The 71,082-nt window shown below is 38.1% G+C and overlaps 6 protein-coding genes across 13 annotated transcripts; 2 read left to right on the top strand and 4 right to left on the bottom strand.

Annotated features, from left to right (window-relative positions):
- Nucleotides 1–17,650: 17,650 nt before the first annotated feature.
- LOC131334888 (uncharacterized) lies at nt 17,651–18,930 on the top strand. The gene has a single exon (XM_058370199.1). The coding sequence runs from the start codon at nt 17,795–17,797 to the stop codon at nt 18,299–18,301; it is 507 nt and encodes a 168-aa protein (XP_058226182.1). The 5' UTR covers nt 17,651–17,794; the 3' UTR covers nt 18,302–18,930.
- A 4,322-nt stretch (nt 18,931–23,252) lies between these two features.
- LOC131334887 (F-box protein At4g09920-like) lies at nt 23,253–30,700 on the bottom strand. Of its 5 annotated transcripts, none has more exons than XM_058370194.1 (4): nt 30,359–30,700; nt 28,561–29,479; nt 28,293–28,436; nt 23,253–23,865 (listed from the first exon to the last, which is right to left on the bottom strand). In XM_058370194.1, exons 2-4 carry the CDS (start codon nt 29,470–29,472, stop codon nt 23,548–23,550), a joined length of 1,374 nt encoding a protein of 457 aa, XP_058226177.1. In that variant the 5' UTR covers nt 29,473–29,479; nt 30,359–30,700; the 3' UTR covers nt 23,253–23,547. The 5 variants fall into 5 exon arrangements, with proteins under 5 accessions (XP_058226177.1, XP_058226179.1, XP_058226180.1 ...); XM_058370196.1 differs by having other exon boundaries at nt 28,561–29,505; nt 30,359–30,480; XM_058370197.1 differs by having other exon boundaries at nt 28,561–29,537; nt 30,359–30,476.
- A 3,050-nt stretch (nt 30,701–33,750) lies between these two features.
- LOC131334886 (acetylajmalan esterase-like) lies at nt 33,751–38,412 on the bottom strand. 3 transcript variants are annotated; one of them, XM_058370191.1, is made up of 5 exons: nt 38,022–38,412; nt 36,502–36,714; nt 36,212–36,360; nt 35,521–35,794; nt 33,751–34,292 (listed from the first exon to the last, which is right to left on the bottom strand). In XM_058370191.1, the coding sequence occupies exons 1-5, from the start codon at nt 38,290–38,292 to the stop codon at nt 34,075–34,077; spliced, it is 1,125 nt and encodes a 374-aa protein (XP_058226174.1). In that variant the 5' UTR covers nt 38,293–38,412; the 3' UTR covers nt 33,751–34,074. The 3 variants fall into 3 exon arrangements, with proteins under 3 accessions (XP_058226174.1, XP_058226175.1, XP_058226176.1); XM_058370192.1 differs by having other exon boundaries at nt 36,218–36,360; XM_058370193.1 differs by having other exon boundaries at nt 36,502–36,663.
- A 4,185-nt stretch (nt 38,413–42,597) lies between these two features.
- LOC131334885 (uncharacterized) lies at nt 42,598–43,980 on the bottom strand. Its single transcript, XM_058370190.1, has 2 exons — nt 43,502–43,980; nt 42,598–43,420 (listed from the first exon to the last, which is right to left on the bottom strand). Exon 2 carries the CDS (start codon nt 43,412–43,414, stop codon nt 42,725–42,727), a length of 690 nt encoding a protein of 229 aa, XP_058226173.1. The 5' UTR covers nt 43,415–43,420; nt 43,502–43,980; the 3' UTR covers nt 42,598–42,724.
- Nucleotides 43,981–47,667: 3,687 nt separating this feature from the next.
- LOC131332940 (tetraspanin-9-like) lies at nt 47,668–51,192 on the top strand. Its single transcript, XM_058367248.1, has 3 exons — nt 47,668–48,017; nt 48,911–49,058; nt 50,754–51,192. The coding sequence occupies exons 1-3, from the start codon at nt 47,668–47,670 to the stop codon at nt 51,069–51,071; spliced, it is 816 nt and encodes a 271-aa protein (XP_058223231.1). The 3' UTR covers nt 51,072–51,192.
- A 14,097-nt stretch (nt 51,193–65,289) lies between these two features.
- Nucleotides 65,290–70,503, bottom strand: LOC131334884 (folate-binding protein 1). Of its 2 annotated transcripts, none has more exons than XM_058370189.1 (4): nt 70,225–70,503; nt 67,632–67,990; nt 66,292–66,614; nt 65,290–65,593 (listed from the first exon to the last, which is right to left on the bottom strand). In XM_058370189.1, exons 1-4 carry the CDS (start codon nt 70,292–70,294, stop codon nt 65,482–65,484), a joined length of 864 nt encoding a protein of 287 aa, XP_058226172.1. In that variant the 5' UTR covers nt 70,295–70,503; the 3' UTR covers nt 65,290–65,481. The 2 variants fall into 2 exon arrangements, with proteins under 2 accessions (XP_058226172.1, XP_058226171.1); XM_058370188.1 differs by having other exon boundaries at nt 65,290–65,596; nt 70,225–70,482.
- Nucleotides 70,504–71,082: the final 579 nt, after the last annotated feature.

Here is a 71,082-nt window from a genome sequence, read left to right as displayed (position 1 = left end):
AATCCTCATTTTTCTCCTGCTTAGATTAGTTTTTAGCATCAACTTACTTCACGAAAGTTGTAGAGCACTTCGAGACCTTCAAGTTGGACCTAAGAACCATCGTATTCGGCCAAAGATTGACCGAGTTACTGCCATCCAAATATCGGTCCATATTTGCGAGTTTCATCACCCGTAGGATTTTTTAACTAGCTTATTCGGCCCCGACTAGTTTCGGATCAAGGTAGATTATCCTTATCCCCTATCTCTAAGTATACGTAGAATATCCCTAACCGTTTTCTTTAAGTATATAAGGTTATCTTTCACCTATGACGTTTGAAATGCATGATAATTTACAAACTTGTTTTCGCTAAATGGAAGTTGAGCATGTTGGAATAATCAACTTTTAACTTCGAATAAACATATGTTGTTTTGAACTTCCCACAAAGGAAGAAAGAACGGTTTTTGAAAGGTAGAAACTTATCGCTTGTTTAGAAGTATTCATATTTTGATCTTTAGGTTGGTTATGAGCATGCATACATGAATTGCTTGTGGTATAATATTGAGTTGGATGATCTTATTAGATTAAAGATTACAATGAATAATGTCGTATGTGAAAAGTCCTACCGCGGAGTCGATGCATGAAAACAAGACACGAAAATTGAGAAAGTAGAAACATGACACCTAGGGCGTTGTCAATGAAAGGCGTGTTTTGAAAAAGGGTGAAATATTTTGTAAACCGCAATGTGGCTGGACGTGGTATAGCCCATTGTGTGGTGTGTGTTTTGTGTGCCAATGGGAACCCGGGACGGCGGAACCATTGTGAGGATACTCGGGAGACCGGAACGGCGGAACTGAGGTTGGGTGTGTGCTTGGTTATCTGTGGAGAGAAGCCAATGCAATGAGTGCCAATGGAAACTCGGGACGGCGGAACTATTGTGAGGATACTCAGGAACCCGGAACGGCGGAACCGAGGTTGGGTGTGTTAAACAAAGGATTTTTGAAATGTTGATTGGTATGTGAAAATGGTGACACGGTCTACGATGAGTCGCGTAGGAGAAACTCATAACTCTTGCACACCAACGATGATTGAATATCGAATGTAGGTGTGTGATTGTGATGCATTGTTATATACTGTTTGTAAGTTTAAGGTTGGGGTTAAGGATTTTCCTATTGAGTGTTGTAGCTCATAGTGTTGCCTTTTTGGTGATCCTGACATATTATATTGGTGGCGACGCCGGTATAATATGTCAGACCTCATAGATGAACATGGTGAACTCTACACCTTGGAGGCCTTCGGAGCCAAAGAGCTAGCCCGGATGGAGGAAGAAGCAGAGCAGTAGTTAGGAATCCTAGTTCCCTCCTTGTTTGTTTTAAAGTACTCTTGTAAGACTTTGAGATGTAATAATGAGCCAGAGTCACTTGTTTTTGTAATAAAAAGTCTTATTAACGTACCCAGAATTTGGGGGCGGTACAACTTAGTATCAGAGCTTTAGGTTCAAAACCTCGGCCATGGGTAGAATGGGTAGAATCATGAGATAGTTTGACCGTTGCACAAACGTGAATTGAGTTTAAGTTTACCGTCCCAAATTGGGTAGAATTCTGACAAAACAATCTTCGGATTGAAGCTAGGTGTTGGAAATTGGCAGTACCACCGAGCTGGGAATTCCCGAACAATTGGATGATGACTTAAATCAAAAATCGAATGTGGGACTTAGAAACTCGAAAGTTTTCTTTAGATTTAATAAAACTCTGTTACTAATTGAGGTTGAAACTTTTCCTTGTAGATGAACCACCTAGTTAACCTATTGGTTGGAGCTCGCCAACTCAAAGACGCCATAGAAGCTATGACAACTCAACTAGTAGAGAATCCTGACTTCATTGCTGCTATACTCGCCGAAAAATGAGATTTCATGAGGGTGCAGCAGAATACCCCTATTCCCGTGGAGGAGGACCTTTGGTTTTCAGAAATGTTCCCAATCCTGTATGCCTTCCGGGAGTTCTTTGGTGTCCTACCCTCAATGAAAAACTTTGAAGTTGGAAATGAGGAGGAAGAAGTCAGTGGCGATGGGAACGCCAATGAGGTGACTACGGAAGAAAACCATACGGAGGAAGGGGATCTCGAAGAGAACGAGGCCCCAAAAGATCCATAAAGACCAAGGATACTACCTAGGTGCACCTAGAATAAATCTAGCAACCATTGCAATCCTTCGGGATGTAGGATGTTAAGGATTAGGATCGTTTCAACTTGTATTAGGAAATCTTGGTTTGAGTCTACTTATTTTATAGTAGAACTCTATGTTTATGATTGTAATATCCTACTTATCTATGAGAAGCTTGCTTTGTTTTAAGAGTTCTATTGCATATTATTTGATAAATTGCGTTTATAAAAGGAAAATTTTTAATTAGACTAAAACCCCCCCTTTTTTATTTTTACTTGTAGATGGTGAACCGACGCAGTGGACTAGGATATGAGAACGGTGAATCCTCTAATACTAACCCTGACCTAGCTCAAATCATGCAAGCACTTGTAACCACCTTAAACGCCAACCGCCAAAACCAAAACCGCGAGGATGAACCTATGACCCGAACCCGAGCGATGAATGAGTTTTGCAAACGCCGACCTCCAACCTTCAATGGAGATACCAACCCCACCGTGGCTGAGACATGGCTGAAGGAAGTCAAGGTGATCCTGGACACCTTGGAGATTACCAGAAATGGAGATCGTGTGGCCTTAGCTACGTACCAGCTGAAAGGAGAGGCCCGTTATTGGTGGGATCTGATAGAAGCAACCCATGCCATAGCCACCATGACCTTCAACGAGTTCGAGACCCTGTTTCTCGACAAGTACTTTCCCACGCCCCTTCGTTTGGCCAAGGAGCAAGAGTTCCTCAACCTGAAGCAAGGAACGATGACCGTCACTTAGTACGCGGCCAAATTCGAGGAGCTGCTCGTTACGCCCAAACTGCTGTTGCAACGGAAGACAAGAAAGCGAGAAGGTTTGAGTGGGGGCTGACCACTGCTAGAAGGGCTGTGGTAGCTCGAGCTTTCCCCACCTATTCCGGTGTGGTGAAGTGTGTGCTCTTCGACTAGAGAGTGAAGAAAATGATTTCAAGACCCGATGGAGGAAGGCAACGGGCAACGGGCAACACTGGCGGACCTATCCGAACTCAACCTTCCAACAGCAACCGTGGACCCTACCCTACCAAACCCTTCACCCCGATCCGAAACAACCAACCTTGGAAGATTGCTGCACCAGGACGTGGCGAACCACAGAGGGGTGGCAGAGACGTAGCGGCAGTACAATGCTTTAACTGTCAGGCTATGGGCCATTACAAACGAGAATGCCCCCAACCCCCGAGGGAGAGAACTGGAAGCTTTGGAGGCCAGAAGACTCAACAGCCAGGACAAGCCAGATTTGGGAAGCAAAACCCCGGAGGCCCATCACAGCAGCTGAACGGGCAGAACAAGGGGAAACAACCCTTGGGAACCTAGCAGAACACTGGAGGGCGCATCTTTGCGCTACAGACTGAGAAGCAGGAGCAGGAACAGGATCCATCTGTGATCCAAGGTGCGCTACTATTGTACAGTACTTGCGTACAAGCATTGTTTGAATCTGGAGCATCGCATTCGTTTATATCTTCTGCCTGCGTAACCGCTCTAGCACTAGAAACATAACCCATTAGTACGTGTACGAAAGTCAAATCGCCGATGGGGGGAGTATAGTTGTTAATCTAGTATGTAGAGGGTGCAAGATAGAAATAGCCAACCTACGTCTAACCTATGATCTTAGAGTGATTGATATCGCAGATTTTGACGTTATCCTTGGAATGGACTGGCTATCAGCCCACCGAGCGGTCATAGACTGCCATCAGAAGACGGTGACGGCTCATACCTCCGAAGGAACTCATTTCCGATTTAAGGGGGATAAACAACGGCAAGCTCGACTACGAAGAGATCCAGGTGGCAGAATCAACTGTTTGGATGGCTAGCTAGTCTCCAAATGGAAGAAACTGACCGGATGGAATTGGGATTACCACACATCGTGTGTGAGTACATCGATGTTTTCCCTAAAGAACTTCCAGGCTTACCACCTCAGAGAGAGATAGACTTCTCTATAGAACTCCAACCAGGGATAGCACCAATCTCAATGGCACCATACCGTATGGCCCCTGCAGAACTAAAGGGGCTCAAGACTCAGTTGAAAGAGCTATTGGACAAAGGATTCATCCGACCAAGTATGTCGCCATGGGGAGCACCTGCATTGTTCGTGAAGAAGAAGGAAGGAACATTGCGACTGTGTATTGACTATAGAAAGTTAAACCAGGTCACAGTCAAGAACCGATATCTGTTGCCTAGGATCGATGACCTATTTGATCAATTAAGATGAGCAACCTGCTTTTCTAAGATTGATCTCCGATCAGGCTATCATCAGTTGAGGATCCAAGATGAAGATATCGCCAAGACAGCCTTTCGCACCAGATACGGGCACTACGAGTTTGTAGTGATGCCGTTTGGATTGACTAACGCTCCAGCGGTATTCATGTGTCTCATGAACAAGATCTTTCAACCCTACTTAAACAAATTTGTAGTGGTGTTCATTGATGACATCTTGATATACTCTGCCAATAAAGAGGAGCACGAGGAACACCTTCGAATAGCACTACAAGTACTCTGAGATAACCAACTTTACGCCAAGGCAAGTAAATGCGAGTTTTGGCTAGAAGTGATTAAGTTCTTGGGGCACGTAGTATCCAAGGAAGGAATCGCGGTGGACGAAAGTAAAGTAGAAGCCGTGATAAACTGGAAACAGCCCACCTCAGTATTTGAAATCAGGAGTTTCTTAGGATTGGCGGGATATTACCGGAGATTCATACCAGACTTCTCAACCTTAGCCAAACCCATGACCAGGCTGACTCAGAAAGGAGTGAAGCTGGATTGGAACGAAGCCTGTGAGAAATCCTTCCAAGAGTTAAAGAAGAGACTGACCAGTGCACCGATACTCATCATTCCCTAGCGGGGTGTAGATTATACGATTTACTTCGACGCGTCAAGAGATGGCTTGGGATGTGTGCTGATGCAGAACGGAAAGGTTGTAGCCTACGGATCATAACTACTCCGACCCCACGAGAAGAACTATCCCACCCACGACTTAGAATTAGCTGTGGTAGTATTTGCCCTTAAAATCTGGGGTTACTATTTGTGGGGAGAACAATTCGAAGTCTTTACCGACCACAAAAGCCTCAAGTACCTATTCACTCAGAAGGAGTTGAATCTGAGGCAGCGTCGATGGATGGAATACTTGGAGGACTACAAGTTTATGCTTCAGTATCACCCTGGCAAGACCAATGTGGTAGCTGACGCTCTAAGCCGAAAGGAGAAGGCGCAAAAGGTCAAAACAACTATTAAGAAATGGGAGATGGTCCTCAACGAGTTCAACCTGCGACCGTCGTCAAAAAATGTGAACGCTCGATTGTACGCTCTAGTTGCGGAACCAACACTTCACCGAGAAATATTACTGGCCCAAACTCTGAGCAGGACTATGAGTTCATCTGGTATCGAATCCGAGAAGGAAAGGCACTACCAAGATGGACAATCGAGAAGAATAACAGCCTGAGATTCAAGGGAAAGGTATTCGTACCTAATATTGGAACCCTTCGAGAAGCTGTACTCCGAGAAGCTCACCATTCGAACTTCGCAGTCCACCCTGGCGGTACAAAGATGTATCATGACTTGCGGAGGACGTACTGGTGGGAAGGAATGAAGAAGGACGTAGCCCGATTCGTGTCTACCTGTCTAGTGTGCCAGCAAGTCAAGGCTGAACACCAGAAACCCGAAGGAGACCTTCAACCATTACCAATTCCAACCTGGAAATGGGAGCATATCTCAATGCACTTCGTGACTGGACTACCGAGATCTGCCAAATCCAACACTGCAATCTGGGTGATTGTGGATCGACTCACCAAATCTGCGCATTTTTTGCCTGTCAAGATGACAGAGAACGTGGAGCAACTGAGCCTGTTGTACATTCGAGAGATTGTACGCCTTCATGGAATACCTATCTCGATAGTATCTGACAGGGATCCACGTTTTGTATCACATTTTTGGAAGGGATTGCAAAAAGCTTTGGGCACAGACGTAAGGCTTAGTACAGCCTTCCACCCACAGACAGATGGACAAACGGAGAGAACTATTCAAACACTAGAAGATATGCAGAGCTTGTGCCTTGGATTTCTCCGGAAACTAAGAGCAACACCTACTATTGGTGGAGTTTGCCTATAATAACAGCTACCAAGCAAGTATTGGGATGGCACCGTACGAAGCTCTCTACGGTCGACCCTGTCGATCCCCAGTCTGCTGGACAGATGCTGGAGAAACGGGATTGATTGGGCCTGACATAGCCCGGGATACCACAGAGAAGGTCAAGACCATCCGACAAAGGATACAAACCGCTCAGAACCGACAGAAGAGTTATGCGGATAAGAGAAGCCGACCATTAACCTTTGCCGTGGTAGATCATGTGTTCCACAAGATCAGACCAAAGAAAAGAGTTATCAGATTTGGGAAGAAGGGAAAACTATCCCCATGCTACATCGGACCCTTCGACATTGTAGAGAAAATTGGGAAGGTTGCGTATCGTCTAGCCCTGCCACCACAGCTAGACAAAGTTCATAATGTATTCCACGTTTCGATGCTTCGCAAGTACCTCGCCTTACCCATCCATGTTCTCAATTGGGAGGACATCACTATCGAGGAAGATGCGACGTATGAAGAAGAACCCATAAAGATTCAAGACCGAAGTGAGAAGATAATCCGAAACAAGACCATCAAATTGGTAAGAGTTCTGTGGAAGCACCGTGGATCTGGAGAAACCACATAGGAAAGAGAAGAGACCATGAAAGCAAACTACCCTCACCTGTTCGAATCCGACCGTACACCTAATTTTAAGGACGAAATTGTTTAAGGGGGATAGGTTGTAACAACTCCGATTTTTAGTGAATAAAATCTCGTAGTTTATTCAAAATTCTTTATTTTCTCTTGACTGGCTTACTAATTTTCTCGGTGATCTCTGTTAATCCGTCATACTTAGATTTCATCTCTTAGCTAGTATAATTAGCTTTTAACCAAATTAGTTAGAGAGACCTAACTACCAATCCATTTAATTACCTTTGGACCATTACCCATTGGGTGATAATTGTTAGGGTAATCTTTGTCCATTGGACAATAGGTCATTCATTAGAATATTTGATTAGTATAAAGATATAGTATTATATTGGTGTATTTTCCCATGTACAAAGGACAAATATGTATTCTTTTTCATTTTCCCCATTACCCATTGGTTATTAACCGCTAGGGAAACTATTACCCATTGGGTAATAGCTCTAATCTTCCTACTAAGTACTAGAATCCTATTAAATATTCAAGTGTTGATTTTCCATGTGCTTTTATGTATTAGAATATGTGGGTAAATCTAATCCTTAGATTTCTAAAGTACTTTAATAATACTTAAGTACCAGTACTTTATTATATTTTAATGAGGAAATCTTAAGTCATATATTCTTGGTACCTATGTATATATAGGCATGTGTACATATATACAATATTATATATAGATATAGATTTCCAAAAGTACAATATCTATTAGTTTAATAGAAACAGGTGTCTAATTAGAATTCTTTATTGGGATTTTGATTTTGAAAATCTAGTACTTGTACCATTGGCCATTATAATATATATATATATATATATATATAGTGTACTAGGAGAGAGAGAGAGAGAGAAAGAGAGAAAAAAAGAAAGATAGGGTTGTACCACCATGATTTTCATCATCTTTTCAAATCCTTGGGTGTATCTTCTTCCTAGCCAAAATCTATCCTCTCATTGTCCTTTTATGTTTATTTAAAGACTAAATCTTGTACAAACTATCCTTCCTTCCACCAAATCTTCCAAAATCCAATCCAAGGTACACAATCTAGCCATGCAAGCCTAGATAGCCCCATGGCCTAACCCATCAAGCTTTCAAACAAGCTTGACATGTGAAAGATAGAGCTAGGGAGAGAGAGAGAGGGAGTCCAATTTTGGCTATAAATAGAGCCACCCTCATGCCATTTCAACTCACACCTTCACTCCTTTGCTCTCACCTCTCTCTAAAAACCAATTCGTTTTCCAGACAGCATACTATCCCTTCGCAAATCCTCATTTTGTTCCTGCTTAGATTAGTATTTAGCATCAACTTTCTTCACGAAAGTTGTAGAGCACTTCGAGACCTTCAAGTTGGACCCAAGAACCATCGTATTCAGCCAAAGATTGACCGAGTTACTGCCATCCAAATATCGGTCCAGATTTGCGAGTTTCATCACCCGTAGGATTTTTTAACTAGCTTATTCGGCCCCGACTAGTTTCGGATCAAGGTAGATTATCCTTATCCCCTATCTTTAAGTATACGTAGAATGTCTCTAACCGTTTTCTTTAAGTATATAAGGTTATCTTTCACCTATGACGTTTGAAATGCATGATAATTTACAAACTTGTTTTCGCTAAATGGAAGTTGAGCATGTTGAAATAATCAACTTTTAACTTCGAATAAACATATGTTGTTTTGAACTTCCCACAAAGGAAGAAAGAACGGTTTTTGAAAGGTAGAAACTTATCGCTTGTTTAGAAGTATTCATACTTTGATATTTAGGTTGGTTATGAGCATGCATACATGAATTGCTTATGGTATAATATTGAGTTGGATGATCTTGTTAGATTAAAGATTACAATGAATGATGTCGTATGTGAAAAGTCCTACCGCGGAGTCGATGCATGAAAAACGAGACATGAAAATTAAGAAAGTAGAAACATGACACCTAGGGCGTTGTTAGTGAAAGGCGTGTTTTGAAAAAGGGTGAAATGTTTTGTAAACCGCAATGTGGCCGGACGTGGTATAGCCCATTGTGTGGTGTGTGTTTTGTGTGCCAATGGGAACCCGAGACGGCGGAACCATTGTGAGGATACTCGGGTGACCGGAACGGTGGAACCGAGGTTGGGTGTGTGCTTGGTTATCCCTGGAGAGAAGCCAATGCAATGTGTGCCAATAGGAACCCGGGACGGCGGAACCATTGTGAGGATATTCGGGAACCCGGAACGGCGGAACCGAGGTTGGGTGTTTTAAACAAAGGATTTTTGAAATGTTGATTGGTATGTGAAAATGGTGACACGGTCTACGATAAGTCGCGTAGGAGAAACTCATAACTCTTGGACACGAACGATGATTGAATATCGAATGTGGGTGTGTGATTGTGATGCATTGTTATATACTGTTTGTAAGTTTAAGGTTGGGGTTAAAGATTTTCCTATTGAGCGTTGTAGCTCACGGTGTTGCCTTTTTGATGACCCTGACATATTATATTGGTGGCGACGCCGGTATAATATGTCAGACCTCATAGATGAACATGGTGAACTCTACACCTTGGAGGCCTTCGGAGTCGAAAAGCTAGCCTGGATGGAGGAAGAAGCAGAGCAGTAGTTAGGAACCCTAGTTCCCTCCTTGTTTGTTTTAAAGTACTCTTGTAAGACTTTGAGATGTAATAATGAGTCAGACTCACTTGTTTTTGTAATAAAAAGTCTTATTAACGTACCCAGAATTTGGAGGCGTTACAGTTCAATTGCTCCGAAATGTAAGAGTTCAATAAGTTAAGTCTAAGCTTCTAAGCTAAAAAGAATATAAATTCAAGCTTTGAAGGCTACATTTGGTTCACGTGTAGGTTGGAATAAGAATAACAATTGTAGAAAAATAACTAGAAAAGAAAATGATGGTGGGATCCTTATTTACCGCCCCTATTGCATTATGCATAGCCGTTTTCATATTTTTTCACGTAATCTAACTTGGTCTCGTTCATGTAAAAAAAAAACTTGGTCTCGTTATTTATCAAACCCAATCGAATATATCTCCTTTATGCCAAAAACAATTAACAGTAAAAGTAATTTGAAAATTGAACAATTTCACATTTTTATCATGAAAGTCATGAACTTTTTCATAGGGTTAATTACTTGTTGCCCCATTTATCTATACACATTTTTCACTTTATCCCCTCCTACTATAGAAAGCTACAACCTACCTCTTTATCTTTCAAATCCTAACACATAAGGCATGCCGTTAGTCTGGGATCCAAAAAATCGTCAAAAGGGCATATGCATGTCACATGATCTGTAAAAAAGAAAAATTAAGTGCTCTAATTTTCAATCCGTTTGAATCGGTGCGAAGATCTTATTGCTCTGATCATTTTATCCTAAAGGATCATAATTAATTTTTGGCTCTAGAGCTCTCGTTAGTTAGTCCTAAGAGATATTTGATTCTACTATTTTCTTAGGACTAATTAATTAGAGTTCTAGAGTCAAAAATTAATTATGACCCTTTAGGATAAAATAATCATAGAATAAGATCTTCGCACCGGTTCAAACAGATTAAAAATTGGAGCACTTAATTTTTAACCATATTTTTTAATATATAAACTACCTATGAAAAATTAAGTGCTCCAATTTTCAATCTGTTTGAATCGATACAAAAATTTTATTTCTATGATCATTTTATTCTAAAGAGTCATAATTAATTTTTGACTCTAGCGTTCTCGTTAATTAGTCCTAAGAAAGTAGTATAACCAAATATCTCTTAGGGTTAACTAACGAGAGCCCTAGAGCCAAAAATTAATTATGATCATTTAGGATAAAATGATCAGAGAAATAAGATTTTCGCACCGATTCAAACGGATTGAAAATTAGAGCACTTAATTTTTTTCTTTTTTACGGATCATGTGACATGCACATGCTCCTTTGACGATTTTTTGGATCCCAGACTAATGGCAGGCCTTATGTGTTAGGAATTGAAAGACAAAGGGGTAGGTTGTAGCGTTCTATAGTATGAGGGGATAAAGTGAAAAATGTATATAGATAAAGGGGGTAAGAAGTAATTAACCCTTTTTCATATACAGTTGTTTGCCTTTCCTTTTTAAAAGGGAGCTGCTATTCGCAGCCCTCTATTTTCTCCCGGAGCCCATTACTCCACAGAGCCCATTTTCAATATTTTAAAAAAGAAAATTTTCTCCATGTAACCCATTAAATGTACTAGGTCTTCCTATTATACCCTTTCCCTCCCAAAAATTACACTTTAACTCCTGCACCCATCCAAATAAAAACCCTAATCCCCCAGCCCACCCATTTACATCTCCCCACGCCACTCCATTTCTGGCTCCCACCATCTCCACCTCCATAGCCACCATCGCAACGCCGCCACTCCTGTCGCCGCACCATCGCCTTAGGTGCCGCGCGTGCTCTCTCTCGCTCTCTCTCTCTTCTTCTCTCTCCCTCTCTCTCTCTCTCTCTGTGTGTTCTTCACCGCTGCCACCCCAGCCCACCCATTTACATACATGTATTTGTGTAGAAATTCTGGTAATTAGATCCCGTATTTGTGTAGAAATTTTGGTAACTAGATCTCGTATTTGTTTAGAAATTTTGGCAATTAGATCCTGAAATTGGTAGCCAAAAACGGTGAATGTTGAGATATGTACGCTTATATGTGAGATGCTAGGGTTTTTTTTTTTTTTTAATCCTGTATTGGTTAGCACATTTGGCATGAACCTCATGCCAATACAAGTGGATTTGGCTTCATGAGAGGCAGCTGAATTTGAGCTGTGGTACTTGTCAAAAGTGCCAATACCTCCATGTAGGATTTGAAGCTCCTGTTGGAGCTTCTCTGCTCGTAGGTGGATTCCTAAGATTTTGTTGTTTTATTACATTGTCCTGCATGAATGGGATTGCTTTAGCTTGTGTCGATGAAATGCTCACTGTTTGAAATGTTTATAGCGAGTCTTAGATATATGGAGTGCATTTGCTAGCTGACAAAAGTTTGAGCCATGGTTCTTTGAATAATCTGGAAATTGAGAATAATCTGGAAAATGAGCTAAGTAACCTATTTATTTATTTTGTCTTATTTCTTCTTTTTTTTCCAGAATACACCCGTCCTTGATTTGGAATCGACTAAGTTGTTGGTTCTTTTCCAAAACAATGGTTGATCCCTCATAGTTGTGGATCCAGTGACTTAAACTGTAGAGGTTCAAAAGTTACTAAAACCAGTTAACTTGTGGCCCTCAGAACTGGTTTTGGTCTTTTTTCCCAAAGATGTATTTAGGTTATAAACAACTTCGCCAATAGCCTGTGTCCCTCAACAAAATATTAGTGAGGGTACTGATATTAGTCTTTTTGAAAGACGTACTCATATAGGGTACTAATATTAGTTTTTCCAAAAGACGTACTCATATTTGAAACAGCATCCTCATACTCAACAAAATAGTAGTGGGGTTATTATCAGACCAAATGGAAAGCTAAGGTATGGCCTTCATAAGTTGTCTTGCTAATTTGTCATTCTTTCTGTTTCTTCTCTGTTTCGGAATCTATTTTGCAGACCACTTGGTACAAAACTTTTTTGACTTGATTTGTCAACCAAACAAATTTTCTATACAAGTTCTGGGAAGCAAACAATACAAGGATCGCCTAGTTGACCTGTATTTGCTATACTTCTGTTGGATTTATACTCATCTTCTTGATGTTATATATGACATATAGGAGGCAGAGCAATGAACACTTTGTTGCAGTGAGCCGAATGAGTTTGAAAATGTTATTGAGTTTGCTTTGGACATTGGTTGTTTCTATTTGCATCACTTGTACCAATTAGAGGAAGTCTGAATGCGTTTTGACGACAACGGTTGAAAAGCTATAGAGTACTACTATGGAGTCTTCATTTTTTCCTGCCATAAGCCATAGCTTACTGATAGTGCATGGTCTTATTGGCATTCTTACTTTTTGTTGCCTTTTCGTACTTGTAAATTTGTATTATTATTATTATATGCAGGTTATTATGCGTCCACCACGTGGAGTTCGAGGCCGAGGTCGGGCCCTGGGGCCGGGGTGTCCTTCAGGATGAGTCTGAGGCTGCTGAGGTAAATAGCTTTGAATAGTTGATTTTTCGATCGAAGTTTGACTTTGCATGACCTTCTTTGGAACAAGATGTATAATAGCTTGAGTCTTTGTCATAGACAAATTCTGTCATCTTCCTTCGTAGTGTCTAATGTTTAACCGGTTGATCTTTTTATCACATAGGCGGTATCCGACCTGAGAACACGAGACTTGACATACCTGCCCGAGTTTATACTCAATAAAAAAACCACTTCGCTTAGCTCGGATCTGTCCCACATATAGTGGAAAGGGCATGTACGAATAGTGTGAAACATTGTGTACAAAAAACTATTTTAGTTTGCGTACAAAAAACTAAAAAAACCACTCCGCTTAACTTGAATCTTTTTATCATGAATGTTTGATACTACTTGATGTGTAACATTCCTTGTTATGACTCATCGATAAGAGGGTATCGTTCCCTCTTTAAAGACTACACATTTTTGTCCAGCATCCACTAATACAATCTCACAGAATGTGAATTAACTTGCTAGCTTTAAGTTATGCCATGCTGAAGTGGCCTAGAAATTGATGATGGCATACTGTTCGCAAGATTTATGACGATAACTTCAACCATTTGAGCCACGTTGAAGTATGTTTGATGTTTGTTTATAATGGATACGAGCATGATCAACCAAATTGATAAATAAGAACTGTATTGAAAATATTTTGTTGAAAGCATCTAAGTCAAAGTGGTTATGTTTAGCTAGAGAAAAACAAAGAACTTTGTTACTAGTACTTTTTTTGTGAAAGATTTTTTCTAGTAATGGAGTTCAAGGGTGTGAATAGGGGAAATTTATGTCTCAGGCATTAACTATTTATAAGCAACAGCGTTGTGCCTCTTGTTTTATTGGAGATCAGAAGCAGAAGCTTCACGTATGATAATCACTTGTGAAACAAAATTCTTTTTTGGTTTCATTTTGGTCAACTTTCAGTAACCAAAAACCGAAATTGTTTATCATTTTCAGTAATCAGTGTCTGATATGTTAAGCTTATTTCGGCAAGCAGATGTTAAAACTTCCTTCCTGTGGAAATGAATAACTTGTAATTGTATTATTTTCATATACGTGTAGGTTATGCGTTCACTGCCTCGAGTTCGAACTCGAGGAGGCCGACGAATAGGACAGCCACAGTCAACCTTGTCCTCGAACTCGAATAGGCAGTCGTGCCCTGTTGCTATGCAGGAAGCCGAGCTACCCCAACCTGCTCCATCCTCAAACAGTATCGTTTGACATTTTCAATGTTATTTTATACTTGTTTTCTGTAAGTTGTGGTACTCATAGTGTGGGAAAACGAGTCTTATAATCAATGAAACATTCTAAATGTTGGATAGACACTCAAATGGTCCCTTGTATTTTCTGTAAATTGTGGTACTCATATTTGGGAAAAAAGATTCTTGTAATCAATGACACTTTGCTGTTTTTGGGCATTCGTTTAAATGAGCAAGGCAATAAAACCGTGACTGAGAGAGCCCACCTACCTGTTTCTTCTAAAAAAAAAAGCATGTTTCAGCATCCACATGATGAAATAGTACCAATTATTCTGTATCCAAGTGCTGAAATCTAATAACAATTTCGGGTTGTAAATGCTGAAAAATTACAAAAATATCGGTATGCAGCTCCTAGAACATTACAAGAACTTCGAAATTGAGATACTGAAATCAACCTGTGCTCAGTCAATTTCTTCACATCAATCCCATAATAAAATAAATGGCACAAAGAGCGAAACCGAGGTCGATCTTGTGGTGCTTAGTCAACAACATTGCAATGTAAAGCGTCAACATGATAACCATACATATAAAATGAAACTAATATATGTCAAAGGACTCGGCAGTTGCTACATCACTTCCTATTATGGCTTTAAACGCTTCTATTTTCTCCCATTCCTTGGCCTCCTCCCATCGAAATTTGAACCAATAGTTGGCAATAGGTGGCAAGGGGGAACATGATTTTAGATCAACCTGTCAAAGTAAAAGGATTTTGAAAATTGCACATGAAGGCAATTTCTAGTAATGTTGAATTTTTGAGAAAGAAAACTAAACGGTATGTACCTGTACGAAGTGATCTTCGTTCACGAGTCCAATTCCAAGAACCCTTATTTTGTCCGATGATGGAGGACGAGAATGGAGTGGAAGGAAAGTAAGGCATTAAAGTTGGGATAGGAGGACAACCACCACATTATAAGTAGAAGTTACAACGTGACCCATGTCAGGAAAAATCATCCACTTGTCTTCGGGTGCAATTTCGTCTTGAAAGAATGACAATCTATAACGTAACTTGTTAGCACCTCCGATACCGGTCATTTTTTCGTAAAGGTCATAATGGTTATTCATCTCCAAGAGCAAATCATTTCGGCATGTCTTCCATGGTTATTCATCTCCAGTAGCTGTTGAAAATAAGATTACATTTCGGTAACTACACGTCGAAAATATGTTCCAACTTCGGTAACCAACTGCCGAACTATGTATAGGAAAATTATACATAACATTTCGGTAAGTTGCTATTGAAAATATGATTATATTTCGGTAACTACACGTCGAAAATATGTTCAAATTTCGGTAACCAACTGCCGAACTATATAGAAAAATTATACATAACATTTCAGTAAGTAGCTATTAAAAATAAGATTATATTTCGGTAACTACCCGTCGAAAACATGTTTAAACTTCGGTAACCAACTACCGAACTATGTATACGAAAATTATACATAACATAAGTTAGCTATTGAAAATAAGATTATATTTCGGTAACTACACGTCGAAAATATATTCAATTTTCAATAAACAACTGCCGAACTATCTATATAGGGAAAATCATGCATACATTTCGGTAAATTGCTGTTGAAGAAAATATTATATTTCGGTAAATACATGTCGAAAATATGTTCAAATTTCGGTAAAGAACTGCTAAACTTAATACTACATAGGAAAATCATACATACATTTCGATAACTAGCTGTTGAAAAAAAGATTATATTTCGGTAACTACATGTCGAAAATGCATACTACAAAAACAAGAAACATGTATTTCGGTAATTAGATGTTGAAACGGTATCTCAATTTCGGTAACTAGGTGTCGAGTATGGTAATATTTACAGTGGTTAGCTACCGAAATTACTTACTTTATTCTGTTCATTCTGTTCAAACCAGAAACATCGACAAAACCCTTGAAAAACTGGGTTTAGAAAACCCAGACGCCACAACAACAAACCAGAGGCATTGTAAACGGAAAAACTTACCTCCTCACGCGGCTTCCAAGATACAATGTCCATCACAATATCTTTCTTCTCCTCTGCCATCATATGGTTGCCGATACAAGTTGATTCAATTTCAAAATCCAATCCTACAAGTGGGTCAAAAAATGGATCAATGGAAGGACTTGAACCTTCCATTGATACAATATTTGGTCTTTGCTCCTCCTCCATTGAAAAATTTGAGAGAGAGGAAAAAAGAGAATGATGATTTAGAGAGACGGGAGAAGAGAAGATGAACAATACAAAGCCGAGAATGAAGAACTGGAGGTTTGCGTGTGTTTTTTTTATTTTCAAACGTGAATGATGATTTTTGGGGGATTTTGAGGGGAAGGGGGTAGTGGATAATTTAGGGATTTTGGTTATAAGGGCATATAAGTCATTTCATGTATAGGTATAAGGGTAAGTAGATCATTTTACATTAGGGGGTCATGTTGTAATTACTTGTAAATTTTTAATGGGCTCCGGGAGAAAATTAGCAGCCCCCTTTTAAAATGGGTAATTTACAATTTGATCCATAAACTATCATACTCTATCACTTTACCCCCTTAAACGTTTAAACGCAACAATGCACCCCCTAAACTATCAATCTCTAGCCATGTAACTCATCCATCAGTCAAGGTAGCCTAAAACACCTATTTTCAAAGCACTTCGGGATATACAAAAGTCAAAAGGCGGATATGAGGAGAGCAATTTTGTTCACCCTTATTTTGGATTAGGGTTAAATTATCCACATTGGTGAGGTATGTTGTGTGTTCCGATTCGACAATTAGAACCACTTGTTTTGCATAATTTGATTGTTAGAAAACCACACAAAAATTCAGCTCGACTAAATATTTGGTAACCACTCAATCGAAAAATCTAATTTTTGCTCTATCCACTTCTAAACTCAAGAATTCGACTTTTCGATCAAATTCTTAGCACAAATCAATCGAATTAATTAAATTTCTGTAAGTGGTTCTAACAAATTAATTCATACAAAATAAGTAGTCACTTGCAACATTATCGCACAGAATGTGGGCAAAGTTATCCTACCCAAGGCGATGGCGAACAAAATTACTCTCGAAACCTGAGTGCTATAAAAAACAAGTTAATTAAAAAGACATCACAAATGATTGTGTGGTAGTTTGCCTTGGTTTTGCATAACCACCCCATCTCTCTCAGCACAGTTAACAATAAGTTTTTTTTTACCAATTATCAATCTCATTTGCAAGTAGAATACAATTAGTGACTCTCTTATACTCTCACACACATAGACAGAATTCGATTCCCGTAATAAAGTAGATTAAATTTGACGAATAGCAAAAAAAAAAAAAATCTCATTTCTCTATTCATATCTACGCATGCTCCAAACGCACCCAATACTTACTTAACGAGAACCGGCCCCGTCTGGTCTAAACAAAGACCCGATAGAGTTGGAAATCCATCCCCTAACGAACAGTCGAATCGTACCCATCGGCTTCAACTACCGTTCTCTCCCTTCTTCCTTCCTCAAACAGAGAGAGAGAGAGAGAGAGAGAGAGAGAGAGGCACCGTTGAGAGGAGAGAGTGAGATTGAAAGATACATACAGAAACAAACATGGGTTTCCTACAAAGATTTTCTACCGTCACATTCCTAATCCTCACCTTATCATCATTCCCAATAACGAACGCCCAAAACCCAACAGCCACAGCCTATGATCTCCTCGCCGACTACGGCTTCCCAATCGGAATCCTGCCCAAGGGCGTCACCGCCTACTCCCTGGACGAACCCACGGGCAAGTTCTCCGCCTCCTTCAACGGCACCTGCAGCTTCTCCCTCGAAGGTTCGTACCAACTAAGCTACAGGTCCACGATCAACGGGTACTTGACCATGGGCAGGCTCGCCAACCTGGAGGGCGTTAAGGTGAAGTTGTTTTGGATCTGGGTTGACATTGTGGATGTCCGTAGGAGTGGTGATGATTTAGAGTTTTCCGTCGGGATCGCGTCGGCTGGGTTTCCGGTCGATAATTTCGAGGAGTGTCCGCAATGTGGGTGCGGGTTGAGGTGCGGCGGTGGGCCGGTTAGGAAGGTTGGGTTGAACCCCAGGTGGGTTTTTTCTTTTTGACTTTTTTGTTGGGGGGTTTGTGATGATAGACTTGTTTGACTTGTTTTGTGAATTGCAATTTACAACTATTAAATCTCCGTACTTGAATGCAATTGAAGAATTACATTGAAAAAAGTACTAAATTTCCATGCATTCTTGTTCTCAATGTGGCTGTGGGTCGAGGTGTGGTGTGGTGATGGACCTTTAAGGAAGGTTGGGTCAAACCCCAAATGGGTTTCTTCTTTTGAACTGTTTTGATGGGTTTTTTGATTTTTGGGTTGTTATTTGATTGCTGTTGATATAAATGGGTATAGATTGCTATGAAAAAATTGTTTCTGTTTTGAGTTTGTCCATGGAAATTTGGGACTGGTAATTACAGTTATCCCCATACTTGAATGCAATTGAGAAGTGTCCAAAATGTGGGTGTTGATTAAGGTGCTGTGATGGATCAGTAAAGAAGGCTAGGTCAAACCGATTTGAATTTTCGGTTGGGATTGCTTTGGCTGGGTTTCCGGTTGATAGTTTTAAGGAGTGTCCTCAGTGTGTGTGTGTGTGTGGAGATTGAGATGTGATGGTGGACCTGTAAGGAAGGTTGGGTTGAACTCCAGTTGGGGTTTTTTATTGCAGACTTTCTTTGGCTTTGGGTATTACAATACAATTTACAACTACTAAATTTCCATCCTTTCTTGTTCTCAATGTGGGTGTGGGTTGAGCTGTGGTGATGGAACTGTAAGAAAGGTTGGGTCAAACCCCTCTGGGGTTTCTTCTTACTAACTGTTTTGTTGCAATTTTTAGCTATTGGGTTGTTACTTGATTGTTGTGGATATAAAATGGGGATATGTTGCTATGGGAAAATTGTTTCTGTTTCTCATTGACTTATTCAATTTTGTCGATTGAAACTCTCAACTACTGTTTACAGTTATCTTCATACTTGACTGCTTAAGAGGAAGGTTAGATTGATGATTTTGAGGAGTGACCTCAAAGGAGGTGCTGGATATTTATTTCCGAGCATTACGGATTTTTATGGGTTGATTCTAATGGAGGATACATTGGAACAATGTGTGTGGTATACATTTTAGTTGGTTATTCAAAGCCCCTCAGGTACGGTGTTAGGCGCGGATATATGTCTATGTATCGGATCTATTTAACTTTTATTTCAAGATACTTGGACATGGACAATATCCCTTGAATGCAAGGGTTATAAAATTGCAATAGTAGATTGGTAGCAGTATTCTAAGGGTGTACACTTTAGTGGGGTCTTAAATATGTACATGACCTAGGAGCCTAGGACCTGAACCTTGTTTACTGAAAAGAGAGCTCAACAAGTTCCAAATGCCGAGCAGTTACGACAGATTCTCCGATCCTGTTATATGAGTAGGAACTAACCACACATCAATGGGGACTGGTTTTTGAGTGATGATCAGTATGATTCTGTTAGGCTGAAAGGCAGTTGTTTTGAAGTTTGAACAGTATGACCATGGCCATGTTCCATGGGCTAAAACATATTTTGATAGTTAAGAACCAGTTTGTCCTCACAATGAGCTCATTGGCTGAAGTGGATATTGAGGTAGATGTTTGGTGAGACGAGGAAGGAAAAAATTTATCTAAGACTATGGCCTGGTTATTTCTTTTCAATTTACGAACCTTTAATAGTCGTGATCAGGCTTCATTAAGTATGTATCCATACATTTTTTCTTAACTTCTTACATTTGGACGCATGCTAGATCTCTACATATGAATTAATCGCTGATTATTCTTGCAACGAATGGTGAGTTTAGTTTTTTTTTTATTGTTTGAGGAGATGCTTTTCTTAGCTACTTCCCTTGGCTTGTTATTTCATCTTAGAGCTAGAGATGGATGGAGTTTTCAAGGAAAAATATCCCGTCTTTATGCTGTTAGATCATGCAATACCAAGTATTAGGCTTCTAATGAAATCATGTCTGTGTCCAATTAGTTTGTTGGTTGTGCAATTTTTTTTTTTGAAGTGACAAACACTTTTGGTTGTGCAATTATGTGGTTGAGATTGTCAGGTTTGTGAAGTCTAATTCGGATGGTGTTTGACATTTTTCAATAGGGGTTTGGTAATGTAAACCTAGGTTATATGATGTGCTATACTTAGCTGATGTAACTTGTTCAATCTTCTTCATTGTATATAAAGTGACAACTGGTGTGAGCCGTAGATGTATCAAACTATCCAATTCTAGAACCATGAAAAATCTGTCATGGTTTTCTCTTTGCGTTCCTTCCTTCCTTGCTTGATTATTCTTTGAGCCATCATTGCGTGTGTGTTGATTTGGATTGATTCCACAACAGAGATGATATCTTTTAGGTGAAAATCTTAGTTGAGTTATACACTCAGGTTTCAGCGTTGAACCTACTATATATGATTGCTGATGCTTAACTGAAACATATACTGGATTTTTTTTAATTTATTTTGTAAATTTAACATCTCTCCTGTTTACAATTGACTGGAATTTGACAAGCACTTCTCATACACAACACATTTGCACATTTTGGTGTGTCTTAGTTTTCTTTCTGTTCTCATCGTATGGTTATCCATTCTTTGGTTTCTTATGAAAATTGTATACTTATTCTTGGCATTAGCGCGGGATCCCAATGCTGGACTGTGCGATTTATTAGCTGGACTTCTAGATGCGCTATTCTTACTTCTCACATCTAGTATTGACGTGAAACCGTGAAACCCAAATGTCCATGTTTCTTGTTTGGGTACCATGACGAGGAGTACCAAATAGAGTAATGATTTCTGTATCCTAAAGCTAACTTGCTAAGTATTGAAGGTTTATAGGCAATTCTGGTAGACTGAGAGGTACAAGTACCAGTAATCCTGTCCATCGGGCATTTAAATGGTGTAATAGGAATAAGTAAGGTGTGGGAAACTCAATAACGAGTTTGACTACGATCGCTAAAGAATGCCTTCTTCTGCAAGTTCCTTTGCCCCTAGAACACCCGTGCTGGTTATGCAAAGTTATTGCCGCGTCTCTTTCGTTGATTCATGCCGACGGCTATGAATCTATAATAGGCAAGCTGAGATTGTCAAAGTTGGATTGTTTTTAGTGTTTTAAAGATACCCATAGGCGACCGTCACGAATTATATGAGATTGGGACTCACAGCATTCCGTATATTTCACTTTGTTGCCGACAAGCACGGAAATGTCTGGCAGCCTCATGATTCTGTGTCTAATGTGTGTTGGGCGCGCTCTGAACACGAGTTGGGCATGCTCTGAACACACGCTCTAGACATGTTCGGACATTGTCAGAACACGTGTTGGACATACCTAAGTGTCCTAGTTAGTTATCATGTTTTTTCTAGTTGGACAAAGTTAGAATCCGTTAGGAACACACTAGACATGCCATAGATATTAAGGACGTTGTTATAAAATTTGGGGAGGATCAAAATTGCACATATTTGGATATTTCTCTTAATAATTATCGGATGCCGTTGATTCTTGCGTGGGCCTACTTGTTTTTTTTTTTTTTTAGAATTTTTGACCAGCTCAGATCAACCATCCGGTGGCCGGAGTGGGCCCTGCGCGGCCGTCGGTGTGCCTCGTCGGTGTGCCTCGTCGGTTTCCGTAGCACTCTCCATAAACAATTCTCTTTCAATAAGTTCTCTTTATTCTCTCTTTACAAGATAAAAAAATTTCTTACCTTTTGAAGAGAGTCCATGAAGTTCACCTTTGTTGCCAAAGGCTTCTACATTGCTTAAAGAACAAAAAAGTGATTTTAAACGAATAATTCAACCAAATTTATCACTAAGCCGTATCTAACAAACTAAAAACTTCAATGACTTGATTTAGTCTTGAAAAATCACCAAACCAATTTCTTTTTAATAGTTCGACCTCCTCCAATTTCACCGCCACTGTTTCCTACTCTGTTTCAATGCAGAACTTGACTCATCAACTATGCAAAAAGCAAGGAATCGAGCGGATTGTAATTTTAGTCTCACTGGAATTTGTGGATTTTCAGATGTTCCAGTCTGACAGAATCCCAGCGAACTCATCACTTGGGATGGAGTTCATTTGACCCAAGAGGCATACAAGCACATATCTGCATGGCTCATGGATGACCTGTTAACCCACTGCAGTCCTGGTCAGCTTATGTGCATCTCGACTAATTCTGGGGGACTATAAACCTACAATCCACTTGTGAGGGCTCTACTTGAAGTCAGAGCAAATGCTCTGTATAGCCGTATGTACTACTTTAGCTTGTGTTTTAGCTGTTTAGGTATAGAAGGAACAATATTTTGAATTCAAAGTTCGTTGTGGTTTGATTAATTTGGTTGAGAAATGCAACAGAACATTAAAATGTGGGACATTTTAAAATTTTAGAATAAGTTTATCCAGAAGTAGCAAAATGTTAACCAAAATTGTTTGACATAGCAAAATGTTTCACCTCTGAAGCATAGGGGGGCTGCCATATTTTCATAGTACTGCTTCTTCTCTTCCTTGTAATTCAACCACAGGGAAAATTGATATGGGTGGTCCTGGGGCACCGTCACGGGGTGCCCCAGTACCCCTCAACAGTACATGGGAAAAAAAACTACAATGCGTTATGGCAAGGTGCCGACAGCACACTAAAAATGAACCAAACCTGAACAAAAAATACGTAACAGAAAATGAACCCCACACCTAGTGGTCGGTTCGAGTCCTCATGGAAGAGGCACTCAGCTTCCGTTGTAACCGCTACCAACAAACCCCTTACATCCTTGATCCTACCGTCTCGTAAAAAGAATACCCAATAGAAAAGAGACGAGCCAGAGAATCAAAAAGAACAAAATCAGCCACAAAAGCTCTCAAGTCTACAGCCAGATTACCCAAAGAACAAAGCATCCCAAATCCATTTTCCAACTCCCATATACCCAAAAGCAAACCACCAAGAGAACTGCAACTAAAAATTACCTCGACAAACCATCAGCCTGCGGGCAGATTTTTCTGACTAAAAAAACACACCGTTTCAGTACGGAAAACGCATGTCACTTCTTATCAACCTTTATCCATTGTTACAAACTGGAAAGGGAAGTTCATTTGTTTGTACTTCTCTACAAGCAACAGACCGCTTAAAGGTTTAAAACAACCAACTGAAAAAGAACAATTTACTGATTACGTTAAAGCCCCAAACACTTCATGTATCTTATAAACATGAACACACAAATAAACAGTACAAGTTAACAAGTACAATAATTAATCAATGACTCCAGAGTTGTTGTGTGGATCTTGATTAGAATATGCTACTGGGTGGGTACGAGATCACGGGCATATAACTAACTTGACTTGAGGAGGTAGTTGTCCTTTCAGGTTTCTCAATTCCATCGAACTCTCATTTTCTTCGAACTCTTGCCATTGCTCTAAGCTTGGAGGGCGACAGTCAACAATAATGGTCTTGAGTGGCACAGCATGCTGGCAAAAGTAGACTAAAAGCTCGAAATCGATATTGCCAACAAATGTCACAACCTCAAGGCACTTAAGACGACGTTCGGTATGCCTGCTCTGAATTTGCAATGTCACCGCCTCAGGTTCACTAGGCCTGTTCTGAATTTGTCTCCGTATCCCTTTAGGTGACAATAACTGTAGAAAGAATGTCAAGAAAGAAACTGCAAATGTTACTATGTCAATATGCATGTATAAAACTTCCTTAAAAAACAAGTGATCTAGTATGTCAATTTGCCAAGTTCATTTGCTACTAGTACGTTTAAAGAATTAAGCACAACATAGCATAAAACCAGTTACCAGGCTACAAACATACAGGAAACTTAAAGTACGTACATCGGAAGACAAATTACCCCCATTCAATCAATACGTCATCAAGAGGACAAACTTTACTCCATGCAACCCACGTGACAAACACTCATAAATGACTTCTATACCCCTAAACCTATACTTTCACACTGATGTTGAACTTTGGCCCCACTACCACAACATTGAACTGCAAAATCATTATCTGTATATTGAAACAAACACAAGTATTCCGAGTCAGCTAAGGTCAAATAGAGAGCCCTACTTTTGAAGTTTAACATTTTTTCCCACCAGTGAAGTAAGAGAGTAATGGATCACTTGTCAAAAAAAAAGAGAGCCATGGATCAATTCTCGTCAAAGCCCCATTTCGAAAGACAGCTTGGTTGAAAATGGCCACTCCAAACACCCAAGGCCTATATTTGAATAGCGTTTGGTTAAATCCTAATTGGTCAACTGAATCGTCCAAGTAAGTCCAGGAGGACTATAGTGGAAAGTGGAGGCATCTAGGAACCAGCTATAAAGGGCCAAAAGAAAGGCATTTAGTCATTTAGCCTCATAGAGGTTACAACCAGTGAACAATATGCTAGACTTTGGGACTATCGTGCAAAGCCAAGACAAACCAACACTGGGATTGCAATCATCATGAAAGTTATGCCTCCTCAACCTCCAAATGTGCAGCCTATCTTTGAAAGACGATATATCTGACTTGGGGCTTGCAAGAGAGGGTTTTGGGCAGGGTGTAGGCTATTTCTCAGTTTCATCGGTGCCATCAGAAAGAAAGTTTGACTGGTAAGATTTTAACTGCAATTGGAATGGATGCCAGCAATCAAATGATTCCACTTCCATATACAGTAGAAGAGGCTGAAACAAATTCGTTATGGTTCATTGAGTTGGTCCTTGAGGATTTCAATATACAAAATGTATTGGAATCTATTGCACATCAACCAATTTAGGACAAGATCAGACAACCTTTAAACGGCCATACTATGTGGACCGACCGGAACTGGGTTGCAGCCGCCATTGCCTCCACATTTTCATGTCAAGACATGAAGGCCTAAAAAGGAAGAACAGAATCAGACGAACCTATCAAAAGGAGACAAGGTTAAAAAGCAGAAGGCGTCACTAAGCTGTGGAAATTGTGGCACATGGGGACATAACTACAGGTGGTGCAAGAACCTGCCCAATGTGGATCACCAAAAGAACAAACCAAGGTGGAAGAAATTGGTTTACACAAAGAAAAAGGTGAGTTTGGTTTTCTTATTTGTTCAATTATGTATATTGCAGCTCGTGTTAGAACGCAGAATGCATGGATTCTTGCAGCTGAGGTGGGAATGCGTCACTAAGGTTAAGTTCATCACAGGCTACTGTGGCTGGTTCAACAAGGACAAAGATAGATAGGGAAACATCACCAACAGCAAACACTGCTAGAAGGAAAGCACCACCAGCATGGACTTTACTACCAAGGCCATCAGAACAGCATAGGAAAAATTATCAGCACCAGTGATTGCAGGAGCAACTTCAACAATTATCTGCACCAGCTTCAATTTCAACTTCTTTGAGGCCTGCTACATTTACTTGGAGATCAGAATAAGTTATACGAAGACCTGTACTGGAAAAGGCAGCACGGTCTAAGCACCCTAAAGGCAACACAAGCTCCCAGGGAACTCCTTTAGTTTCATTCGAAGAACCCTACTGCTACCTTTTTGTTTAGTTTGTGACTCCATGGTACTCTAATTGCACCTACTTCTGAGTTTGTGAACTTAAGATGTGCTTGAATTACAGCTACTGTTTTTAGTTTGGTTTTTGGATGCTTTCCTCTATGCAACTATGCATCTTTTGCTTTTGGAATTAATTTGCTTTTTGGATATTTTGTGTACGGCTGTGTTTGAATATTTGATATATAACTTCATATACATAACCTCAATGGGAGGGCAACCACGTGATTTTGGCAAGGGAATCAATGTGTTTTTTCCCTCCAATGACCTTGAATGACAAGTCGACAACTTCCGTTAGTTATTTGGTTTTGAGTCTTTTGACTATCCCAATTCAAGTGGAAGGCGCAAAGTGGGATTTGATGTAAAGTGCAGGGGGGCAAACTGAATTTACCAAGACTTAGCATACTAACCTTGAGGCTGTGAGGTCGAGTCTAAGGACAGTCACTTTGTGCGTTTATTACTTAAAGTTACATGCCCACCCAATGTACCCCTCCCACATAACCCATTCATGGATACTCTGCCAACAAATTAAACTAGATTATAGGAAAAAAGCTTTGAATAAAGATGTCCCCGCATTGAATTTTTTAGATCGGCGAAAGTAAGTACTGTTAGAATGCTTAGATTAGCATTTAGAACCTTGGAAGAGGAGTTGAGTTGAACTTCTGAACTCCGTTCTCCTTGCACCTAAGTGCACACAGCCACACCTCAGTAGTGAGTCGGGTGATTGAAAAGTGCGAGGCGAAGGTGAGGCGACAACGCCCGTAAAAATATAACATCATATTCACAACACCATATTGCAAAATATAATTTTTATGGGGTCAAAATATAATTTTTAAAACTTTGAATGAGGTAAAAATTGTTAGTTTTCATCAGATCTACTTATTTTTGACTCTCTGACCCTAAATCGCAACCACCCAGCCCTCAATCTCACTTGAAACCTGCTTCAAACTGGTTTTGGATCTGGACCCAGTTGATTTTGAGTGAAATCGGAAGGACCCAGACAAGTTTGAGCACAACTGAAGTTCGTCAGTGGTCGGAAATCATTTTCCGGTGGACGGCGAGGGTGGAAAAAGGTCGGCGGTGGATGGGTGTTAAGTTTCAAAGGGTTTCGAATGCCAACGAGGGCTGTGCAAGTGCCGACGAGGGTCGACGGTGACTGGGTGTGAGGTTTCAAGGGTTGAAAGTGGTTGGCGGTGGATGGGTGTTAGGTTTCGAAGGGTTTCAGACACCGGCAAAGGCTATACAGGCGCCTACAAGGGTCAACGAAGGCTGGGTGTACGGTTTCGATGCCTAGTTGAGCTTTTAAGGCGCCTCGCGACTAGTTGATATGAGCCACGACTAGTCGTTCGCCTCAGGCAACCTCGCCTCGCCTCACACCTCTGAGACGATATAGGGTCGCCTCACGCCTAGGCAATCGCCTAGTCGCGATTTTTAAATCATTTCATGCTGTTGGGCTAAATATTTGCCTCTTGGCAAACCAAGGAAAACAAGGGTATTTTTATCTCCCAATCCCAACAAAAAATGCAGAAATCCCTCGTAGTTCTGGTAAATCCTCTAGACACTCACTTTCCATATGTTAACATTAACCACCCTAACAACTAACCATCTTGACAGTAAGTCATTTAGTAGTATTCTCTCCTTTTCAGTTGATCTCTAAGTTTGTTTCTGTCTCCACTTCATTTCTTCCTTGAGCACCACCACTTCAAATTCTTCTTAACAAGTACCCTAGGCTGAAAATAAACATAAACAAAACTTTCCAGATCAAATAAAATCAACTCCACCTCTTCTCAAAGCATCACCACTTACATTCTTTTGGTTCACCTAATAAGTCATCCTCTATGACCTAGTAAGGGTCTCCCTTCTGTGTCTATATTGCACCAAGAAATAGCATACATGCAAATTCCCAATGTTTGGAAAAAAAAAAAAAGTCTTGTGCAACTTCATCCAAGTTTAAGTCCCCATCCACAGCTAGCTGAATAAAGATGTGCAAATTTTGTAATTGTGTGTGAGAATGTATATGTATCAGTATGGAACATTTTCCAAAGAACTGATCCAACCGGTTTTATATGAAAATCAGAGCTGAGCTATGGAAACCAAAGAAGGACTACCACAAGAAAAATCAAGAAATTCACAACTAAACGAGGAATAGTTACGGATCCATTAAAACTTGACCAAGTACGCTACTTGAATTTTACGAATATACACATGGTAACAAAAACATTGAGACCCAAACATCAACATCACGGTACTCTATAATATGAATCTCGAAGGTAGAGGTGGGGTACATACTTAACCTCAAACATCAACTTCAGAGTAGCTGTGTTTGTGTAGTTGCAAAGCGGAAGCTTCTACCAATAGAGTTTGGCCACAAGTGTTTCACTTTTGCATCCAAACATCTCGATGTATGGTAAATTTGGCATCTTAAAAACATTACAAATAAAAAAAACCTCTACACATACATAAACCAACACTAATAGAGTTGTACAAACCACAAAATGGGTTTCGAAGAAAGCCACGAGTAAGATAAACAGAGAAGGCGTTCACCTGTAATGTAAAAGTACGCAAGAAGGGAGATCTCTCAATTAGGGAAGTCCAATCAAGGAAACTGTGTTCTTCGTCTTCTAACCCAGCAAATGTCAAGTTCTTCAGATTAGTAAATTCCGGAAGAAGTGGGGGTGCAAATGTGTCCTGAAAGATGAAGCTCAAGATAAGCCACATAGGCTCTATTTTGTCAATTTACAGAACTCGTTTTTCAATACATTAGTCAAAATCAAATTCGCAAATCAGCCGCAATAGACGAGTACATACTAACCCTGCAAAAATCAAAGCTCAACGTCAGGCTCTCTAGCTGAGAGAAATAGCTTGCTGGAAGAGCATTCAAAAACCTTCCATGACGTTCAACAGCCAGATCAACCAACAAAGGAGCATGCCTAACAATAACTTGGGTTGATCTCTTCAGTCCAAGACAGATCAAGTAGGCAAGGTTTGGGGCATAAATATCAAGAATATTTAAACCAGGGCATCTGGATATCTCTAAGAACTTCAAGCAAAGCGAAGGACCGGCAACCTTAAGATTGACCAGATGCCGTGAGAAGCACACACGCAACCGAAGGAGAAGTGGACAATTGGATAGGAAGTGCTCAACAAGCTCCCCAGTTACATTGACGCATGTCAAAGAGAGTTCCGTGAGTGACTGTATGCAGGATAGACCATAAGGGCTTTTGATGAGAGAATAAACCTTATTGCTGAGAGTATAAAACTCGTCTGGAAGAGGAACTACGCTGGTAAAACCAACTGTGTTCCTTTCACATCTTCTTCCTAGAAGAGTAGAACCACCTAAGTTAAGGTCAAGTCTTTGAACGGACTTGCGGATGGCAACACTGAACCACTCATCAACGTTGCAACGAAATTCCCTGCCAGTCATGAAGAAGAAGACTTTGAACTCAGTTATATGGGAACCCTGATGCAATTGTATAAATCGATTCACCATATCTATGTACTCATCGGTTCTGACATAGGTCACACATTTGGAAGCCTTCTCAATGGCCCTAAGCTTCTTCGGGGAATAAAAGTTGAGGGCTGTAACATGAGTCCATACATATTGCCATCTCTTAGAGAGGACACATGTGCCTGCTGCTTCCACGGAGTTCAACAGAGACAGAATGTTTACCAGAATATCGTTAGGTAGCTGACTGATTCGATCTTCCTCCACGAAATTCTTCATCCTACTCCTTCATCATATCAAGAGCAGGAAACACTAAATCAAAAACTACAAATCATCAGGGGTGGCTGCAGCGGTGAAAAAAACGTACAAGAAAGAGTTCATTTTGGCCATCGTGCCAAAAAATGGAACCCTAAAATGGCACCTTATATCTGGGCAAAGCATAAAGGTTAGAAAATTAAGGAAATTACCAAGGATTTTGATTTTCGTGCTCCACTTTTTACTGATGGCGCTCCACTTTGTTCATAAAGTTACTAGCCGTCAGTAAAAAGTGGAGCACGAAAATCAGTTTACAATTACCAATAGCAAAGAGTACCCTAAAATGGTAAAACAGGATCGTTCACAAACAATTTCGATTAAAAGAAAAAAAAAAACAAGAAAGAGAACATCGAGAACTCTCTAAGAGTGAGCAGGAAAAAAGACACTTTTGCTGCTGTATAATATGTACTATTTGTTTTGGTTGGAAACTTATCGGGCCTAGTTTACTTTGTTTTATTGAGTTATATGATTTACTTTCTTACAAATTTAAGGGTCCGTTTAGAGCATATGGAAAGGAAAACGGCTAAGAAAGAAAGGGAGAAAAATATACAGGGCACAAATTTTCTTTTCTTAATTTTTCTCACTTTCTTTCTAAACCAAACAAGGGGAAGATAATCTTTTAATTTCCCTTTCCTTTCCTTTCTTTTCCACATGTAAATGAGTTTCCATTTACTCTGGACTTCTGCAGACACTATTAAACCTATATAGTTATTATAAGTAAAATTTTAGTGCATTTTTTGAAACGGGTTCGCTCGAATACCTCGAAAGCCATTGGAGCCGCCCCTGCAAATCATACTACGTAAAAGCTTTTACTTGCACTATAATCGGAAAAGAGGGAAAGTGAGGGTACCTGTTCTGATCGTTACCTGAGTCGCCGATCGTCGACGGAGCTGCTGACTGTGGAGTGGAAGTTCTGATTCTGATCGAATTGTGGCTTAGGGCCGACAGATAGAAATACGGTATTACCTATAGAATTATTGATTATCTTTTCCAGGGATGGCCATCTCGGCCGATCCATTCGTATCCGATCCGTTATCCGTTTCGAACGGATCGGATTTTTCGAAGATTTTTCGGATATCGGGACGGATTCGGATTTATTTTTCAAAAAAAATTCGGAGATCGGATCGGATTCGGAGGTAAGTCTGCCTCCGATCCGATCCGCCCCGAATCCGATATCCGATCCGCCCCGAATCTGATATCCTATCCACCTCCGAATATCTGACTATATAAATACCTCTTATTTTTAGGGATAGTCAATAGTCAGTCTCTTATCCAATCGACTTCACTTCACACAACCCTTCTCGCCCATGATTTCTCCCCCTTCTCTCTCTCCTCCCCAACCCCCTCCCTCTCTCTAAAAAAAACCCTTCGTCAACGAAAAGATGCGGCAATCTCCCCTCAGGAACGCGGCAGCGAGACTCCGTCCTCATGTTAGTTTTATTTGTTTTTTTTTTCAATTTGAGTTTTTTTTTTATCGAGTTCCAATCTGTTTTTTTTTTTTTCCAAATTCAGATTCGGATTCGGATATATCCGATCGGATATCCGTTTCCCGTTCGGAGCGGGGATGGATGACGAAAATATAATCCGTTCGGAGTTCGGGGCGGATTCGGAGGGCGGATGGAGGGTTCAGATTCAGATTCGGATATTGCAATATCCGCCTCCAATCCGCCCCGTTGTCATCCCTAATTATCTATAGGGAACAGAGGAGATGAGAGGGAACGAGTTTTGCGCTGTAGAATAGACTCCCGAGACGCAGGGTCCCAACCCGAAGCCCGCGACCCGCCCAAAGAGGCCCATTTGGGCTTTTACCCGGCCCGAGCCCATGAAACGAGCGGGCTAGTCCAGTTCGTAGTTTGTAATGGGTGGGCTTGGGCCTATGAATTTTTACTCGGCCCACTCGTAGGCCCGACCCGTGAGCTCGCCCACAAGCCCGCCCGTGGTACCCGCCCATTAGCCCAAAATCCCACAAAACCCTTTCTTTTTTCCTTGGGAAAATGACGGCCCATGACGTGTTTTGATAATTAATACTCGTTAAGGACATGCTGAGAACATTTGTTAATACTGAAAATGTCATTGGAGGGTATTAATTATCAAAACACGTCCTTGACCGTCAATTTCCCTTTGGTTTAGTTTCTGCCCACGGGAAATTTAAGCCCGCCCATGGCCCGCCCCGGCTTTTAGCCCGCCAACCCGTCAATTGGGCTAGCCCGTGGGCTGGGCCTTGACTTCAATTTATGGTAGGTAGCCAGGCCCGAAAATAAGAAAAAGTTCGATCAGCCCGACCCGTGGACGAACTTGGATAGTGACTTGGCGGGCGGAACCGGCCCGGCCCAGCCCGATGATGACCCTTTCTGCCGAGAGGAAACGACTTTCTAGTCTTTATTAACCATTATTAATTTCACAAATGTCAACTTAGACGGGTGGTTGTGAGAAAATAATAAATGTTCCTTCAGGTTACAGATTTCATTCTTACAGTGGTTAAACATTCCAAACCTTGAGGCTATTGAGGTCTGGAGGTTATGCCCGGTTGTTATATTTAGTATTTCGAAATTAATTGACATACGCACAAATTGACCCGGACATTTAATTATAAAAAAAAACACCTCCAACCACACCCCTCTTAAGTGTGCGCGGGCTCATCACGATTGAAGGGCAAGGAGAGTGCTTGGAGGTGGGTTGGTCAATGTGTATGTGGCTATAAAAATTTTGAGCTATATTAGTAGTACTGCAGAGCAAATTTTTTCTCGGAAAATGTACCTTGTGTTCAAGCTCTAAATTCTCACTATCGTAGATTTGAATAGATTTCACGCTGGCTCTCTCATCACGTGCACAAATGATGTGACTTAGAGCATACCAATACGACGTAAGAAAATATAATGGTAAAAAAAAAAGGAAGATGAAGCAATCAAAAAGATTGTGTCAAAAATATGGTGAAAAGGTGGCCCAAATTATCACGTATTTTTTTCCTCTAGAAAAGAGGGGCAAGTTTTCTGGAAATTACACGGATATCACACTGCAGGTCGTTAGGATCAAATTGCTTACCTTCTCTGAAATCACTGCACTTCCTTATTATTTCCACTTAATAAAGATCTACATGTTAGTTGATTGTGAATTGACCAAACTTCAGTTTCGGAGATCAGCAAAAATAAGTATTGATATCCCAAATTTGCCCTCCTCCTTTATACCCATAAGTAAATAAATAATAAAAAAGGAGGCTTATCTAGCTTTTTGGTCCCTATATAGTTAAGGGCATGTGAGATTGTCGGATCTTCCTACCAAAAAATTCCTTCCAACGCGTTATCTTTCTCCGGTCTTTCATTCACACACATATTTTTATCTTCAAATGCCATGGGATGAAAACTCAATAATTTTCGACATACCCAAAATAACAAAGAAAACTCTACAGGATGGATAGTTGTGCTCTGATACCAAACTAATGGCAGATTTTAGGAGGGCAAACTAAAACAATAAATTCGTAAAATGGATAAAAAAAAAATGGGGTAAGCTCACCACCCAAGATATATATAGGACGCAAAGGGATACAGATAATCACAACTCGAACAAAAAAATAAGGGCTAATCAAACTCACCACCTATCGAAATCTAGCGAATGTTGAGAGAAAACAAGAAGATAATCTTCTCACAAGCAAAGGCTAATGTGATTCATGTCACTCTCTACTCATTTTATTCATAGCAAAACATTTTAATTTCTAGGCCACTTAAAACATCTCTCGAAGCATAGGTACAAAACTAACACTTTCAAGATGATCAAAGACTCCAACTTGTTCTCCTAATGAGCTTTTGGGACTTTTTAGCCTTTTGCACTTATTCAAAGAAAGTTCGCGTTTGGTAGTTTCGCCGAACTTTTTGTGAATTATTAATACGTCTCGACGAAAGGAATTGATAAAGCAAAAAACTTTTACTCTACCCATTTATTTTTGGAAATGTCCAAGATAACACCCCAAAAGCCGGTGCTTTATCTTGGATATTTTCCTAGCTTTATGTAGAATATTAAAAAGATATTTTGGTAAAGTAATTTTTTTGGGTTTTCTGATTTTTCTTGTCAAGACGAACAATAATCCATAAAAGTTTGACACAAAACTAAAAAACACGAAAAAAAAAATCTGAATAAAATCAAAACGTCAAAAAGCTTGACAAGCTAAGAGGAACAAGTCTTCAGAAGAAAAACTTAACAAGAAAAACTAACAAAGACAGAGAAAAACTTATAAAGAACAAGTGGGAATCGGAGACCCTATACTGCACCCCTTGCCAAACCCAGCAACTGTCAGGTTCTTCGGATCAATCTTTGGTAATTGATTTTCACGTTTTTTTTAATAACCACACTCATTTTTTGTTTTCTTGTGTTGTGAATTCACGCTTGAAAGAACAACATCGTAAATTCACATCATAAGAAGACAAAAAATAAAGTGATTGTATAAGGAAAGAGTGCAAAAGTCACTATCCTCATCGTCGTTTAGAGAAAAACTGAGAGTGAAAATCTAGCAACGGAATTACGAAAATATCATAGACTTAGCCACTTGGCCCAATTTGTCAAGTTATTAAGATGTTAAACATTGCATCCGAGATTTGGTAAAATGTCATCAACCAACCATCCAGCCATTAGTCTATATGCCTCCTGTGTCAAGTGAATCCCATCCCAGTGTATGTAACGATTTGGCTGGGAACAAACAGGAACCCCGGGGAATCCACATAACAAAGTCAGAGTAAAGTCGTAAGGGCCACCAATCCCGCAACAGGATTTTCGTGTCGAAGTGACATCGAATCCTGTATCGAACAAAGAGTACGCCATTAATAATAGAGAAATAAAATTGGCTGCCAAAACAAACAAAACTTCGTTATGACAGAATAATAAAATTAAAAATGGGAACAAATTAACTATAGAAGAACCGCGCAAGAACAAAAGGAAGATAGTACATGGTTCACGTGTAAAGCTTACGCTCATGAGGGAAAATAGGTAGAGAAAGGTCTTAACGATGGTAAAATGAGCCTGCCATGTTTTTGAGAAAAAAGGGGGTAAAACCGTAAAAGTTCACTGACACCCTTTGGGTTTTTCTTAATGACAGATACCCCTCGGTATGTTAAATGATTATTAACCTCCTATGTTTTGAATTTTTATTTCAACAACACCCAACCAAAATGGTTCAACCGAAAACATGATGGATGGTATGTGAAAATGTCTTATATTGACCCATCCACCCTTTTTAATAATAGAATGGACAAAAAAAAAAAAAAATGCTCTCAAATCTCAATATATTTTACCCATAAATAATAAATTTGTCCAAGCTGAACAAAAAAAAAAGTTCTTTCGAGTAGTGAAAACAAATAACTATTCATAAATTTTACCCGGCCTTTTTGATCAAAACAACTCCTCTAATGGATTAAAAAAGATTTTGATTCAAAATAAGTAAGAGTTGATAGATTTTTATTCCTTTTTATTATTAGAAAAGGGTGAATTTTAGATATAAGTCAATTTTGGCTTATTCTGTCACGTGCTTGGAAAGAGAATTGTCAATTGTGAGTGTCAAAAAAATGCACATAGAAACCACAACAGGTTCATGTATTGTTATTTCTCACATGTGAGGGGGTATATATTTATCATTAAAAAAAACTTCTGAGGGTGTTAATGAAGTTTATCCAAAATATGATACTTAGACATAATTACCAAAACATTAGTGTAATTACATAATGGAAAACCAATAGATGTGCCTTTGGCACTCTCCACATTGTTTTGGAGAGGTGTTTCTTTTTGGGCTTTTTTTGGAGTCTTGGCTGGCTTCTTGCCATTCGCAGTTTTGGTGTTTTTTCCCTTTGAGTCCCAATGGTATGTGGTTGCCGGTGTGTTGGGGAGCCTCTTTTGTGGGCTCCTCATGTTCCATTGTAAATTGTAATGTCTCGTGTTTTGGATTTCTTTAATCTTTGTAATTTATTTTTGAAGATTTTTTTTTTCTGTTAAAAAAAAGATATCATCGCTAGTAGCTGGGTAGAGACTTACCAAGAGCTGAAGCATTATTCAAAAGCTGTAGGAATGCGTTGTAGTAATCTCCATAAGCGATGGATGCATCAGGGAACTCTTTCTTCAACTCGTGAATAGCGTTTCGTAACTGGTCGTTGAAATACATCGAGAGGTCATTTAGTTGTTTCAGGCATTGATTTTTATCGTAAGCCGTAGGGTTGCCGGTCTGGAATACAGTAAGATAGATCGGAAAACAACCGAACGGCCAATTTCCGGCGACTATCACTCTATCAGCTCCATAACTGATGGCTCTCTGCAACCCATGTAAGGGAATTAAAATCACAGTTCTACCTGATAAAATTGCATCAAATGAAACCATCTGGGAGTGAGGAAAACGCCTTTTGTTTGGTTATCAGTTTTGAAATACGGGTACATTTTTTAGATATAAAATGCTATATAGGTTTGCGTTTATTTTCGTCTTTAATCAATTTTTTAATATTTTAACTATTTTTTTGACTTTTTGAATAGATATATACTATATACATCCAAAAAGTAGAAAATTTAATAAAAAAATTACTAAAAGCCAAAAAAAAAAAAACGGATGATGAAACAGTCAAAATTTTTGGAGAGAATATTTCTGAGATGGGAACCAAACAAAGCGTCAATCTTTTTGTTTCGAAGCACATGAAAAAGGAAAAATACGAGAAGAAAATCTAGAAAACGCCCGTACTCTAACAGCATCTGTTATAGCTTTGACGGCATCTGGCACAAGGCTCTTGACTTCCTCAATGTTTTTTCCTTCCACTAGTGCATAATTGAAATCGTTTCCGCCTATCTCTCCAACAATGAATAGAGATTTCTTTAGCTTCTCCCCGCAATCTATCATACACAAACATCATGTAAAACAGAAACATTGCTTATATATAGTATTATGTTGCGATTAGCGTGCAGTTCAAATTGATGGGAGGTGGAGAAACAAATTCACTCATAAAATAGCGTCGATTTGACGCCGGCAGTTACCTCTTTCGGTAGAGCAAATAGAATTGAAATGCCCGGACATCCAATCGAGTTGCACGCGTAGCGAGCTCTCGGTTAGCAGTGGAAAAATAAGCTTGCTGGCCAGAAATTCTACCGGTAGTGCAGTAGCGCCAGCGACTGCGAAGTTAACTCCATGTCCAAAATCTGAGCCAATATTCTTGTAAGGGTTGAGAAAAGGTAGCCCCGCAGAAATTGCTATGGAACGTAACACAATTTAAACGATAAATACACAGTACGATAGACCAAAGCACAAGATGTTTCTATGGTACGAAATAAATCATAGACACCTGCAATATTCGATTTAGGTTCTTTTGATATGTAAAAATAGTAACGGACAAGTCGAAACCTAACAGCTACCGTAAAGACAAGAACATGAACGTGGGTTGAAAAAAGAAACAAATATCTTAACGAGACCTAAATTCTGACCCTTCTTTTGTATTTTTTTTTATCGGCAAATTTCAATTTCATTTGCCGATAAAAAAAAATACAAAAAAAGTAAAACAAACATGATAAAGAAAAACTATGGAAAAAAATAAAGATTATTTCCTTCACCATTCTGTCTTCTTGTATATCTTCGTTAAATTTATATCTCAAATTGAAGTAGTATAGTGATATATCAATAACACCTAAGAAAAAAGTTGGCATTATTTATTTTCCTTATTCTTGAGTTAGCAATTGTGGCTGGTTGTGATAAAGAGTTGTGTATGTATCATTATTGGTGACATACATAGGAGCTCACCCTTTGATTTGTATTACTTATTTTTCTCTGTGTATGTGCACAACCGATGGTGGTCCCACCATGTGTCGTACTTGTCTCTCTTCCACTACAAGAAAATTGAATGTTTTTCGTGTTTAAAAAACAACGTGGAAGAGCCTGTCTCTCTTCCACTACAAGAAAATTGAATGTTTTCCGCATTTAAAAAACAACGTGGAAGAGCCGACAAACGCCGCAAAAAGTTGGAGTGGCGCTTCTAGCTCTCCAATGCCGGCTAGTGTCGTGTTTTTTTTTAAAAACCTATGAAGGCTTATATATACCATCGTTTCTTGAAACACCGATAACTCTTTCAATCGTACGTAACATATATACATCCTTTGTAATGATCACATCTTAGATGACATTTTTTACATGTGCCATAAAAAAGCGTACAATGTACGCGTGGCATTTCTTGAAAAACCGCCAATTAGTGTAATTGGTCAGTCATTGTCTCCCATTTGTGGAAGGTCTTGGGTTTGAGCCCCACAGAGGGTAGGCCCTTTAGGAGACCAGGGCTATGGATAGCTTCTGGTCTCCCCGTGCTAACTTTAACACCCCCACTAACCCCCGCTGATGTATATCACCGTAGCAAAAAAAAAAAAAAAAAACTACATTTTTGTTCTAGTGTCTCCCAACAACGTGGGTCTACGGGACCTCCGTACATTCTAGCGAAAGAAATAAAAGAAGGTAAGATACTAGTAGGATTATAAGATCAACGACAAGCCAATTAGCAATTCGGGGTTCCTACCAAAATAGTCAATCATGAGCAAACCATTGGAGCAGCGACCGGTGGCTCTCTTGAAGAAAGTTTCACCATAGGGAAGTGAAGCATATGGCGTGGCGATTCCAATTGGAACTTCCCGTATCAAGTTTCCCGTATCGGATAGAGAGTCCCCGAGTTGATAAATCCGATCAAAGCCGCAGCTCTTGAGTGATTGACCACTGGACAGACGGAGAAGAAACAGAATGGAAGAAATTAGTACCAGCAGGAGAGAGAGAATTGGTGGAGGTGTAGCCATTGTTGCTCCAGGAAAAGAGAGAAACAACAAAGAATATGGTCAGTTTAGAGCAACTTTAATTATGTAGTGATATTTGCTTATTCCTTATTGCTTTGGGCCGGCATTGGCATTATATATACTAGAGGACGGGGCACACGAGATGCATGTGCAAGTCAGATTTTAATAAAATTTCTTCATGTTTATTGTTGATCGAATTTTTACAAATTTTGACAAAATTCGGCTTGCACGCGGATCGCGTGTGTCCCGGCCTCTTGTTATAAAGATGTCGGGTCACACCCTTAGCTCCAAGTGCGCAAAGACCAAATAAAATTAAAGTGGCCAGAATTTGGTATCCACAAACGGAATCCAATGCGCACAAACCCATATGAAGTCAACATGCATATAGTAAATTACTAACGTGATGAGCATGTGCAAGTCGAAAAATAATATAGGAAAAAACCTATTTATCAATCGAATAGCAAGGTTACCAATTTTCACTACAACTATGTAAACTTCCGTCTTCAGTTTTTGGTCTCTTCTTTTTTTTTTTTTAAACCTGTAACAAACAACCAAATGATCAAATTTTTTTCACTCCAGAGTATCAAGTATTCTTCCTAATGCAGTACTTACTGTTAAACAAAGAAAGGGAGAATAAACAATTCCTTAAGAACCTTTCATTAAAACTATCACATTTCTTCTTGTTAATTTATTGTTAATCCAATTAGTATATGATCAAGCTGTTAACCTTCTTTTTTAACAGTGAGGGGTCTAAACCTATGTTGAAACTGTACTCAAAAGGCTATACACATAAAGAAAAGAAACCAATAACAATGCAGATATATACTCCTATACACAGAAAAATATGTATACCAAAAACGTCGTACCAGTGCAAGGCATACATACCTGTCTGTGGAACAGAAAAGAGGATGATGGCGATAGATCTTGAATTGGGTCTTTGAATTGTTGCAGTCTTCTTTTAGTTTTTTGGACAAAGTTATGGTACACAGAGTATGCCGTAAATTATGACAATTTGTGATTTTCATTATAACGATTTTTAATTTTTTTTTGGGGGAACGTGGGGTAGGAAGTTTTGGTGAGGGTAGTTTTCCAGTCTAGCCCGGTTGTTATTCTCCACAATTAACTTTTTTGATTTGTGATTTTTTTTAGGGCATTTAGGGAAAGCGAAAATACATGACAGGACTTCAAAGAGATAGACATCAAAGTGATGTTCTCCCTTTATATATTAGAATAGACATGAGTACATATATATAGTGAGACTGTGAGATCACGAGAAATTTTTTAGTGTTAGGTGGGTACCACGTAGTGTCCGTTCAGCACATCCGGGCCGTCCATTTCGGTTTTGGACTGCTCAGATTTGGAGAGAAAAAAAAGAGAGAGTGGTAGGGTGAGAGAAAAAAAAGGATTTCAAATATGAACTGTCCAACATACTTTTGAATGATCCGGATAAACTGCTCGGGCCCAAATATTTCTCTTGAGGTCACCGATCGACGTGAATTTTAACCTATAGGACTATGGGTCAAGTATGATTCATGCATGACATGCAACTCTCTACTTCATTCAATATACTCAAAATTCTTGCTTGATAAATTTTTTATATTGGTTTAACATTCAACTTTAGGGTGAGGCCCGCGCTGGTGGATGATAGATTTACGATCTCTCACAATTAATTGACTTGCATATAAATTGGCCCGAATATCTGATTATAACAAAAAAAAAAAAAAGTTTGACATTTCGTCTCCATTGTTTGAGCTGAAATTAATATATTCACTACCGACATGGTAGATGGTAGTATGTTGTTTTTGATTCTATAGTTCCTCCACTATCTGATGGAGAGAGAAATTAAGAGAGAGAACATGTCAAGCACATGTCAGGAAAACCCTTAGGGCAGTAAAAGGTACAATAATTATAACGTGTAAAGTTTCAAAATTGACGTATGATTTTTTTAAGCGGAAAATATTTTCCACCATATAAAATAAAATATTTTACCTGATAAAATAATGTTCTGATCTATCAAAAATAAAAAAATACTTTACGCCCAAACAAACGGAGTCTTAGTGTAAACTTGGTGGTGGAGCCAAAACTTTAATCTGGGGGGTTGGCTTAATAGACATATAGTATTTTTTTAACGAAATGTATACACATCATAAAGTTTTATTTTTCAATATATTGAAATGATTCTAACCTAATGCAGCTAAAATATACTCCTTACAAATTATGTTGCCTTTTTTCTTTAGTGTACTTCAACAGTCACATGTTTATTTTTTACTTATGAAAGAAATGAGAATGTAAAATAACCGATTTTTTTATCAAATCAAACCAAAATAATTAAAATTATAAGTACTTATACATGACTAATTATCTATAATATTTAAATTCAAGTGTGTAAAAAATAAAAGTTATAAAACTCAGGGTCGGGCCAGGGGCTGGAGCCTCCCCGGGCCCCAACATTGTTCCACCCACCACTTGAAATTACTTGACGTGCCATACTGCCATGACTTGTACGCATTTTATATTTCAACTGCTGAAATAAGTGAGAGGTAGATTCTTGAAACTTATTCATTGGCTGAGTAAACACGAAATATAATTGATCATGTACCAAAATTAGGATTAGGGTAAGGTTGAAGATGGGACATTTTAGGAATAGTGAATAAACTTAAACGGGTGTTGGAAACAAAACTGGGGGATATAGAGTTTTTTTGGGGTTAATATAGAATCACTCTAAGAGCATATTTGCGATAGCAGTGGATTCAGATTTTAGATTATAATTTCAGATTCTGCTGCAGATTATAAATTTTAGATTTTAATAGAAGTAAATAAACATGTTTACCATAGCTGTGATATTATGATTAAGTTACAGTAAAAGCTGATATTGCTTACTACAAAAAAATAAATATCAGCTTTTATAAAACCTGAAATCTTATCCAAAAAGCGCCAGAAGCTACCCAAATCTAGCTTTGGGACTTTCAAATTTTCATTCCTTTTTTAGGTTTTAAAAATTTGTAGAATCCAAGAATCTGTTATCTAGAAGCTTTGATAAACACTCCTAAAAGTTCCTAACTGATTTTGAAAAGCTAGAATATCAAAATCAGCAAAAATAACTTTTCGTAAACACCGACTTAGTAGATTGATCATCTTTTCCTTCAAAATTAGTAATTCAATGTAAATGACCAAAAATATAATAATCATAGTCAATTTCATGCAATTAAGAATTAACAATATAGATATTGGAGCTTCTATATATGTGTCAATTGTGTGCTTATGAAATACCACAAAAATCTAATTTTGCTAGCCCTTGAGAAAAAATAAATAAAATAGAATAAAGGAAAAAGAACTACGAACGGTTTGGATCCAAGTTTTGGTGCAAGAAATGGATTGGTTATATTTAAAGAAGAAGAAGACTTTACAAATTTTCCGTTAGTGGATTTTGCATTATTTTCGTAAATTGGGTGCGTTTGCACAAATCCACCAAGCACGGGGGTGTAGATGCAAGAAAGTGAATGTGAATAAGTTTATTCACACATGGCGCAAACCACATGAGGTATAAGTGAAGTTTTCCCTTCAATTTACACTCCTGCAAAACTATAAAAAAAAAAAAAAAAAGAAGCGTAACATACACCAAAAGTATCTGTAATATAAACCAAGATTTACCTTGCCTTCATGGAAAGTGAATAATATTAACCTAATAGAAACACATTTTTATGTAATTAATTAGGCAAATCCAATCAAGAAATAGGGCAAGGATTTTTTTGAACCACGAAAAAGAAATTTTATTAATTTTTAAAATTGCTACAAAGACTAATGGAAATATATAAGGATTAAACGGCATCAACAAATATTGATATCCCATGCTCTCTAAAGTATGGTGTGTATGCGGCCTGCCTACTGATGTGTGGCATAGTGTACATACTTTGTAGATTCACCGAGTCAAGGGTTTTAGTTTAATTAACGATTAATTAGGGTGTTCAATTGACCACCTAAGCAATTTTGTGGAGCCGCCTAATTAAATTAACAACCTTGGATTTTTGTTATGGAACTTTTTTTGGACCATTTGCGCGCGAGCAATTTCGTGATATAAGTGGTTGCGATATTCTAATTTACAAGCAATAGAGAAATTAATTGGATTGATCAAGAAATAGAGAATAGAATAAGAGCAAGGTAAACCACACAAAAAAAAAAAAAAACAAATTTGGTGCCGAGAAACCTTAACGGGAGGGGGAAAAAACACAAAAGTAAAAGTAAAAAAAAAAAAAAAAAAAACACACCAAACAACCATAAATTTTATATATTTATGTAATACAATTTCGATCTTGTTTTGTGGATATATCAATGAAAGTGTCTTTGTGTGATTTACGTATAGAACAAGTTCTTGACCATCATGTACAAATCCCTTTCCATATGCACACATGCATGAATCTTCATTACGCCATATTATCTATTTATGTCCGATCAAACTTATTGGAGGACGAGGCAAAGGCCATGCAACCTGTTGTTCATCCTTTCCAAATTTGGAAGGTGCAACGGTCGGTGGTGAACTATCCGCTGGAACATTCACGTCCGACGACGCCGATGAGTCACCGTTCACGTTCGACGGCAATGGCAAAGGCGACGATGAATCACCGTTCACGTTCAGCAGCAATGGCAAAGGCAACGGATATGAGAACAGTGATTTCGGCATCGCCTCCAACACCTCAACGTCCCACAAGACCTTGTGAATGCGCATTCGACGAGGAATGTCATGAGTCACAGGGTTCCACAACGGCGGTAACCCCCAATTCCGCCGCAAAAAGCTACCGAACGGCGTTTGGAACCGCCACGAGATGAAGTCGTCTCGTATCGGCTCCCAATCAATGCACGGTTCATCTTGTTGGAGGGTTTGAAGCACTTTCCTCTCGCTCGACCCTTGGCGAAGCAACACGTTCGACGCCGTGAGGTACCTATCATAACAACTTTTGAAGCGCACGTAATTCTTATTTTCCTTTCCGTTAACGAATTCGACAGCCCAAATCGCATTCTTCGACGAGCCTTCGCGCTCTAGACACACGGATTCTTGGTCGTCCTTTGCGACGAGGTACAAGCCATCGTGGCTTAATTTCATCGTAATTGCTCTTTGAAAAACTTCCATTCCATTCTACAATCGATACATTAAATCAAACCATCAAAAAATCATGGAAAGGGAAAAAAAATTGAAGGGAATTCAATTCATCCATACCTTAATAAGAAAAACCACGAATGATAGATCAAAACCAAGAACGGAGGGTCGCAATCGTGTTTACAACAAAACCCTCCCTATTTACATACTTTTTTTAATCGGCAACAATGATTTTTATAAAAACTCGACCAAGGGAACATCGAAACCCTCCCTATTTATGCAAGGGGTTTAATAAATTTTCGATTGGGTGATTTGACCAGGTCTTCTGAATCCAGATTAGTATGTTTATTATCACACTTTGATCTTCATCATTTACCATCTGATGTGGCACAGTCTACAACGCTTGATATTAGCTCTACGTAAATGAGACCCATTCAATGAACGATGACGATTATGCCACATTATATGATAAAATATATTTGGTCAAAGCCATTATTAATTGCTCTCCTATCTTTTTGGAAAGAAATATTTGACTTAGGAAGATGTGGAAATTACTTACCCGTGCTATGCACGCAATGAGGGAAAATAGAATGGAGTATTAATTAGAGAAACGTAAAAAATGGAAATAATAATAATTTCGCCGAAGAAAGGTAAAAATGATATGTAATTTATGGTCGGGTCATATATCTACGACTTTTTTTTTTATCAACCAAAGTAACATTTGCTTAATTAGGAGTATTCGCTCTCTAATCATTATACAGCGGAGAAGAGAATTAGTAAGTTAGTCCACAGAATTTAAAGGCTATTCATAGCAGCCCTAAACCATAAATATCCACGACAGGTCTTGAAGGCCCACAAAGAAGGACCGTGAAATACCATTGGGCTACAAGCCCTTTGGCCTCTGTCAGGCAGTGAATTTCTTGAGCGAGAGAGTAACCATCTGTTGCTTTGGAGGTTTTGGTTGTTGGTTTGTTCCGGGTGTTTGGGCTCATTTTGTGGTGTTTTCGGCTGGAATCTTTCCTTCTATGGATTTTGGTTCTCGGGTGGTGTTTTTTCGCTAGTATGCCCGTGATCTGTTTAATTTTTGTAATCTTTTCAAAGATTAATATAGTTTTTTTGCTTAGAAAAAAAAAGAACCATCTGTTGCTTGCTATCCTTTACTATTTGAATACTTTTTTAATTTCAGAGTTCAGGCAATGTTTCAAATTCAAAACAGATTTGTTAGAAAAGATTTTTTTTAATCTCTTCAAATCTGTTTCCTTTGCAACCAAATTACCAAACAATCCCAAAAATCATTGGATGAGTTTGCCAATCCCTTATCACATATATGTGAAAAGAGTGTGGTTGAGGTGTAACTGCCCCTATCATTTCCCTATTTCTAAATAATGATCTCTTCTACAAAATTAGCAGGAAATAATCGATTGCCAAATAGGAAATATTTAAAAATATATAATTTTAAAATGAAAAATGACCCCCACAAAATCCTAGAATCCAAATAAAAAAGATAAATTTTGAAAAATGACCCCTACAAATTCTTAGAATCCTAATTAATAGGATTTTTTTTTTGATCGGCAACAAAATTTTATTGAAAATTGCCAAAGTGTACATCGAGGCGGCCAACCCTAAATACAAGGAAAACTTGAATCATAGAGAAGGCCAAAAAAAAGAAAAAGAAAAAATACCACATTCAACAAGAAACTGAAAGAAACCACCAGGAGATAAATGGAGACTTCCAATAGGAGATAATTGGGAATATTTTAGTTCAAGGGTCACGAACAATTTCATAGTAGTAATTTTGTCTTATCAATGTTAAAATTATATTAGTTCACCCGTCTAATGTTTTTAAAAAAAAATCTAAAATTCCGCCCATTCTAAGACTTTTTTAACAAGTTTCATAATCGTCCTCTTGAGATTATATGTGTCTATAAAGACATAATTAATACTATCAGGTTTAATGTTTTATCTTTTGAAATAGCTATGGGGTACAATGTTGTATATATGCATCTATGTACAATTATATATATATATATGTCTACATTTTTATAATCGCATAGATTGATAGGAAATATATATGATTATTTTTTTAGTACGTTTTTTTGTAATATGAACCTCTTCTTGAGAGTCAACATCTGACTCTCCATAGATCTAGAATCATTCCTAATAAAATCCTAAAAAAGTGTGAAAGGTTTAAGAGTGTTTTTTTATAAGCAACAAAGTTTTATTAATACTCGACAAATGGTACATTGAGACGATCAAACTCTAAGAACATGGAAGAAACTTGAACCAAAGAGTAGGCCAAAAGAAAGTCAAAAGAAAAAAAAGATACATCCAACGAGAAATTGAATGAAGCGACAAAGGGTAGGTGGAATCATCCAAACGCTAAGTAAAGCAAGATAACATCTCCCAATAACAATCCTTGAGCAGTTGATCAATATGGACCAGAATACGAGCAGGATCACATTCCAATATTAGCTTGCATCAGAAAGCTTCAAATCTTTATAGTGATTGACAAAAATCAGTTGGGAGAGATAAGAACTTAAGAAGCATTAGCAGCATCAGAGCAACAACTCCACCAAAACATCAGTGATAGAAACAACATTAATATAGAAATCTTTTAGTCAAAATATCAATATCGGCTGGAGAGCAACATTACACAATTCCAAATTTAGGACATGATAAAGTTTCAACCATATATGACCAAAGATAGGGAATCAACAATGAAATAAAGCAGCAAATGCAGGCAGCCCTCCCACAGCAGAAGACACCTCCAACTTTCTGTTGGAGGGTTTTGTTTTAGTTCTTTTTTCTTGTTCGAACTAGTAAGTGTGTAATCTTATTGTGTTCGAGCCAGCTCGATGTATCCTTTCGAGTGATATAAAAGTTTCGTTTGTCGAGCAAAAAAAAAGGATCAGCAGAGAGCTAGCAGGAACCCCAAAGACTCTTAGCCCTCCCAGGTGAGTTGAAAAGTGGTGCAATGAGACTAGCTCATATTACATCAAGCAAAAACCTAGAGCTGCAATATCCCAATACTCCATTCATAACAGCAGCATTAATTGAATAACTATTGGCCTCAAAGGAAGACTAAAACAAGCCAGAAACACAGCCCCTCCAAGAAATTGGAGTTGAAAGAGCATTAACAACTATCCTCAAACCAAGAAAAACAAGCCATAACAAAGCCCTTAGCTCTCCAAAAGATTGGAGTTGAAGAGTAGCAGGCTAAAAGGTAGGGATCATAGCAAAAATAAGACCAAACCAGCAGCCACAGAAACAAAACATCATATTCATCAACATCCGATAGCAGCACCAGTGAATGTTACCAAGCAAACTTCTTCAGAATTGAAGACAATTAGCTCCAAGAAAGTAAGCGCAACTAGAAGAGCAGAAGGGAATGAAAGATTAGCAGAAAGACTTGGAGCATAGAGAATAATCTAAACTATTTTAGAACGGCCTAAAATGTTGGAGAATGTTCTATATCTTTCTCAAAGGTTCTAGAAAGAAGTAAGAGAGTTTCAGAATAGTGGTACTATATGCTAGACTTGTGTGAGAAGTTCTATAATATCTGGAGATATGAAGATGAAAATATATTTTTTAGAAAAATTCTCAAAAGAGAATGTGGGCTGTTGATCGAAAATAATCATATATAGTTGTTCATTGGAAAGGTGGATGGCTTTATATGAAAAGAAATAATGTGCTCCTTTGTAAGCGTGCATTTGTGTAAACTATTGTACAAGTGGTTGTTGGACCAATAAAATAATACTAGTACTTTTATACTTCTAAACTCAACACCTATTATAGGTGATAACAATATTTAATATTCGCCTACCCAATATGAAAGTCATGCGTCCGTCCGTCCTTGCATGTTATTCCAAAATGTATCGCGGTAATTCACCACTCTTGGCTAACTAACAATCATATAACCGAAGCCAAATAAGTTCAAACAACAACAAATATTGTAGCTGGCATCATCAATCAATAAATAAGATTAAACTGTAATCGTCAACCGTAGATATTTATAGCATGTCAAACTTGTTTAAAAGACCAAATCCAAAAGATAACTTACTATTTTCTTGCTTTCGATGACAAAGACCAAAAAGGTACAACATATTAGCCCATAAAATATGGGTCCAGCTTGAATTGCGTTTCAAATCTGTCAATGCAAATTTTGGACACCCTCAATTAAGAATGTTTGGAAAACCCTATAAAGCCACTGCTCCAGAATGTTGAAATTCCTCAATTTCCATTCCTCTCTCCACATAACCTCATCTTATTGCTTTTCGTTTTCGCTGATGGCGACCATGACCACAGAAGAAGTGCAAAGCGTTCACATGTTCTTTGTCGTCGTGAGCGTCACGCCGATGGTCTTTACTGGATACTTTCTTGTGAAAACAGCTATTATGTTCTTCAGTTTTGATCCCGATTGTACCAACGCTCATTTGGATTGGGATTTGGCACTTGGGTTGTTCCTGTTTACTCTTTTCCTCGTGGGAACGCTTAGCCTTGCATGGAGGGTGACTGCCCTCCAAAGTACTTGCATGGCATTGCTGCTGGTTACCATCGCGGTGATTCTTGTGGCGAGTGGGAATATCATCAAAGGAGGAACCGAATCTAATGATTCCAAAACAATAGAGGAGTTGTTGTAACGAACGCTATGAATGCAAGCTAAGAACGAGAAATTGAAAACTAAACAAGAAATCACAAAGACACAAGATATACGTGGTTCCCCAAGATGGGTACGTCCACGGGCGAGGAGAGAGAGGATTCACTAACCAACGTGAAGAAGAGATACAAAGAGCCGGCTATAATCCGTAACTCTAGAAAGGCCACAATATGAAAGCCCAAAAGATAATTTCTAGAAGTACCCCAAAAGCCTTATTTATAATAGGCTACAAAAACGGGAACAACATAATTAACCAATGTGGGACTAAAGAATACAAGGCATTCCCAACAATTCTCCACCTTGACTTGAATTCCACTGAACCAAATCACCAAATATAGCTATCCCCTTCTAACCTCTCACTCGCCAAATGCCCCCGAGGGGCGATCAACTGCAAATACCAAGCAAGCCCAAGCAATGCTTGAACTTGGCAACCGGAACCGGTTTAGTCAACATATCTGCTGGGTTATCTGCCGTACCCACTTTCTTCACCTCAACTTGCTTCTGTGAGATGATATCCCGAACGAAGTGATACCTGACATCGATATGCTTAGTCCTCTCTGATACCAGTTTGTTGTAACGAACGCTATGAATGCAAGCTAAGAACGAGAAATTGAAAACTAAACAAGAAATCACAAAGACACAAGATATACGTGGTTCCCCAAGATGGGTACGTCCACGGGCGAGGAGAGAGAGGATTCACTAACCAACGTGAAGAAGAGATACAAAGAGCCGGCTATAATCCGTAACTCTAGAAAGGCCACAATATGAAAGCCCAAAAGATAATTTCTAGAAGTACCCCAAAAGCCTTATTTATAATAGGCTACAAAAACGGGAACAACATAATTAACCAATGTGGGACTAAAGAATACAAGGCATTCCCAACAGGAGTATTATTGTCTCGAGACTTATCCGTCGTGGGCACAAACGTTTCTTTTGAAGGACAATGACTGGCATGTCTTCCAGAAATGTATCATTGACAGAAAAATTTGTGAGAATTTTGACAAGGAAGATCTTTTTCAGGTTCGTTCTGCCTCTCTTTTAATTCAATTTGTCAGCATAAATGAATATGATTATTATTTCTTTATAATTATTGATCGTGTTGTACGTTTTTTCTAATTTTTTGTTCGGTGATTTACATATTGAGCAGGTTGTATCGAGATAGCTGTGATGGGCTTGCTATATTGAATATGTTTATAACATTGATTTACCTAGAAAAATTGAAAATATTTTTATCAGGCAAATTTTTTGAGGATTTTCTTTGTTGATCTAAAGAAAAGATTTTATTAATTTGAAAACACAAAGTAAAACGAGTTAAAAGAGAAAATAGCAACAAATTAATTAAAGCATCATCACCAAGAAAATATTCCACCTAGCTAGGTTGGCAAAGAATTCTCTCCGACTAGCTAGCAAAGCTAAAACCCGAATGGGTAAAATTGGGAAGTTGGCAAACACCACCCACCCAAATGTACACCAATAAACCCATATCAGATCCAGGCAAAAAAAAAAAAAAAAACAGATGCAGTCCACAAAATCCATTCTCAGCAAATGATCAAATGCATGCCCTTCTTTGAGAATTGTTTTTGATCGAACTGGTAAGATTGTTCCTTTTTCGTGTAAATTTTTCCTACCGACGTTATGGTTTTATCTCGACAATATGAACATTTAAGCAATTGGCATGAAATTTTACATAAGCATTATGATTTTCTATTTAAACGTTGTAACACTTTTTATGCGAAATGGTGTAAATTCAAGGAGTGTACATTGATTATCGTTTATCAGTTTCTTGATTTGTAAATATCAATCGAAATTGGTGTGTATCTAATAATTTGAATCTAGTTCAATTTTGTTCACTCTTGCTTTGTTCACCTTCACGAGGCTTATTCTGAGCTATGCTTCAACCATGGCAAATCGTTCCTTTTGTGCAGTTTTATTTGTTAGGAGATACCATGCAAAACCTCGGTTTCTTCAAATCTTGTTTTCTTCTCTCTTTTTTTCAAGTAAGTTTCATCGCAATTTTCTTTTGAAATTTATCGAGGATCCCGTCTTAAAAGTTGCCTCTATAACTATTAATTCCCCCTTGGTTTTTTTGGCATTTTGCTGTTTATTTCACCCTCCTCTCTCCGTTTCATGTAATGGTTTGGTTCTGGGGTGTTGAATGTGTAAATAATAAAGTTGACCCTTGATCTCTGTAACAACTTAAGCTTTTAGATGAGTTGGTGGTTAATAATCTTTTTTTTGAATGGCATTGGTAGTTAACAATCTAATATGGTATCAGAGCAGGCAATAGATCTTGTGTTCGAACCTCACCACCTACCTAATCAAGGACGGAACCAGGATTTTACCCTAGCAGTGGCGAAATGTATACTAAGAAAATCTAGTAGTGGCGAAACTATATAAGTTGGGCATAATTTTTTTTTTACATATAATAATTGCATTTTCTAAAATTCTTGTCGTGGCGATCGCCGCTACTAGACCCCCCTGGTCCCATCCTTGTACCTAATGTTAAAATATTTACACGTATTTAGCCCACTTATGGAGGAGGGTCTGGCTACACGTTGAGAAATGAGTCGATAGTTAACAATCTAATATGGGGTGCATATTATATGGATCAGTTTGATAACTTGGGACGAGTTTTGGATGCCCAACGGATGGTTCGTGGGCTATATTTCATTCAAATCTCGTCATTCATATTTTCTTCTTCTTTTCTCTCTACAGGGAGGTTGCTGTAAACCGCCCATTTACTGCGGTTTTCAACTGAAGAATCAAACATGGCTGATCCCAGAAGCTGGACTGTATTCTAATGATGCAAATTGTCAGATGTGGAGCAACGAAAAAGGGAGGTTGTGCTATAGTTGCGATACCTGCAAAGCTTCCTATATCAACGACTTGTCATTCAAATGGTACATGAGAGGAGGTATAATAATGTCTGCAGTCGCGGTATGGATTATCAGCTTTGGTTGTTCTTACGGAATTGAAATGGATAACAACCGACGACGTAACAGGACTATTGAGTCTGCTTATGTAACGGCATGATCAAATTTGAGACCATTGTCGGAATTCTTCAGAAGTACAGTCACAAATCAAAGTTGTTATTGGGTAACGGAGAATGTAAAACCAAACACTTCACATGTACATTCACATGATGTGTGAAGTTATGTACCAGTTGAAACACATGATCAGGTGTGGGGTTCACGCACAGTACGGTGTTATGTAAAAATGGAATCAGATCTCAAATATTGATGCAATTTGAATTTTATGGTTGTCTTGCTTTTCTTTTTCTTTTTTTAAATTTGAATTATGTAATAAAAGACATATTTTGCTGTAGGTACCGACGGTACACATAACAACGGGATACCGACGGTCACTAAAGGCCCACTACAAGTCCCGCACGGAAAATAATTTTAAAACAAAAAACCGAGTGCACATAGCGGAAAAAGAGCTCAATTCTATATGTGTAGATGTTCAATTTAATCTTTTCATTTTTGCTAATTTTTCAAAGAGCTGTGCTACATGCACAGACTGCTGTGCACAGCAGTCTTTTTCTTCCGCCCCGGGTCGCACAAAGATGATCGGAGCCTAAATTCTGAAGTGATTTTAGGTGTTTTATTAACGCCTCTAACGATATCGAACGAAGCTCATTTTTTACAGAGACCTTAAACGACATATTTTGAACAAAACGAGCGGCTCCGATCATTTTTATGTGACCCGAGGCTAAAGAAAAAGGCTGCTGTGCACAGCTTGCTGTGCACGAATCATTTCTGTTTTTCAAAAGGCAAATGCTGACCAATATATCAAACAGAAATGCTATCAGTAATGACCAAAAACCCGATACTCTTCCTGACCTTATGTGTAAAGTAGAATAACAATTACATTACAGACCAACATTTCCAGTAGTTTTAAAACTAATAACAGTACCTTGGGTACACTTCTCCAGAATTTTTAGATATTCACAGTTAGGACCTTCTAGGTTATTCTACGTTGTCAATCCTCATTCCGCATTTATTTCCGCATTTATCTTTACACAGTTTATACAGTACCCCAGCCCAAAATTGGTATCAGAGCCTACAGTACTATTTGTTAATTCAAGTAGCCAGATTATCTATCATCGTTATTATTGTTTAGTTTTCGTAAAATTGTTTAGTATAATATTTATTTTCGAATTAATTTAGTTTTATGATTGAAGAACTTTTAAAAGTTATTAGTCCTAGTTTAAGTGAAATCAGATCTCAACAGTCTAGACATTATATTCAGATTAAAACAGGTTTTCAGTTAGTAGAACAGCTTAGTTGTGATTTAGAAAAGAAAATCAGTTTGGAGGAAAAAAGAAATATAATAACCAGAAAGCAGTTTGAAGAATTTTCAGAAAAATCTCTTGGCCAAACTACTCAGATTTTAGAAAAAATTAGTAGATCTAAGCCTCACAAGCAATTAGAAAATTTAGATTACTTTAAGGATTTACATTCAGAAATACTTAAAAGAATAAATAAATTAGAAGAAAAACAGTTAGTTATATCAGATAAATTGCCTTGCAAGCAAGATATAATAGATTTAATCAGTAAATTAGATACTACTCAGCCAAAAGATATTGAAACAGAGATTAGAAATTTAGTTAAAGACCTCAGAGTTGAAGTAGACAGAATAAAACAGAGCTCAGTTGAAATTAGAAGAGAAATAGACGAGAAACTCCAGAAGATGGAGATTCTTTTGGAAGAAGTAAAGAAATTAGCAAATGGAGAATAATCGTGATAGTTTATTTTATAGAATTGCGTTAGAAAACTCAGGAAAAATTCAATCTGACCCTATTGGATTGTCCAGTTTCAAACCAACAGGAAAAACAGACGAGGTAGTTATTAAGCAAAATAATACTATCATAGAACTTCTAATTAGTCTTAGTCATAGATTAGCAGAAACATCAGAAAAGATAGACCAGTTATCTACTAGGATAGATAAGCTTCAAGAAGGGAATGCTTTAGAAGCTTTAACCTCTAAAATAAACCAGATTAGTATCTCGTCCTCGACCGGACACTTAGAACCTAAAAAATCCAGTAGATCTCTACAGAACAATACCTTTTATTACAATATATTTGGCACCCCAGATCCAAACAAAAGAAAGGGACTAGAAATCCCTCAATCTTCAGGAACTCAGTAATGGCATCCAGCAGTAAGACCAAGGTCAGTGGAATTCCTTTATTTAATAGAGTATTTGGAAAACAGCCAATAGAAGAAAATAGAATTGAAAGAATCATAGATCCAGATATACAACTAGATAGATTTAGGAATCACAGTCTAGAGATATTAGATCCAGAGGTTTTATACGAATCACAGAATTTCTTCAATAGAGGAGTTAGAACTTACACCAGTTATCAAGAAAAGCCAATCAGCGTAATAACAGAAGACCAGACAGAAGTCTTAGAAATAATCACTCAAGAAAGCTTTAATAAGCTAAAGAAGTTAAGATTAGGACTCATACACCTAGGATTAATCACCGTAGGAATCAAAGGATTAGCTAGACAAGATTTAGGAACTAAAGTGTTAGTCATGATATTTGACAATAGATTTACAAATCAAGAGCAAGCCCTGATAGGAAGCATGGAATTAGACATGAACAACAACTGCCAGATTGTTTATTGCACACCAGGTTTTCAGGTAACTCTAGATGAGTTTTACCAGCATATAAGAATAGGGATTAAAGCAATGGGATATCATATGATCCCTAATTCGCAGAACCTTTTAGCATGTGTAAGTTTTATAGGAAAATTAAGCAATCACAGTAGCACCAAATACAAGCTCAGAACAGATCAATATTTGAAAGCTTTAGGCACTAGAGGAATTCAAGTAATAGAAGCTAAAAAACGAGACTCAGAGATGTTAGCCGGACTTGAATGGAAAGTCACTAATTTAGTTCCAAAAACACAGCTTAAACCCAATAGTAATAGTTTTTATACCACGAGTTCAGGAGAAGTTAATCTCAGATTTAGCGATTATACTCCCGCCGGTAGACATTCAGATGTAAGCAGTTCTATTCAGTCAGAAATAGAAACAGAACACATTTATATGGCATATGAACAAACTCAGTTTACTCTAGATCAGTTATTTAAATTTAGTGAATCTGACATAATCAGGTTAAGAGAACTCCTAGAACCAGTTTATAGACTAGATTTAGATTATTATGATTATCAAATTTTGGAAGGATATTATACTCAAAAACTTGAGTGTGAACATCCAGAAATAGAAGATAGTTTTCAAAGACAATATTTAATAGAGAATAATATATTTGTCTTAGAAGAAAAATTTTTAGAATATGATACCAGCAGGGAAAACAATCTCTCAGTTGAAGATATGTTTTGCCACTCAGACCCTAGATCTAAATATTACCAACCACCAGTAGAAAACACAGAAAGTCATATGGTAGAAGTCAAAATGGAGACATATGACAATAATCCACCAGTACTCCCAAATCAAGTATACGAAATGGGAAACATTCCAATTAGCAGGTCTAGAATTGAGCCATCAGCTCAAGAACTAGAATTCAGAACCTATGGAAAAAGGTTACCAGTAGATAGAGATATAACCCTCATGGCACGAGCAGGCACGGGATTAATGCTAGACATTGCAGCATTTGATCCTCAGTTTCATAAAGCAGTAATAGACAGATGGGAACAAGCCTTAGTAAGAAAACTTTTAGAAATGACCAATTGGCACTCTTCAGCAGAGATGTGGTCATATTGCGAATCATTTTTAGGAGAAACAGCAAAAGGAATTGTAGAAGCATACAAAAGAGATTTTGAAATTCAATATGCGGCTTTGATAGCCCAAGGACCAAATGTCTACAATTTCACCAGTTTAGTTAAAACCCTAATCATATGAGCAGATCCTAATAGAGGAAACACCACTTACCAAAATGTAGCTATAAGACAGTTAGAACAGCTTAAGTTACATAAATGGAAATATATAGTCAGTTTTTGCAATGACTTTATAGCCCTTGCATCCCAGACAGGCAGAGCACTAGATCCAGAAATTAGTGATAAATTCTTCAGAAAACTTCCAGGCCCATTAGGAGAAGAAATATGGGAAAAATGGAAAGTTACTAATGGAGATGAAAATCAACATTTAGGAATAGGTCCTAGAATTCAGTTTGTTTTTACAGTCTTAAGAGACAAGTGTACAACACTTGAAATCCAGAAAGGCATAAAGAAAAATAAATTAAATTTTTGTAGCCAAGTCATATATACCCCACAACAGTATGGATATGACCAGGGGAAAAGAAAGAAAAAGAAAAATAAATTTTATAAGAAAGCCAGTAAATACCATAAGAAAATAGCACAGACAAGAAAATATAACTATGGATATCAAAAACATGGTTATTATCCTAAAAAGAGATATAGGAAAAGTCAATCCTATGAACAAGCATCCAGTAAAAGACAGTTTAAACCAAGGCCTAAGAAACATTTTAGGAAGAAGGTTCAATCAACCCAGAACAGAAAATGTAAATGCTTTATATGCGACTCAGAAGATCATTTAGCCAATAAATGCCCTAATAAAGGGAAAAATCAGAGAAATGCGGAAAAAGCCAATCTTATGGCAGAATTAGGAGATTTTGATAATATAGAGTTTATAGAAATAAAACTAGAAGATAGTGACACTGAATCAATATATAGTTTGATCAGTATGATCAGTACAGAACCAGAAGAGATAAATTTCTTAGAAGAAAGTGATAGTTGCAGTAGTAGTTCAGAAGATGAACTTCCCAGTTATCTACCAGAATATACTTTTATGATTAAAAGTAATACAGAATGTGTACACCAGTGGCGACACAATATAGGTCAAGACAGTGAACCTTGCTCAGAATGCAATGGTTATCCTTTTAGATTATTTAGAAGCATTTGTGAACATTGTAAGAAAAATATTTGCAAATTTTGTTTCAAGAAAAACTATCAGATAGATAGAGATTTGATAGATTTAAGTGGTAGCATACAACAACCAGTTTTAAACCAGAATTCAAAGTTAGCACTTCAGGAAGCCAAGCTAGAAGCAGCCACAGTCAGGTTAGATTTAGAAAGAACCAGATTTCAGTTTGAAAAACAGGTAGATGAACTAAGAAAGAAAATAGAAATTTTATCTATAGAAATAGAAACATATAGAATAGAAAATAGCAGATTAAGAAATCAGTTAAGTGAGAAAAACCAGCCCCTAAAAACAGTTGAAGCATTTGAAACTATAGAAGACCATTGCAACATTGTTGAATCGGTCAACAGAATAGGAGAAAATAGTCTCATAGAAATAAATTGCGAAATCTTATTACCAGCTCGAGGAAAGAATCCAGGAAAAATCATAGAAACCAAAGCTATGGTAGATACAGGAGCCAGCAAGAGTCACATTAGTCGTGACCTCATCCCAGTTGAGTACTTTACTAAACCAGGTTATATAGCTCGCGCAGACCTTATGAATAACACCAGTATTATTTATGATACATGTCTTCTAAATAGCAGTATTAAGTTTACCAACAAACTTCAACAACAGCATACCTACCCATTACCCATGGTATGGATAGGAGACATTAATCACAGCTATAAGTTTATCTTAGGATTAAACTTTATCGATAGCATGAATGGAAGCATCACATTTAGTAAACACTTCGTGACGTTTCATAAACGTAGTTTACAGGTAGAAACACTTCATGCCCAGACCTTGGAATCAGAGTTGTCAGCTAAGCGTGGTGGAACCATAGACAAAACAGAAAAAATAACAGAAGAAAATAGGATAGTAAATAAAAATATAGAAGAAGCATTAAGAAACATACCAGACACATACCTAGATTTATATGAAGAAACCATAGATGATACTGAATCCGAATGGTTAATGGAAGAACAGCTAGAAGAACAGTTAATTCAAATAGATCAAGATATAATAGACTTTTGGCAAATAGAACACTCTCTATCTGTTCTTGATCGCAAAAAGAGAAAAAGAACAGATAAAGATTTGTTAGACGAATTAATCAGACTAGCAGATAAAACTCAGATCTTAGGAGAAAATCCAATCAAACATTGGAATAAAACCAAGACCTTAGCACATTTAGAAATCATAAACCCAGATTTTAAAATCAGTACTCAGAAAATAGTATATAGCCCTTTAGATATAGAGGAATTTGAAAAACAGATTAAAGAACTACTAGATCTTAAAGTAATAACAGAAAGTACTAGTCCTCACAGAAGCGCAGCCTTTATGGTAAGAAATCATGCAGAAGTTAAAAGAGGAAAAGCACGAATGGTCATAAACTACAAGCGCCTTAATGATAATGTTCAGATAGATAGTTACGATATACCTAGCAAGGAACAGCTTATTAATAGTATTCAAGATGCAATAATTTTTAGTAAATTCGATTGTAAATCAGGATTTTGGCAGATTATTTTAGATCAATCCAGCAGACCATGGACAGCATTCACATGTCCTCAAGGATGTTATGAATGGATAGTCATGCCCTTTGGCTTGAAAACAGCCCCCAGTATTTTTCAAAGAAAAATGGATAGCATATTTAAAAATTATAATTCTTTCATTCTTGTTTATATTGATGATATTCTCGTTTTCAGTAAAACACAGGATGAACATTACAGGCATCTTAGAATTGTTTTTCAGTTATTCTTAGACAATGGTTTAATCATTAGTAAAAAGAAAATGGAATTAAATAAAGAATATATAGAATATTTAGGAGTAAAAATAGGAAAAGGAAAAATTCAGTTACAGCCACACATAGCACAAAAAATTTTAGAATTTCCAGATAAGATAGAGGACAAGAAAAAACTCCAGTCATTCTTAGGAACCCTAAATTATGCTAGACCTTATATAAGAGATCTTAGTAAGATCATAGGACCCTTGTATAGCAAAACGACCCCGACGGGTCAAAAATATTTCAACCAGCAAGATATTAATCTTGTCAGAAAGATCAAAGAAATTTGTAGAAATCTACCAGAACTAGATTTACCATTAGAATCTGATTACATAGTAATAGAGGTAGATGCCAGTGAAAAAGGATGGGGAGCAATACTTCTCAGTAAATCTACTAAATACTCAGCAAAATCTACAGAAAAAATTTGTAGGTATTCCAGTGGAAAATATAAAGAAAAAGGAAATTTAGCCAGCATAGATTGTGAAATATTAGGAGTTATTAACGCCATTAATAGCTTCAAGTTATGGCTATTCAAACCTTTTACAGTCAGAACAGATTGTGAAGCAATTGTTAAATTTCATAAGCTTCTCAATGAGAAAAAGATTAGTACTCGTAGATGGCTTAACTTTGTAGATACAATAACAGGTAATGGATACACAGTAGAATTTGAACATATTAAAGGGAAAGAAAACACTTTAGCAGATTACTTATCCAGAGAAATAAAGACTAATATTTCTAATCTTTCAGATGGCGTCTTCCAGCAACATAATCAGTTCAACCAGAACAGATCAGAAGTTTTTAACTTTCGGAAGTGTAACTCTCAGAGTTTTTCCTGAACAATCCAGATCTAAATTCAGGTACCTCATCCACAATATCAGTGAGGAACAGAAGTGTCTTTTAGATAATCTCTGGGACTCTCACAAAGATGTTCCTAGATTTTTAGGTTGTCTAAACGCTTTAAACATTTTCTTTAATCAACAAAATGGGTAAAACCCAACAAAAAGATTTTCATTTTATTGTGTAGCTATAGGCCGTGTTCCAGGAATTTATTCCTATTGGCCAGAAGTTTTAAAACAGATTGATGGAATCCCTTCCTCAACATGGAAAGGTTTTCATACTTTCTCTGAAGCAAATCAATGGGCAAATCGCGCCATTGGAAATAATTTCTATATTTCAGAGTCTTCCAGAAGATTAAACACTCAAGCAGCTCTTGAGACTGCAGGATTTGAAAATAACCAGATTTTCAATCAACCACCTTCTAACCAGCCATTTGCTCAGCAAATAAGATTTTGTGGTCATTGCGAAACAATGACTAGAAATTTTAGACTTTTAAATAAGAAAAACCAAGACTTTGAGCAAACCAATCAAATATTGGTCAATAACCAGCGAAGGCTTGAAGAGGAAATAACAACTCTCAAAATGAAGTTGTTAGAATCAGAGAAAGAGCTCAAAAAGATCAGAAGCCCTTTTACCCCACTGGTAAAAGTGAGAAAGCAGTCTTCCCTACTGGAAGATGAAGAAAAGAGTGAGTGGAGTAAGGAATATAATCCAATTGAGCTTTTGCAGCCAAAAGCTTTTACCTTTCTTTCAAAATTCCCTCCAGATGTTATCAACTATATTCAGCACTTAGCCAGACAAGATAGAGCTCATTTCCAGGAATTCTTATTTTCAGAGCTAATCAAAATCAACCAGAATGAAGGATGCATTCCGGGTCTCACTATTTCCTGGAAAACTCTTTATTTACAAGAAAAAAATGTTGTCCCATGTCCAGAAATCAAACCAACCTGCATTCAAATACCTTTGGAAAGGATGACCTGTACTTGTCAACTCATTTACAGCATTCCCATGGCCAACATAGACATGAAGCATTTCAAACCCTTTTACCTTAATTTCAAAGAAAAAGTGGTGAAAATTACAGAAGTAACTCTTTTGGATTTTGGATATATTCAACAAATTATATTCCATGACCCAGAAGATACTAACAGATTTGGAAGAAAGATTGCAGCCTGTGTTCTTAATTCTATGGCAGAACAGGGTACAGCAGTAGAAGCGGTAGTGGAATCAAAACTTTCAGAATGGACATCTACAGGACAGCTCATTCCCGCTTACCACAACATTCAGATCAACACCAATCCAGCCAATACAATCCTCAGACGCATTTATCATTGCGATAATGATGCCCCATGGATTTGCGAGGCAAATTCAATAAGAAAACAGATCAGACATTCCATTGCCTTTACCATAGCTGAAGGATTTCATTATGATAGTCTGTATGACTACGGGAAGGCACCATTAATATGTGAAGATCTATTTCAGAAAATTAGATCTAATGATCACCTCCCAGAATTAAAATTCCATTTTGAAACAGGACATGGTAAATTAGTCAGGTATTACTTGGAGCAAAAAGACCAGCAAAGAGCCATGATAACAAAAGAAGATCCATCCATTCCATCTGATAATGGAGAAGAAGAAGATTATGATTTTGATGATGAAGCCATTCATAATCTCAACAATACTATGGAAGGATAAGAAGTAAAGACAAAGGTATCCACCATGATAGACAACAACCCTGTCATCACATGGGTCGATACTTTATGAAATTTGGAAGCATTTGCCGAAAGCAAAAGATTACTTTCACTATTTCAACCACTCTCCACCAGCCAGACAGCTTTTACTGTTTCAACTACTTTTCACCAAACCAGACATAAACAGTTCAGCTACTTTCGGTCACTAGTCTTTGTAATAATAGAAGGATGGTCTTGCTTTTCAAAAAGAAAGTTGAAAGATGTGTCGATGCGGGCCAGCGTTCACGCGGCATCTACTATTCTCTTTGAAAAACCGGATCACTTTCCTTATTAGGTTGCCAGTCATGTAACTTTAAGATGGTCTATAAATAGAGTCGAGTTTTTCATTTGTAGGGACGACTCTCCTAACACTTGAACGATTGCTATCCAAAGCATTTGTTGCAATTGTAATTGGTCGAGTCAATCTTCAACAATTGAGTCTTTGTAATCAGCAGTTGGCAATAATATTGTAAGTCTTCTTCAAGTTCTCTATTGTTCTTTAGGGACTCCCGAAAGGGAACACCCCTATGATTATAAATGTTATGTATACTGTTTAAATTATATACTTGTATTACCCAGAGAAATTTTTAATCCAGTTTTCATATAGTTAACACCTTGAAATTTAAAATTTTAAAGGAGTAATGACTTCAGGCCTTTAAACCATAAAGCCTTCTTGAGTCTTGTACCCGTTTTGCCAAAGGATGGCGTTGAGGGAGTAGTATTCGGAGGTAGGTTAAGAAGGAAAATAAGGAATTTCTCTAAATAAAATTTTGACACATAAGGGGTGAGTAATATGAAAAGAAAGATTAATCAATGGGCAATATGATATATAATTTTTGCAGTATTCAAATCATTTTAAACAGTTTATCTGGATCATGTGGTGGTAAGTACCGAGTAGGATTTACAAATACTTGATCACAAACCTTTTACATACATGAACAAGAAAGAGCTTATTTTAATTCATATTCATAGATTGAGAGAAGAAATACATTTCCAGAATTTCTTAATAGATACACTTTTAAGGACACCCATATATATTCACAGACCTAGATATAGCACCACTCTTACCAGATTTATAAGAGAAGAACAGAATAAGCTTGAAGAATTAGAAAACCAGTTAGCAGAAGCAAAATTCCAGTATCACAGAGCAAGATCATTCCAGAATTAGAACTAAACCATAATAGTTTAAAGTTGAAGGTATAAAGTATAATTAATTAGATTTATCTCTACCAGGATTCCTACCAGTGTCTCTACTCATAGCAGAATTCTATATCAAAGCATCCCCTGTGTGGGCCCATTGAAAATAATGAATTGCAAGTGTCTTTTCCAAGTCAGGGGAATGCAGAAGTTTTTTACCTTGTACACTTAAATGACGTTATTAGCCCTTCTTATTATTCATTGTGTTTGCTATGAAAAGTTCTCTCTCTCCTATTTAAACCCCAAAAGCGGCTCTTTTTATCTTCCTTTGATTTTTTTGTTAATCTGGTATGATTTCGGGTTAGTCATCTGTAATGGTGTACGCAGTATTATATTGCACATATTCGAAAGGTTGGATGCACGATATGACGGTTCGGATCTTATCTCAGCAACCAACAATTAAGAGCCGTTCATTACCAAGATGAGATCAGAGCCGTCGAATACACGATCCGACAACTTGGAGGTGCGCAGCACGGTGCTGCGCACACCACTGCACAGCACCATTCCCCAATTCCTTCCCTAGTTTCGAGTCTTTGTTCATTTTTTTTTTTTTTTGTCAAGAAATGGAACACAAAATCTATCAAGCCCTCATCGGTCTCTATTGCGTTAACTTTTTTAAGAGATTATTAAAAAAAATCAAAATGAATTGAGTGGCTCTGATTATTCATGTATTCGAATTGAATTTCACACAATCCGATTTATGTGTGGTGTGCACAAGTACATTCTTTCTAACTTTTTTTTATCTAAGATTATTTTTGGTAATTTTTACTTTTTGTAATTTTTGTAGTTTTTTGTTGTAATTTTTGGGTTAATCATTTGTCTCAATGAGTTGAATCAGAAAAATATAATAGTATGGACCATGTGAAAAAAAGTTAATAGAAGACAGTACTTTAAACAAAAAAGACGGCTATTTCGTATTGCTTTTCATGTTGAGGGAATTTTTTTTTTTTGCTTTTGGTTAATTTTTTTTTTATACTTTTTAAACCACTATCATCGAGACAGGTGATTAATCCAAAAATTATAGGTAATTGATTTTCACTCTTCTTTTTATAATCACACTCTTTTTTTCTCCTCTTCTGATATGGGGATTTACAAAATTAAATTACTCAACTCTTCAATTTCATCTCTATGAATTTAAAAAACATATCTACCCGTGTCTGTTTGAATTGATTTTTTACAGGGTCTATAAATAATTATTTTAAAATTTATAACTATTTTTTTATATTTTTTAAAATTCGGAATGAGCCTCGTAAACCGTGCGTTGGACACATACGGTGGGTGTGTGATGTGGTCCTAGAATTTCTGTTTTTTAAGCTTAAACCCAATCTTCAAAGTGCCAGGGTAGCGTTGTACGGTACATCTTTCTTATGCTCGAGTTATGAACTTTAAAGTGATTGGGGTTAAATATGTCATTTTGTAAAAAATAAATGACAGACAGAACGATTGTATTCCCCAAAAGAGAAAACTGTACCTTGGATTGAAATATAATAATAAAATATTATATTTAACCGGTGCATACTGCATATATGCCCTCTTTAGCCTGACCGTTTTCAAAAAAACAGAAAAATTAGTTTTAACACCTACACATATCGGACTGAGCTAATTTTTTACAATGTTCAATCGATTTTTTTCTTAAAATTATTGAATAGCTTGAATTTTCGTACAGAATCCATAATGGACGCCACATGAATGTCGGTAACCCGTCAATATGAAAACCGTCGCTCCCTTTAGCTTTTCTGATATAGTTATTGCTGGTGGTAGCTAGTATGTAATATGTATTCGGGACTGTTGGTGCTAACTGCTGCTAAGCGTGTCTTTATCCTCTTCAGTCCATTGCTCATTGTGGGCCCTTTCTGAGTCAATTTTCACAATTGGAATCGTTCTCATTTTAAAAATCATCTATAACATCAACAATTTCAAAATCAAGTTGATTAGATATTGTTTGATAGGGTTTCGGAACACAATTTTACCCTATAAAAAATAAGATTGCAACCCTGCATTAGAACTCATTTTTTCAAGATAAATTTGTTTTAGAATATCAAATGATATCAGTTAAACGTGATTTTTGGGGTGATTGAAGTTCTCAATGAGCTCTAAACATGATCGACTTCAATCATCAAACTGATCAGCTTGGAAACATCCATTGGTCGAAATTGGCCCGTCTAGTCAATCAAGTGGACTGAAGAGGATCTAAGCTTGGAGATTATCTTATCCGAAAAAGTGTGATGTACATAATAAATCAAATGAATATGACAGCAACCACCACCTTACCAATTGGCCAGAACAGAACGTCATATCTCGCTGACCGCAACTCTGCCTTCTGGTAGCTAGAGATATCCAACGGCTGCAGACCACCATCGCCACCATCCAAAAACCCACAACCCACGCTACGCCCCCTGCCCCCGCTTTCTCTCTCCATAAACCCCACCATTGGTGAGCCACGCCATGCCTTTTCCTTTAATCGACTGAAGTCATGCCTTTTCCATTCTTAACTTTGCTATCATTGATCACGGTGTGCAATTGCTAGTGACATGCAAATCTAGGGCTTTTGATCGTTCACATAAGTTGTATATATTCGTATACGAGTGGTGGACCAGGGAGGAGAGAACAGCACTAGGTGAGGGGTCCGTCGGCGGTGGTGCTAGGGGGAAGATAGAGGGGAAGGGATGCTGTTGTTTGCGGTTTCACTGGTGGTCGGCTGCTGGTTGAGGGGAAGTCAAGCAAAGACGATTGTGAGGGAAGGAAGGATCAGATGAGGGCACATCCATGCGGGGAAGAACAATGTGCTGAGGTAGCATTTGTTAAGTAGACATCCATCGAACCCAAATACACGGCGCAACCCTGCAGAACGTAATCTCTTTTCGCGTAAAAATACGATTAGATTCAAGTCTTTCTCCCTTCTAGCATGGCATGCCAACCACAATGCCCCAGAACGTGATTGTGTGCCGAAATAACGTTAAAGGAAACACCTAACATATTGCAATTGCAGCTCAGTTGGCAAAAACCTTAATTCCTCACTAGGAGGTTGAGGGTTCATGTGTTGCGCTATTTGCCAAGATCTCCCTCCTAACGTACCAATACTAAAAGTAACGTTGCTGTACAATCAGAGGGTTGCGTGCATGAGCGTGTGCAAAAGCGAGAGCCTAAAGCCCCTTTAGAAGACACTCCAAAGTGTACTATTAAAATTCATGAGAGCGAGGAACATGAGTGGAGAGTCATACTGTAGGATTATATGATCTAGCTTCTAACCCATTTTAGCTGCCCTACATGGACTTGGAACAATGAAGCCCTCAAAGAGAACAAAATACACACAAACCTACAGAGAAATAAGATGGACAACAGTTGATCACTCTATCTCAACTAATTTGTTCTCTTTCTGGTTTTGCAAATCATATGTAACTCAGATAAGTACAAAAACTTTCTGCTTTCAGCTCATGCTATGTCCCTATACGTTATCGAACAAAAATAACACAGAAAATATGTGATTGTAAAAAAAAAAGTGATTGTATTCAGTAAACAACAGGAATTCAACAAATTTCATCCAAAAAAGAATGTAACTAGTTTCAACGACCCGAAAATAGGAGAGATTAGACTCCACGTGACCAATTTCACGAATACAAATTCCTTGGCAGAACAAAGATTATGCAAAATTAAGGTTTGCACAGTAGGCATGGCTTTGTGGTGTTGGTAAACTATGACTAGTGATGCTTTTAAGGCACCTTGAAAAACTCAAAACCAAAAAAAATTAAAAATAAAAATCAAGCCGCAATGTAAGAGTAGGTTCCAGGAACTAAGACACTGCTGCACCTGATGATACTACAGGCCCTTGTCGAAGAACTAATACAGATACTGCATAAATTCGTCCTAGTTGAGGACTCCAAAATCTCCCCAAACAGTATAACAAAATAGCACATATATAGGGAGGAAAAACAAAAATTAGCCATAATACAACATTCTGAAACTTACCTGAACAGGAAAAAACATATGTTCACTTTCAAAGGGTACACTACTTCAGACTTCACTTTCTATTTCCTCGAATAACAGGAGACTTTTGACTAACCTTCGATTCGAGTTTCCTAGCAGTGCGTTGAATAGCTGCCTGCTTCTGGCGCTGATTATGGCTCTTCCTTCTACTGCATGTACCAAAAGATTTAGAGTAAGTAACATATGCCAAATATGCAACATTATAAGGTTCACTCAGTCTTTGCCCAACTAGAGTATCTTTCGGGAAAACTGCATATGCAGAGAATTAAGAGGCAGCGGAAGAGGGATTGAAGTAGAATACTTAAAGTGAACACATAATTCTTTATTGTGTACCTTGTCTGCATTAAACTAAGAAAGGCAAAGTGAGAAATAGAAGTCATGATAAGCTACATTATTTCTCAAGCAGTCACGTAGATAGAAAATAAGAAACACAATTGTCTTTAGTGTTGGAAGATTAGTAACAGTTTCATTTAAGACACCAGCAGATGCGTAAGCCGCGTAACTATGAACACATCGAGTGTGCCAAAAACGTCTCTATCTCAAGAAGCAACACCAAATCCCCTAAACCAAACCAAGCCAAGCCTTATGTCCCAATCACTTGGGGTCGGCTAAAACACCAATCCCCTCTAATTTTAAAATACCAACAGACCTGTACGAAATTATAAGTGGAGCTTTTAGGTTTAGAAAATTATGCAAGCACCACCAAATAAGTACTTTCTACAATTGAAGACTTTGAAATGACAAAGAAAGGATCAGAGGAATAGTATGTGAAATATGAATCTAAGCATGAGGGAAAACGCTGCAATGAAAACATTCATAACCACCGACAAGATAGTAATCTAACCTTGTGAAGAAAAGCCCCGCAGTAAGAACCATTCCTCCCACTGCCCAACAAACTCTTTCACTAAAAGGCATTTCCCTCGCCCATTGCTGGAAATCTTTCCACACTCCAGAGCTCTCAGCATTCTGTGGTTCCCCAGATTTAGAAGCCCGCCACGAATCAGCAATAGAATCTAGACTAGCCTTTCCACCATAGCAAGATGTTTCTTCAATATCATTAGATGGCTTAACAGAAAAACCTGCAGCCCAGCAGAGCTCTGTGCCATTTGAGGTCCATTCAGAGGCTCTACCACAAACAAAGTCGCCTACTCCACAAGGCGCAAGAACCTAGTATTACGTGCAATCATGGAAAATGGAAATTGTCGGGAACTGTCAATGAAACTATTAGATTCAACAGAAAACATAAAAGCCTCTGATCGAGAGAATACACATAGCATCCAGGAATGCAATTGACACAGTAAAGGAAAAAACACATGGGGTATGACAATAGGATCATGTTTGATGACGAGGAGACAATCCGACTTCCAATCCAAGATTGGCTAGAGACTTGCATAACTCATTTTTTAGCCCACCTTAGAGGTCTTTTCTTGGATGACCCTGACAGGATATCCATTACTAACAATCATGTCCTTCAACATCAGAGTCCAGAGATAAGTTTCACTCTAGAAGTATGTTACCAGTACATCAGATGGCATAATTAAGCCACACTGCAGATGTACCAACTGGACTGCGGTTCTCCATGGCAATTAATCCACTCTGCAGATATACTCTGGATGACTTTCATTCCTAGATTTGGGTTGACCAAAACAAGTTATTATAGGTAGGCAATTCGAATGACGATTAGTCGAGGTGCGCGTAAGCTGGCTCAGACACTAGAGTTATTGATATAAAAACATGCTGGAATTTTGTTTCCACGATTCCCCACGGGAGCCTCTCACAATCCTTCAGGCTCGTTCGGCAGATAGGGAGATTTGGCGGAGCTTGGCGGCCGTCTTGGCAGAACTTGGCGGCTAAGGGAGATTTGGCGGAGCTAGGCAGCCGTCTTGGCGGGGCTTGATTGCCTTAAAAATATTTATAAAAAAAAAATTTGAAAAAAAATGCCGAATCGCTCGGCGGCACCTAGGCGCTTTGCGGCGGGTCGCCGCCCGACTAGCGCCGACCACCATTTAGAACACTGGCGATTGGGGACCCAATTTCCACATTTCTATAATGGACACTTGAATAACATTTGCATTGTGCTTGCTACCAATGAGATGCAACTAGAATCCCATTCCTTGTCTTCCATTCCAATCATCCAAATAGGGCATACAGTATCCATAAATTCCGTATTACAGTACTACGCACCTGTGTCTTTGCATCCATGGAGTAGTATGCGTTAGAGCAGGCCTTGTACACTCTATCACAAAGAGTGTCACATATTACAGGAGGTCCCAGCTGTACACCAACACCGGGATCACAAATAGAACACTCCAACAATTCCCACAGCTGCAAGCACTCCTGGCTAGCTTCCCCAGTTAAAGCCAACCTCCTAATGGATAACAAAGCCGGATGCGTCTGGGTTACATCACAGCATGTCTTTTTGCTGAATACCCTGCAAAGCGTCAAATCTTTGGGTCCCTTGGTTGCTTTTCTTGGAGGTTTTCCTTGATTTGCAAATGGGGGAAAGCGGCCACCGGGAGAGATACACACTCCATCAGATTTTCCTGCATTTATATACATTCCACACATCTCATTTGCACAAGCAATGACCAACGAAATCTACTCATAAAAGATAATAAAAGATTGATTATCGCGACTATATTCCGTAATAAAACAACTAGTACATCAACCATTGTACACTTTCTTAGTCGACGAAGCTATCTGTGGAACTTGACTCTGCTGAATTTAGCTCCAAAATAGAGGTTAAAACTCATAACTCTTAATCTTCTAAATCGAAGTTCACTAAAGGACGCAACTCAAACAAATCCTACTTTGAATCTTATTTTCCCCCACGCATCAACATGGTTTCATGCTAAATATCAATGGACCGTGTTAAAATGATTATTACTGTAAACCATCGGAAAACGAGCACACCCTTAGAAGGAGAAACCAGAAAGTATACAACGCCACAGTTATCTGGCATACTTAGTACAGATACACAAACATCTTCAACCCAATAAGTGTCCTCATGCAACAATGTATGATTGTACAGGGAAGTTTTCATAAGAACACCGAAACACTTGCCAGATAAAATTCAATAACTAATGAGAAACCAGGAAGGCTAGAAAACAAATATATCCTAGAATTATTACCCCATACCCCTCAATAAAGTAACGCAAAATTGAGCAAAAAAGAGTCGGATTGGGTTAGGATAGCCTTTATATTTGAAATCTTCCTCAGCAATATTGATCATATATAGTAGTTATTCCTAATACTATTCCTTTTCTTTTTCTTTTTCTTTTTCTTTTTCCTATTCCTATTCCTATTCATGTTACTGTTACCATTACTAATTCTATTATATTACTATTACTGGTACTATTATCTTACTATTAGGATATGTTTGGTTCAGTGGAACGGAATTGACAATGGAATGTAATTGAGGTTGGAATGGAATTGGAGGAAATGAGATTGGAATATCCTTTCCATTCCCAAGTTTGGTTGTGCTTAGGAATAGCCATTCTCATTCTCATCCACAATGGAATGGTGTGGCAATAATAATTTTTTGAGTGAAAAGAGTAATTTTTGAAGCGGCAATAGTAATTTTGGAGCGGCAATAGTACTTTTTAGAGTGGCAATAGTAATTTTCGGTGTGGCAATAGTGAATCTTGGAGTGACACTAATAATTTTGGTGTGGCAAAAAAATGGAATGACAATTCCTTAGTTTTTTTAGTGGAATGACAATTCCTTTACTAAGGTGAATAGCAATTCCATTTGGAGTGATCATTCCATCATTTAATGGTGAACCAAACATGGGAATAAGTATTCCATGGAATGACCATTTCATTCCAACGTTGATTCCATCGAACCAACCTTAGTATTACTACTGATGTAACTATGTGATTAACTATTTAACTTATTCTTACAACAGTCATCATTATTGTCATTTGTCACACTAGAAATGACTAATAAAAGAGTCTAATGCTATTACAGCTGCTACTACTCTGTTCAACTAAGGAAACTTATATTTGAAAGTTTCCTTCGTTTCCAATTTTTCTATTCACGAAAGTTTCCTTTTAGTTTCCAATTTTCACATTCAAGTATCATGGATTCAACTGATGTGATCATATTATAGCAAGCACATATGACCTTGCTTACCAAGAAAAGAATGACATAACAAAGTGCCCTTCAAGATAGCATTTTCAACACAAAAGTTTCCCTAGTTTCCAATTTCCAAATTCAAGTATCATGGATTTAAATCATGCAATGATATTATAGCATGCATATGGCAATTTCATCCCTCCCCCACCAACACAACATCAAGCTCTTCAAAACGGATATAGAGACAGGTTTCAACCAAAAACCTACTTCTGCTACACCCAAGATATACTCAGTAAGCGGTCCTCCATTCGACTTACAATTTGCTGATGACAATAATTACAAGCCCGTCGAAGCAAAACAAACATAAGCCATGGCTAATACAAAACATTAACACAAAATCATCAACAAATCACTGACACCTGAGATTTCCGACACGCATTTTGCTACAAAATCACCAGCACACAGGAAATAGAGAAAAAGAGGTTAACTTTCCCACTTACATGTGCTTATGCACAATCCCAATTTTGAGAATTCGTTAAAGAGGTCAAATCATAACCCGAATTAGGTAAGCGCAAACCGGTTAATGTTCTCTTTACGATATCCAAAAAGCATTCTTGACTGTTGTTTCTACGTGTGGACAGGGAGGTTGAAGAATAAAATTGGACAAGAAGAAATGAAACCCTAGAGAGAGAGAGAGTACCGAAGGTTACGTGAACAAGAACGTTGAGCGATGTGAGCAAAAACAAGACGGCGCAACAGTCCGATCTCATCCTTCGTTCGTCGATTGAGTGCTCCGGAGACGGATTTGAGAAGACCGTTCATTGACTTTGAATCAATTTTTTACCTCTCATTTTTGGTACGCCATTCTTCCTTCTGTATATGTTACACCTTGCATCCTATAAGTATCATCTTATTCTCAATTCGGCCCAACTTTGATATTTTGTCATGGTCCTTGAACTATTGAGGTTGAGGGGTGAGCATCGACTGGTTCGATTTTACGATTAATCAATGACCAACCCAAATCTTTTGAAGTTTGTATTTTGAGAATGCAAATCAATTCCTGAAAAAAAAAAGGCCGACGCACCCCAATTACATCTACCTAATTTGGAAGTCGAAACAGACTTTAATGACTATAGTCCAATTATTTGTTTATATCATACACAGACACACACCATAGAGTTGCAAATGAACCGAGCCAAATCGAATTTTAACATGTTCAAGCTTGACTCGCATAATTTGAGAGTGACTCGAGCTCAAGACGAGCTGAGAAATGCAAGCTCGAGCTCAACTCGCAAGATATTTTTCAAGCTTAAGCTTAAGCTCAGCTCGTTGTTGCTCGGAAATTAGCTCACGGCTTGTCAACAGATGTCAAAGGAATGGCCCTCACAACACTTTATTGTTATGCGTTGCCCACATCGAGAAACCACAGGTTTAAAAGGGATAGTAAGTCTGTCTACACAGATAAATAGTGCACAGATTTTATTGTGAGGTTCATCTGTTTGGGCTGAGATTTTGACTTACTTTCAAAATATGATTGTGTGCGAGCGTGCCAAAAAAG

Source organism: Rhododendron vialii, chromosome 7a (assembly GCF_030253575.1).
Source record: "Rhododendron vialii isolate Sample 1 chromosome 7a, ASM3025357v1".
Lineage (NCBI taxonomy): Eukaryota > Viridiplantae > Streptophyta > Magnoliopsida > Ericales > Ericaceae > Rhododendron > Rhododendron vialii.
This window is presented reverse-complemented; position numbering and strand designations above follow the sequence as displayed.

Excerpts from the sequence above, each read along its gene's own strand:
- LOC131334887 (XM_058370194.1), bottom strand. The coding sequence starts at position 29,472 with ATGAAGAATTTCGTGGAGGAAGATCGAATCAGTCAGCTACCTAACGAT. Across the intron at positions 28,437-28,560 it reads TGAGCTTTGATTTTTGCAGG|GACACATTTGCACCCCCACT; the intron begins GTTAGTATGTAC and ends TTCATCTTTCAG. Across the intron at positions 23,866-28,292 it reads TGCGTACTTTTACATTACAG|TTATTGTCACCTAAAGGGAT; the intron begins GTGAACGCCTTC and ends TTCTTTCTACAG.
- LOC131334886 (XM_058370191.1), bottom strand. The coding sequence starts at position 38,292 with ATGGCTACACCTCCACCAATTCTCTCTCTCCTGCTGGTACTAATTTCT. Across the intron at positions 36,361-36,501 it reads TATTTGCTCTACCGAAAGAG|ATTGCGGGGAGAAGCTAAAG; the intron begins GTAACTGCCGGC and ends TGTGTATGATAG. Across the intron at positions 35,795-36,211 it reads CTATAACAGATGCTGTTAGA|AGAGCCATCAGTTATGGAGC; the intron begins GTACGGGCGTTT and ends CATGGGTTGCAG.
- LOC131334884 (XM_058370188.1), bottom strand. The coding sequence starts at position 70,294 with ATGAGATCGGACTGTTGCGCCGTCTTGTTTTTGCTCACATCGCTCAAC. Across the intron at positions 66,615-67,631 it reads CCATGGATGCAAAGACACAG|GTTCTTGCGCCTTGTGGAGT; the intron begins GTGCGTAGTACT and ends ACGTAATACTAG. Across the intron at positions 65,597-66,291 it reads GCGGGGCTTTTCTTCACAAG|TAGAAGGAAGAGCCATAATC; the intron begins GTTAGATTACTA and ends TGGTACATGCAG.
- LOC131332940 (XM_058367248.1), top strand. The coding sequence starts at position 47,668 with ATGGCGACCATGACCACAGAAGAAGTGCAAAGCGTTCACATGTTCTTT. Across the intron at positions 48,018-48,910 it reads AAAACAATAGAGGAGTTGTT|GCATTCCCAACAGGAGTATT; the intron begins GTAACGAACGCT and ends AAAGAATACAAG. Across the intron at positions 49,059-50,753 it reads ACAAGGAAGATCTTTTTCAG|GGAGGTTGCTGTAAACCGCC; the intron begins GTTCGTTCTGCC and ends TTCTCTCTACAG.
- LOC131334888 (XM_058370199.1), top strand. The coding sequence starts at position 17,795 with ATGGGTTTCCTACAAAGATTTTCTACCGTCACATTCCTAATCCTCACC.
- LOC131334885 (XM_058370190.1), bottom strand. The coding sequence starts at position 43,414 with ATGGAAGTTTTTCAAAGAGCAATTACGATGAAATTAAGCCACGATGGC.